Source organism: Vigna unguiculata, chromosome 6, assembly GCF_037176805.1.
Source record: "Vigna unguiculata cultivar grain cowpea cultivar isolate G323 ecotype 2 chromosome 6, ASM3717680v1, whole genome shotgun sequence".
In the NCBI taxonomy this organism is placed as follows: domain Eukaryota; kingdom Viridiplantae; phylum Streptophyta; class Magnoliopsida; order Fabales; family Fabaceae; genus Vigna; species Vigna unguiculata.
Genome location: NC_140797.1, coordinates 46,644,112 through 46,715,854, shown reverse-complemented (window position 1 = coordinate 46,715,854; position 71,743 = coordinate 46,644,112). Strand labels below are relative to the sequence as shown.

Genomic DNA, 71,743 nt, shown 5'->3' with positions numbered 1-71,743 from the left:
TATTACAACATAGAGACAAATGGAAAGATTAACACATCAAAATAAAGGCTACAGTGGAACCTGATTATAATCATCATCACTCATATCTTCTTCATCCTCCTCTTCTACATTTCCATCACCATCTTCATCTTCTCCCTCTTTCTTTTCGGCTTCATCGGTTTCCTCTTTTCCCTGCAAGTGAAACCATCATCAACATATTTCACTGGAAAAGAAAAGATAGTCCAACACTGGAATAAAAGAACAAATACAATATTCATGTGGACCAAATGCAATCTTACTCCCAATGTTAATGATCTAATGGAGAGTTGCAGCAGTGGGAGTAGTTGTGATGGTGGATGTAGAGATAAAAAATTGATGGAAACAGTGAAGGAAGCAATATTAATGGGATCAGCAACGGTGGTGACAACAATTATGGTGTCGGTGTTGGTGTTGAGTGGCAAAGGTTGCGGCACTGTTTGCAATGGTGGTGGCAATCTTAGAGGCAATATGAAAGTAGCAGGAGTGGATTTTAAAGGTATCAAACTGAGGTTGCAGTAACTTGTTTTATCGTATGTGTGGGTCAGAAACTGCCTCTTAATAATTTGAGGTTCTTTCAATTAGAAATCTTAGGATCTAGAATAAGAACTGAGGATATATTCAATTAGTAAAAGCTCAATTCCTTGAAAATGCTATCAGGAATTAAAATTTTGATTTTACAATGTATACCAAGGCAGAAATAAAAATTGTAGGTTCCTATTACATTCCAAAGGCCACATAAAAACATGTGTACTGAAAAGCTAGTTATTATAGGAAAAACCTTAAATACTTTATCGAGCATCTTATAATAACCAAATATCATTCAACATGGACTTAGATACCCCTCACTACCCAAATACCGATAATTGGTATGTTCTACGATGAAATGAATGAAAGTGTTAGGTGTCTTGTTATCACACATACATACACAGGAAGTTGTTTTAAACATAGGTGTTTTACCTGGTTTGTTTTCTCTTGTTGTTCAAAGAAATCCATTTTCTTCATCTCTGTCACACAAACATCTTTATCAGTCTAAAGAGAAACCTAGTGCTTACTATCATTGTCATAAGTAAACAGTGATTCACTTTATAGATGTAGATAATATCCCAAGTAAGTTCCATAAAATGTTTCTATCCAATAAATAATAGTTTCTACACCGTAAGCTATCAAGCATTTATACAACGATATTACAATCTAAAATAGAATGTTGCATCCATAGTACATACAACAATCAGAAGAACATGAGAATTTTCATAAATTTCTCTAAAGAAAGTGGAAGCCTTTTACAAAGATTAAGCTTATCTTGAGCTAATCTAATAAATTCAGAATGTACACACGATAGTGATTTAACCAATCGATAATACCGCATAAAAGGCAAAAAGGTCATATGAAATCACTAAACCTGACTCTGGGTTCCATCGAAACTTTTTTCTTCTTGACATTCGCTTGGATTTGCCTGAAAACACCAATTTAAGTTGATATTATTTGCTAACATGAACCTCAAATGCAAGATAAAAAAACAGTGGGTTTTTCGTGTAAAATATAACCATTGACAGTCCATTCCATTATTCATACCTTGAACCAACTCATGAGGAAAACCATTGAACGTTATAACTTGTGACAGAGAGTCACGGGTAAAATCGTTTGTCTTCTTATCAGAAAACCTGTCTACGTGCATCGTTTGCCTCTCTGTTGGTAAAACAAGAAAATTATTAATATCTTCCAATGAAATTTGACACAAGAAAAGAAAGTATGCCCGTCAGGGAATGAAGGAGGCAGATATTTAGGATAAATATGGTTCAATGAAAGCGTAAAAAATGTTTTAAAAATAGTATGTCCGGCTGTATGATGGCGTAAACCTGCTCATTCCAGGAACCATTTGAGTACCAGCTGATATGGGAAGCATAATTTGGTATTATAAGCGTATCAGTTTGTTGCAAGATTTTCTCTGGTTCAGTTTCTTTAACACAATGATATAATAATGCACTACAGTAAAAGATTTAGCTAAGCCCATGTCACAATGCACATGTAAAAACAACTAAATGCATACTCTTTGAGGTTGCCTCCTCCAAAAGATAAGGAGAGGCTTTCCAGTAATTTTGTAACTTGTTACTCCAATTAAGCAACTTTTTGGTATTAACATCTATATCACCAATTTTAAACTCAGGCAAAGTAACATCCTGCAACATCAGAAAGATGGTGACAAGCAATGAGCATAGGTAGTTGATTATGCAGGCAAAAAAGAAACATCGAAACATACCACCCACACTCTGTCTTGATCAGTTTTGAGTAAGGAGATAATTTTGAGGTTTCAATAAACAAGAACTGAAAAGCTAAAAATCATTTATAGAAGAGGCCCTTACATATGAAGAGCCACAAAAAAGAAAAAGAAAATGGTGAATTATTAAACCGAGACCATCTTTTTTCTGATTGGGAAAGGATCGTCAACAGAGAATGAATGAAGAAAAAAGGGAAGTAGGGTATGAATGAATTAAAATAAAGAAAGGAAACAAAAACATACCTCAGGAAAAAGATCAAATGGCACCTGAGAAGCAAATGTAGTAAATCCACCTCCTCGTCCCCATCCCCGTCCTCCTCTTCCTCGCCCTCTGCCTGCCATCTCCACTCAAAATCCAATTCCGAGTGCAACTGTATCCACAACAAAGGAACAGTTTGCAAAACAACCAACTCTGTTTCGATGACGACCGACAGTGGAGAAAGCTAAGGAAGGTGGTGGTGGTGGCCAACAGCGACGCACCCCCTGTGATGTAAATTGTCGAGTGGGTACTGTTGTGTGAATTTAAGGAAGAATTTGTATCTCGACGATGAATAGGTAACTGATGGGTGTGTGTACTAATTTTAAAATATTTTTGTTTTTATCTAGTTTTTGAGAGTTCAAAAACAGTTCTCATTAGTTTATGATTTTACTTGTTTTTATCTATTCTATAAATAATTCTTCTTTCAGTCCCTATTTTATAATACCCATTTTATCTTTAATTATTTTAAAAATAAATTATTTTATAAATAATTTAATTTTAATTATTTTTTTTACATATTTTATTTTTTTATTCATTTTTCTGTTTTGCCTTAAATTATTATTTAAATTTTTTTTTACATATCTTTATTTTTAATTTATATTTAACAATTATTTTAAAAAATTTATATTTATTATTAATCTTAAATTTCTTAAAAATTAAAAAATGCGAATACACAGTTGTTGTCACGCCTGTGTGTTCGCTAGTAATGTAGAAAATAAATTAAATTAAATAAAAAATTGTATAAATATTTTATTAAAATAACAATTTATTACATTTCTTAATTTGCTAATAAACTTTGAACACACATGAGAAAAATTAAAATTTAATTAAGTTTTATTGACTTTTAAAAGATTTTATGCTTTTGAATAGAGTATTTATCATTTAACTCTTTTTAACCGTATATTGTGACTATTATTTTTCCCCGTAACATGTTATTTTAATTTTATAATTATATAATTGTCTGATTCTATAATATTATAATATTTTAATTTATAATCATATCATACAAACATAATTTATTGATACGGGTAATTTTATAAAATTGGAAAAACATTACAAAAACAAAGCATAATATAAAATTACAAAAAATGTACATTTCATACCATGTAAATTTAAAATTTATTGTCCAAATATAAAAAATAAAAAGAAAGAAAAGTAAGGAATGAATAATAATTTTAAAATTTGTTATATATAAATCATTTAAGTTTATTGAAAAATTATCAATAATCATAAATATGTTAGTAAATATTTATTGATAATTATACTTTTTTTAATTGTTGATGAATCTTGATAAATATTTTGATCGAATCTTTGTTTTTTTTCATTTTGTTTGCCTTCTTTGTTTTGTCCTCCTCTTTTTCTTCTCTATTCCTCATCCAACTCTAGTTGTCATTATGTCATTATTGTCATTGTCACATCTTTGTGTTGGATTATAATTTTTTTCATATGAAAATCATAGTCATTGAGAGATTGTGGTTATTTATATATATATATATATATATATATATATATATATAACATTGGTCTTATACATATAAGTATTTGACACTTATAACTTTTTAACTCACATTCGGACTATTTCCAACAATCTTCTCTCAATGGTGAGTCCCTTGTTTTTTTTTTCCTCAGATGTATGGTGACCCTTTTTTCTTTTTTATTATGGTTATGCGGTCAGTCATCCCGAACCATCAGCTATGATATTGTTAGGCTATATTTTTTCTTATATGAGAGTTAGAATTATAGTCATTAAGAGATTCTGATTCTATACATATATGACATTGTTCTTACAAGTATTTGATATTCGACATCACTTCTACTCCCAAAACCTTTAAGGCAATGGTGTTATGAGCACTTATTCTTATATAGGATTTAACTTTGTCTATTATATTCCATGTGAAACTTTTACTTCACACTTTGACTATTCTAAATAATTAGACCTTCACCATCGTTATACCTCGTTTGTTGTCCTCACCACCATATATTTTTATTTCTCCTCGTGTTGCTCCTTATCTACTTTCTTCTCTTCTATTCTTCTTTTTCCAAGTTTCTTCTTGAAAAAAACCATCAACTGAGTAAGAAACTTATTTCTTATTTTATCAACAAAAAATTTGTCAATGATATGAATTATAAAATATTTCGGAGCTTATAAATAAAATTGATCATTAATGAATAATTTATTAATAGATTATACCAAAAAATCCAATATTATTAAATATTTTAATCGATAATTCAAATTCAAATTTCATCAATAAAATATGTAAAATGAAACTTACCAAAAAATTAATTTTCATCAGTAAAATTTCATTAAGTACTATGAAAAATCTTATTATGTTTTGAAAATACGAGTTTGAATAATTTAAAAAGTATAGTCATACTATATAATGGCATTGGATCATTGCAATTATTTTATATTTATATCTTTTTACTTTCACTTTTATATACCTGTAGCATTTTAAATAGTAAATAATAATTTAAAAAAAAAATTATAATAAATGTTAAAATAAAAGAAAAAGAGATATAAAATGAATTCTCAATTCTTATTAAAGACATAGAGTTATCCATTTAAAAATATATAAAATAATAGATTTAAGTACGTTACATTTAAAACTAACAACTAATATATAATCAACCATATTTAATAATATTTTAACTATATTTAAGATTGTATAGGTATGCAAAATTATACAAAATATAATAAATTATAAATTTAAATAAGAATTTGGTGGATGTATGTATTAATCGATCATTTGAGTTAACTGGCTTAATGGTTTTTCAAATAAAATGATATATAATTTCATAAAACCATAATTAAAGCTAATATGAGGAAAAAAATTGATTTATACTTTTATAAATAAAAAATACAAAAAGATGAGTGTAAACTAGTCACATTCAAAACCAGTGCTACTAATATCTAAACATGTATATAAGTATGTATATAAATAAAAAATAATAAACACTTAGACTTAATATAAAACATTAACCTTATATACATCACGAAAAGTAGTAAAAAAAAAACACTAACAACTTATCAATTTTACGTTTTAAAAAAAGTATCATAAATTTTAGAAGGTTTATGTCACACGAAATCCACCCTACATCTACCAACAATTTTAAATATAAAACAGGATTAAAATACATATAAAAAATGCAAAACTAAAATTACAGTATAAACTTAAAAAATTTCACCTCGAATTTGTATAAAACTATTTAACTGAGTTAAGAAAAAAAAAGAATGATATACATAATTTAATATTTATATTAGTTTGTAAAAAAATATAATATGTTTATTTTTATTTTTATTTTTCTCCTATTCAATTACAAATTATTAGGATTATACATGTATTTTGGTCGTATTAAAATATTCATTCCATCTTATATAACAACTCATTATTTAAAATCCTTATTACGGTTTATCTTTGTATTGCATCATTGCACACTCCTCTCCCTATCTTGAATATAATATTATAAATCAATTTCAAAATATCTTTTCGCCACGCATGTATCTCGCATGAAGATATATTATAAAAATCAAATATAAACGGACATAAAAGCATAAAATATGATTAAATAAGTTTCATAAAAAAATAAAAACAGAAAACAAATTTTAAATCGGGTTGACATATATTGATATATTAATCAAAAGTCAAAAAACAAACATTGATTACTTCAAAATTTTGCAGAGTTTATGTTTACATAAAAGAATTATATTTCCTATTTATATATAATAATTATAGATTATTGGTATATCTTTTAAATAATTATATATTTCTCCGCGGTTTTTATTTTGGGAACAATGTATATTATTTAATTATTTATTATTTTTAATTTTTTCCTTTTCATTCTGTTAGAGAAACGATAAGGCGTGCTTATAACTGTATAATAGGATTGGATTATTGCAATTATTTTATATTTATATCTTTTTACTTTCACTTTTATATATCTGTAGTGTTTTAAATAGTAAATAATAATTTCTTAAAAAAATAAAATTTATAATAAATGTTAAAATAAAAGAAAAAGAGATATAAAATGAATTCTCAATTCTTATTAAAGACATAGAGTTATCCATTTAAAAATATAAAATAATAGATTTAAGTACGTTACATTTAAAACTAACAAATAATATATAATCAACCATATTTAATAATATTTTAACTATATTTAAGATTTTATAGGTATGCAAAATTATACAAAATATAATAAATTATAAATTTAAATAAGAATTTGGTGGATGTATGTATTAATCGATCATTTGAGTTAACTGGCTTAATGGTTTTTCAAATAAAATGATATATAATTTCATAAAACCATAATTAAAGCTAATATGAGGAAAAAAAATTATATATTTATAAATAAAAAATACAAAAAGATGAGTGTAAACTAGTCACATTCAAAACCAGTGCTACTAATATCTAAACATGTATATAAGTATGTATATAAATAAAAAATAATAAACACTTCGACTTAATATAAAACATCAACCTTATATACATCACGAAAAGTAGTAAAAAAAAACACTAACAACAACTTATCAATTTTACGTTTTAAAAAAAAGTATCATAAGTTTTAGAAGGTTTGTGTCACACGAAATCCACCCTACATCTACCAACAACTTTAAATATAAAACAGGATTAAAATACATATAAAAAATGCAAAACTAAAATTACAGTATACACTTAAAAAATTTCACCTCAGATTTGTATAAAATATAAAAGTATTTAATTGAGTTAAGAAAAAAAGAATGATATATATAATTTAATATTTATATTAGTTTGTAAAAAAATATAATATGTTTATTTTTATTTTTACTTTTCTCCTATTCAGTTACAAATTGTTAGGGTTATACATGTATTTTGCTCGTATTAAAATATTCACTCCACCTTATATAACAACTCATTATCTAAAACCCTTATTACGGTTTTACCCTTATGGTGCATCATTGCACACTCCTCTCTCTTCCCTTCCCTATCCTGAGTGGCAATGTTGGGCGGTCCGTCCCGTTTAGGCCCGTCTCGCATAAGGCCCGCACATCGCGGGTCGGCTCGCCCCGTCCCGCACATTTTATGTGGGCCGCATACTCTGGTCCGCTCCGCATATACGTTGGTCCGTGGGCCTGCGGGCCGGCCCGCTTTTATTTTTCTTTCTTTTTTTTAATTTTTTTTTATGATAAAACTTTCAATGTTTCAAAATTGGAAAACTTTAAGAAATTCACAAAATTAAGTAAAGACTTTGGAAAATTAGATGATAAATTGATAATTCAACATTTTCATCATATTCATACTATGACATACATGTATTCTTTAAATTTTAGCACATTAAAAATTACATAATACTTGTTTTTTCCAGTTATACAAGAATTTGAAATGTTAATGTAAGAGTCCATAAAAGAAGTAATTAATATACACAAGTGTAAGTTTTTTCTTTTTTAATGTTATGCGGGCTTACGGGCCGCGAGCCTATGCGGGGCGAGCCCACGCGGACCTGCGAGCTCACTATCTTGACCCGCCCCGCGTTTTTTATGCGGGCCTGCGGACCGGATCCACGGGCCAGGCCCTAATTGCCATCTCTAATCCTGAGTATAATATTGTAAATCAATTTCAAAATATCTTTTCGACGCTCGTGCATCTCGCATGAAGATATATTATAAAAATCAGATATAAACATAGAAAGCATAAGATATGATTAAGTAAATTTCATAAAAAAATAAAAACAGAAAACAAATTTTAAACCGGGTTGACATATATTGATATATTGATCAAAAGTCAAAAAACAAGCATTGATTACTCGCAAACTGACCTCAAAATTTTGCACAGTTTATGTTTACATAAAAGAATTATATTTCCTATTTATATATAATAGTTATAGATTATTGGTATATCTTTTAAATAATTATATATTTATCCGCGGTTTCTATTCCAGGAACAATGTATATTATTTAATTATTTATTATTTATAATTTTTTTCCTTTTCATTGCGTTAGAGGAACGATAAGATGTGCTTATAACTGTATAATGGGATTGGATCATTGCAATTATTTTATATTTATATCTTTTTACTTTCACTTTTATATATTTTTAGTGTTTTAAATAGTAAATAATAATTTTTTTAAAAAATAAAATTTATAATAAATGTTAAAATAAAAGAAAAAGAGATATAAAATGAATTCTCAATTCTTGTTAAAGACATAGAGTTATCCATTTAAAAATATATAAAATAATAAATTTAAGTACGTTACATTTAAAACTAACAACTAATATATAATCAACCATATTTAATAATATTTTAACCATATTTAAGATTTTATAGGTATGCAAAATTATACAAAATATAATAAATTATAAATTTAGATAAGAATTTGGTGGATGTATGTATTAATCGATCTCAAGATATTTTTTCGGCACGCGTGTATCTCGCATGGAGATATATTATAAAAATCAGATATAAACGGACATATAAAGGCATAAGATATGATTAAGTCAGTTTCATAAGAAAATAAAAACAGAAAACAAATTTTAAACCGGGTTGACATATATTGATATATTGATCAAAAGTCAAAAAACAAACATTTGATTACTCACAAACTGACCTCAAAATTTTGCACAGTTTATGTTTAAGAATTGTTGATCATCAGATAGGTTGCGGCTGAAGAAAGAGAAGAGTGGAAAAGAGGAAGTGAATCAGAGGGGATGGACTACTATGGGATTTTGGAGGTTGACAAGAATGTCTCAGAGGAAGAATTGAAGAAAGCCTACAGAAAGCTTGCAATGAAGTGGCACCCCGATAAGAACCCAACCAATAAAAAGGAGGCTGAGATTAGATTCAAACAGATATCTGAAGCCTACGAGGTAACATCATCAATGGTCCTTGATTTGCTGTGTCGGTGTGCTAAAGATGTTAGATTTAGATCCTATGTTTGATTTGAGTCATTACTATTCTGTCTTGGTTAATTGTATTTTTCCTCCTTCAGTTCCTTGATCATTCACAAACCTTGACCTTGATTTTATGGTTAAACTTCGGTCATACTTTAACTGTACTTCGATGACACTGTTCCTAGTTTGACTTCGGTTCTTGTCATTTGTTTCTAATTTGGTCATGATTCAATTTTCTTGCCTTATTTTGTTGTATTTTTCACTCGGTGATGGTTGATCGATCACTTGAGTTGTATTTTTTTTTTTCATGCTTTTACGCGAATCCTTATGTTTGTTTCAATTATTCATCTCTCTCCTCGAGTCTACTCTTCGTTGGAAACAGTGCAAACTGTGAAATGAATATGAATCTGTATATCGGTTTGGTTATTTGGTTTGATGCAGGTTCTGAGTGATCCTCAGAAGAGAGAGGTTTATGATATGTATGGAGAAGGTGGGCTTAAAGGTGGAATGCCAACACGGGATGAAGGTATGGCTGGTATGGCTTCCTTCTTCCGAACCGGAGATGGCCCACAACCATTTAGGTTCAATCCCAGAAATGCAAACAACATCTTTGCAGAAGTGTTTGGGAATTCAAACCCATTTGGAGGAATGGGAATGGGAAGGGGATTTGGGTGTGGTGGCAGAGGCATGAGGGGAGGATCGTGGGTATCAAGGTCTTTTGGTGGAATGTTTGGCAATGACATGTTCAGAGAAGGGAGGCCAATGAATGAAGCTCCACGCCGCAAGGCTCCTCCCATCCAAAATACACTGCTTTGCAGCCTTGAGGAACTCTACAAGGGGAGTACCAGAAAGATGAAAATCTCCAGAGAAATTGCACATGCTAGCGGGTAAGTGTTCTTTGCCTGTCATTTCAATTTACAGCAATTTGTACTTGAGCCTTCTCTTAATATATATGTCTTCAACATAATGAGTTCTGTTGTATCTTTTTGACATTTTCATCTAAGCCAAAAAAAATGTGATTATTAGATGGTTGCCTGTTAGATGTCTTGATTTGCTGTGTTTCCCTCTCTTTTTATATAATTGCGTCGGAGCTAATCAGTTGGTGCTGCAAATTTAGCAATCTGTTAACTTTTCCCCTCCTTTTTCTTTGGGTCAATGAGTTCTTGTAGTTGGATAAGGATTTGCTACAATCTTGATATGGTCATTGCATTTGTGCCATTACTCATTGTTGGTTCCGAAGTGTGATTGATTGAATATTAATTGGGAGAAATATAGGAATGGAAATAGCTAAGTGAGGTCAAGGTCTTGCCAAGCTTGGCTTGACCTGCTTTATAATCTCCTGACCCAATTTTGGTCAAGTCCATACCCATTTGGCAACACTTTTCAGGTTGGAATTTCGGGATGAGGCTGCCACTATCAAATTCCTAAACACTTAAATGTTGAAGATATGCATGAAAGTAATAGGTGGTCAGTGATGTTGACTTTTAATTTATCACTCAACTGTGCAAAGGGTGCATACCCGACTCTCTCAGCTACCCTTTCTTCTGTTTGAGCTCTGCAAATTTTTCTCAATGATTAGAAACAAAAGCTTATTCTTTCACTTGCATCTGTCTATATAAGCACAGTCACATTGATATAATACATTTATGTTTGCAGGAGAGTTTTTCCTGTGGAGGAAATATTGAACATTGAAATCCAACCGGGATGGAAGAAGGGAACCAAAATCACTTTCCCAGAGAAAGGAAATGAGCAGCCAAATATTATTGCAGCTGATCTTGTGTTTATAATTGATGAGAAACCTCACAGTATATTTACAAGGGTTGGTAATGATTTGGTTGTGACACAAAAGATATCACCTACAGAAGCTGAAGCTCTACCAGGCTACACCATCCAACTTACAACTCTGGATGGCAGGGGTCTGAACATCGCCATAAACAACGCCACTGATCCAGATTACGAAGAAGTAGTCACCGGAGAAGGAATGCCAATTTCCAAAGATCCTTCAAAGAAGGGTAACCTTAGGATCAAATTCAACATCGAAATCCCAGACGTAGTCGGTGCCTGAGTGGAAAACCAGAATTAAGAAACTTCTGGCACCATGAGTGCCTACTGTGGCAGAGAGTATCTAGTGTATAATAATAGTAGTCTTTGGTGTTCACATTTTTCCCTTCTGTTTTTCCCTCTTCATTTAGATGGTATGTGACTGATGAAGTTTTTGAAGTGCGTCAATAATGTCATCCACGTAATTAACGATCGGCATATTAAGTATAATATTTTTTTTTTAATTATGGGTGGCTGAGTAGTTCAACTGTGTGGCATGGAAAAATCATTAAGAAATAAGGTGTGCGGATTAAGTAACTGCTCAAATGATTGATATACTTTAGATTTGATTTTTAATTTCTTCATATTTCGGAGTACATAATCATTTCAGTTCAAAATAGACCAAACAATAAGATATAATAAAAATTTATTAATTAATGAGTATCTATTACAAAGAGGGGAGAAAAAAATTACAAAAACAAAATGAGGTTGGCTACTACTATGCCCTCTGCTACAAGACTTTTAAAATACAAGGCTCCATTTTGCATGGATAATATACACTAAATCTACCCTACCATAAACTCATCAAAGCCATGACACGACTTGGAGGTCAGGTGTTTGTAAAGCTGCAATATAAAAAATGTAACGCAGCCTTCAGGTGCGAATCCCCTTCATTGAGAAATTAAAATCCGATGTTCTAATCTGAAGAATCTTCAGACAAAGCTGAGTATGAGCCTCCAACGTTTACTACCCTATTTCCCATCCCATCTGAACCCTCACTCATAACATCCGCTTCTGAATCCTCATCTTCATTCTCTTCAATGCCATTGTCATTGTCGTCTTCAGAAGCATCCACATCTTCGTCACTCATTCCAACCAAATCCCTACTCCATCTGTTGGGGGGAACGCCGTTAAAACCTACCTCCCAGTTTCCTTGATCATATTCCACAGCTTGAGCATGGTCATAATCAGATTCTACCTCTTCGGCACTATTACTATTGTCAGCAGCAACCCCAATGTGCACTGGAGTCATGGGACTTGCCTTTTCTCTATCCCATTCCTCATCCAAGTTTTTCAGTGGTTCTCTATCAATCTTGGAGCTATGGTTGGCTGTTGTATGGCCCAGCAACAAATCTTCAACAGCTCGCTTTCCCACTCTCCGCTTTCTTACCGTTCGGCGACCTCGCCCAGCACCTTGTCCTTGTGTTCCTCGTGCCTGCTGTTTTAGTTTGTGACTTAGATTGACAGTGACCTTAGCATTCTTCCGACCACCATCTCGTTTGGAATTGTACACTCTTTTAGCCAGTTTTTTGCCCCGTCCTTGTTCATTAGTCCCTCGACTACGTTTATTGCCACTTCGTACAATTTTCTTAGGAACAGATTTATCTTTAGTGAATTCATCATGGTCGAATTCTGCTGGTTCAACCTCCCTATTAGATTTCAAGTGAGTATATCTTGATGGAAACCTCTGCAAAAGAAGTTAAATGTTAATTTGTCATCACAATATCATGAAAAATTTACAGATAAAAAGAACCAGACACAGGAAATATGACACCCAATCTGTTTCTAGTCTGTCGGACATTAGCTCAGCCTCAGTTCAGATTAAAATGAAAAGCTGCGGCAGAGCTTATGCATAGAAAAAATTTCATGATAACATTAATCCTGTCACATAAGACTAAAAGCAATACACTATAAAGGAAAAATTGAGACTCACTATGTATTCTCTTGCTTCTTTTTCCTCAGAAGGCTCAAGTTTTTCGGGCTTTACATAGCTGATGGATGAATCAATCTCAAAAAGTCTGAGAGACAAAGCAGCAGTTGTTAGTGGAACCCATGGAAGGACAGGAACAGATTCAGGATCAGTTGAAGCCGGCCCAGAACATTCTAACATACTGCTTGATCCCAACAATTCATCTGTTGTAGAGAAGTTAGATGACAGAAAATCTCGCCGTAGTGCTTTCTCAAATAGGGTCAATATCTGCAGAATGAATTGATTAATTCATACATGTCTGAGTAGGCATATAATTCAGATCTACAGAAGCTAGAACTTTAAGAATTGAAAGGGAACCTGTATAAGTTCCTCAACAGAAGATGATTTGCTCAACTTTACACCCCAGTGCTTCCTAATATCATCGGTCCAATTTGTTCCAAATGCTTCAGATAGAACAGATACCTGTAAACATAAAAAGTACAATGTACTCCTCAAAGTCAAACTAACAGGACAAAATAACAGACTAAAATTTAATAGAAAACAGGGTTCCAGGTGAAAGCAGAGTTACCATTAACTCACCTCCATACAAGCCAACAGGAACTTAAGCAATCTTGTCCGCAAGGGAAGAGAGTATTCCAAAATACAATTATCTTTGGATAATTTGTCTCGACATTGAAATGCATGCTTAGAAAAATTAAATCCATTATTTGAGGAAAAGGTCCGGTGGCAGGAACTGCAATGGGAGTCTTCAACAAAATAAAGATCGAGACAGATATCACAAATGTCCATCTGAGGTTTGCATCTCTTTATCCCATATTTCATTGCACATAAAACTGATGAATTAGAGCATTCTTTCCACAACCACTTCTGAAAATCATGATACCTTCTCAAGGCAGCTTTCTTCTCACTTTCACTTTTCCCAAGCTCAATTTTGAAAGACGATGAAACTTCAGATGTATCAGTGTTCAAGTTATGGAGGATACTGCTAGGACTGTCAGATCCAGCATTGGGGTCAGGGATGGAAAATGGTTCACTAGCTTCAACTTTAATAGAAACTTCGCCTTTGCTTCCATTTTTGGCACAATCTGCATTCCTCTTACGAACGTTTTCTTTAAAGGAATTCTCAATCTTTTGCAACATTAAGCGCAAATGAGATTCCCTGAGCCCACGTGAATCCAATGATGTCAAAAGAGAATCAAAGGCCTGCATTTTAACAGTAGAATAAATAACATGGTAACTGAAACAAAGCATAATAAAGGCAACATATTTTCAACAAATTTGGCCCCTGAAGATTTAAATGAATCGCACATTTAAATAATAACGAAAAACGAAACTTACATAAAAGACATACAAAATAATTACCATGAATAAAACAACAGGCAAGCAAATGTTTAAATTTCAAAGGCTGAGGGTATGTCTTGTTCGATATCTAAAAGGAGACTTGCTGTGTCCTAAGTCCTAACATACATACCATTAAAAGCATGCAATGGGATATAATAAACATGTCAAAATAAATTTACAATTTAGTTTATCAGCAAAGCAGAGATCATCTCGAGGAAACTACAGTTAACCCAAGATACCTCTTCAGAATCAATGAGCCACCACTTGCCATCATGACATTCAACAAAAATCCTGCCAGAACCAGGATCACTGCTAGATGCAGATGCAACAAACTGCCAATATCGATTACGTCTGCGATCTTGGCCAAGGGGTAACGACCTGTAGACATACATCTCCTCCGCTAAGTGGGCAAAATAAGATTTCAACTGTGAACGTGACCTTTTGGAATATTGTGCAGGTACTTGAGTCTGAGGGATGTCTGCACCAGTACCAATGCCAAAATCTTGAATTGATGAGGACTTCTCCATAGGCATGCTTAGTGCAACAGGAGCTCCCTTTTGGTTCTCTGCAGTGCTGGGTGATGCTTCATTATTGTTAATATTAATGTCAAGCATTATTGGGCTTTGGTGTCCCTCCGCAGCTGGATATGTGTATTGTGTTTCAACTTTATTTCCAGTAAGAGATGGAAAATCTAATTTACTAATATTATCATCTTTCAGACGAACTTTATCAATCTGTGCATCTGCCCACATTTGTTTCTTCAGAGCATTTGCTGATTCCAGTCGATCCTAAAAAACTCATCATGTCAACTTAAAAACTATAGAAAAATAAACTTAGAGAACACTTTAGACAGAAAAGATATTACCTCAAGGACAACACGGATTGAATTTCCTTCATTTGCCACACCAACCAAAGCAACAAGAGCATTTAGACGCTCCTCTACACTGAGATCAGAATATTCTCCTTCTGCAAGTCCTAGAATCCAGGACTCTCCAGATATGCTTTCATCAATTTCCATATTATCTTGATCAAGATTCCCAGCATTTAAATCTCCACAAGCAACAGGTCTAGTGACAGAACTGGGACAATCAGCACTCGTTGAACCATTCTTAGGAAGACAGGGTAAATCTGTATCAAACTCATTTTGAATAAGATCTATGTTGTGACCCAAATTTTCTTTTCCATTTGATGAGCAAATATTTGTGTCATCATACTGTTCAGAATTTTGGTTTGCACTCAAAGGATTCACTAAATCATCATCTTCAGGATCCTCATCAACTTCATCACTTTCTGACTCCTCTTCTCTTTCAACATCATCAGCATCTTCACCAGCTAGAAACCCATTTTCAAATATCTGAATTTTCTTTCTTGCTTCTGAAAGAATGGAATCAGCATCAGCAGGATCTTTTCTGAATGCATCTCGTACACAATATGTTGATGGAGCTATTCTTTCAAACAATTTAGTGTCTCTTGTCAAAGCAACAGAAATTGATGCTTCAGGAGTCTTGCTGGTCGTTAGGTCTCGAAGACCAGATTTCTGAAAAGAAAAGAAACATAAGGACAAATTTGACAATTTTAGAAAGAGCAACTGCTAAGAAGATAGGCATTTCACCTGAATTTTTTCTGCAAGCTCCAGTACTGTCAAGCCCTTGCTACCCTCTAGTGAGAGAACATGAAATGCTGCAAATTTAACTGTTCCAGGAGTTAACCGGTGCCTTGATCTTCGGGGAGCTAATAGACCTCTCTCTTGCATTTTGGCCACAGCACTTTCAGCTGCTGAACCATTACGAAGTGTAGAAATGATATCTACACAACTTTTTCCCTGGAATAACAAATACATTTTGAACCACTTAATCAGAGTAAAGACATAAATCCATTGCCTAAAACAATTGAAAAAAAACGAATGCTCCGTGAGCTGAAATGATAACACAAATGTTTCAGCCTATGGGCACTACAATGTCGCAGCATCCATTTAACATAAGATCTTGATCTAAATATTTATACGCAAATAAAGAAAGTGAACCTCGTCTTTATCAATTGCATATGACCATGCAATACTTCTTTTCTTCAGATGCGGTCCTAATCCTGCAGACAGTGCTAACTGTCGGAAAATTTCTGGCCATGTCAACTGATTCAAGTTCTTCTGCCAATTTCGTATGTCAAAGCCCCATGCATATGCCTAAACCATAATGAAGATGAATTCGTCTGAGTCAACAGTCTCAGGCCAAACTAGTATGTCTCAAAAGGAAAAATAAAATTTAAGATATATTTCAACTTACTCCTTCCACGATCTCTGGATGGCCACCTCCAGGATTAGCAGCTCCGTTTTGATTCATCCCCAATCCTGTAGAAGGTGTCCTAGCAACATCTTCAATGTCCTTTATTATCACCTTGAGAAGAGCAACATGTATCTCGCCCAACAATCTAGAATCCTGCAATCAAATGGTTTGAACGGAACACACATAATAAGCAAGAAGTGCACAAAATTCAGTTCATCTGCAGTACAAAATCAATAACAAAGGTCAAATTTACTCACATAGTCATGAAATGCCTGTACAAACTCATCAAGAGTAAAAGGCCATAAATCAAGAACATCAGCAAAAGTAATCAAGAATCTCCAAACCTGAAATAGAGTAGAACACAACTTTCAAACCTTTAATTCAGAATCCTCAATTTTAAGCTTAAGAACAATAAAGAACAATATGAATTATCTCAGAATTACATATAAGATCTGAACATAAATAACCTTCACTATCATATACAGGTAGATGAACAAATTTAATCAAACATTTCAAATCATGGACTAATATAAACCAATGTCAGAAACTGAGAAAGAGTAAAATTCCTCTTCCCCGTTTGGGCAGAGTACCAGAGCAAGAATTAACTGGTTCACAGCAAAATTAACATACACTTTCATATAATGGTGAAAGAGAGGAATACAAACATACCATGAGAAGGTTGCCAACATTCTGTTCTGAGTTGCTCCAGGGTTGGATAGCAAATGGTTTTCTCAGCTTTACACTTTTGGGAGGAAATACACACAATGAATCTGCAGTTCAGCAAGAATTAGTAATAGAACCTAATTATGTAACATTATAAAGAGCAACATCATGATAATTGCTCACCCCTAAATGATTCAAGGTTCTGCAAAGTATCAAGATCAATATGAATAATAGAGGAAAGCCCTTTGCTTGCAGCAGCCAACTCCATCAATTCCAGTTGTTCATCCTCAATAAGCTCCATAGATTCTTTAGCTATTCTCCGAGCATTTGCCTTCTCAAGTGCAGCTTTCCTCCTCTCTTCCTCCTTCTCTTTGCGGATCTCTTCTTTTTGCCTCCTTTTCTCAGCCTTTTTTTTACAAAAGACAGCAAGAAAAAGGAGCAATGTACATTAAAAATCCAGATTGTTTGAATATTTGCCAATGGATTATAACCAATAGGGTTTAAAAAATTACTCTCAAATGTTCTTTCAACAAAAACTTTTCCCTACGCTCCATTTCCCGCCTTTGCTCACGTTTTGATCTTTCCTCTTCTCGCTGTTTCTCACGCAACAACCTCTCTTCTTCCTTCCTTCTCTCACGATCTTGTCTTTCCATTTCCTTCTTCAATCTCTCTTCACTCTGAAAGGGAGAGGGGAATAGAGGGTTAGGTAAAGAGAAGGGCATGTCTTTTAAGATCTATAACATGTACCGTGGCAAGGTAGGTGGCTAGCAAAACAGCCGTTTTAATAAAACATTAAAACCTTTCGTCTGAGGTTATCTTGTTTCTCAAGCTCTTTCCGCATCCTCATTTCATAAGCTTCAACTTCCTTTGCAACTCTGGCTTCATCAATCTACATAAACAACGTCAAAAATATAGATCATCCTTCGCAAGTAATATTGTTTTAACATAGCCAAGGAAAATGACAAAAAATACTTGACAAAAATTACAAAATTCAAGTAATACCTTCCGTTTCCTCTCCATCCTCAATACTGCATCATTATGGGATACTTGCCCACCAGGTAAAGCATATGGAATTTCTTGTCCAACAATTGGGTGATCAGTAGTATAGTGGGAGTTCATTCCAGTATTAGTTATGTTTATGTGAGGTTCCCTTTTGGGTACAACATCATTTTCTCGAGGGGGAGATGGATAGGGAATCACTTGCTTGTCCTGTGGTTGAGACAAAAGACGAACACGAGAAGAATGACTTTGAGGAGCATGAATTCTAGGTTGTTCATTTCCAAGGGGAAAAGGAGTTCTTGCCGGACCCTCCATTGGTTCATGTAAATGGGGCAGGTTTAGTTGTCCAAAAACATCAGCTCTAATGCCAGACTGGCTTGGAAGAAAGGGATATTCATGGAATGTCCTTGCTATTGCCTGTAACGGATTCCATTTAAAACCCAAATATCATATTAACAACAAAGAGAAAGAGTTGACAATAAATATGATCAAAATATGAAAAGATAAAAGCCATTTTTTCTCAAACATAAGTAAACTGAGGAAAGACTATTAAGAGCATTAAAAAACATTGTGAATGAAAGCATTTAAATAAATATACCCCTGACTAAAATAAAAAATAAACAGCAGCATACAAAGGGAATGCGTAACAACACATGTGCATTAAATTTATTTATTCTTTCAGACAAATAAAATCCAAATAAACGATAGAGGCTAAGGTACTAATATGCCTGATATCGCAATTCAAGCTGATAGTACCACTATGCCTTAGGAGAAACGGTGAAAAACTAAATACCAAATAGTGCAGCAAAAAAAGAATACCCTAAATCCTAAATAAAAGAATACCATTATATACAGACATGAAGGAAAAAAATTAAAAAATGTGCCAATCTTGATAAATAAATCACACAATCACGATTAAAAAAGGGTTTTCTTTTAACATGCACCTCAATCATAGTTATCAACTTCAGACCGCAGTGGGAACTTACACCAAAAATGCTCTAGGATAGAGCATAGCAGGATGAAAGCTATTTAAAAATTTTATAAATATATATTTACATATATAATCAATACTAAGTACTGTACATAGTTAACTATAAAATGCTCCAAAAATTCCCAAATTTAATGGCATATTAAGAATTGTCTAAAAAATTCATAGATCTTAAACAAAAAATGCAAGTAAATAACACAAGTTAACAAAAAGTAACACTAGGTACAGATAAGTAAACAGACTAACAGAGAACAGACATGGCGACTCTTTTCAGAAGAGAAAGAAGGCTGGACTTCATTGGCAGTGGCCTGAGATGCAGTGATCTATGGCAGAGATGAAAGGGGGAACTAGGGTTTTACCTTTCTAGGTCTGACCAACGCTAAATGTCACTTACATACTAGAGCACGAGCAACATTGGGTTTCATCCCCCATCAAGATTGCACCACTGTTGTGTGCAACAGAACCACAATTTGGATGCCATGACCATAAAAATAAACACACTTCGAAATGGCCACTCCACGCAAAGATTACACATGATTAATAACCCAGAGCTCAATACAAGACTGATTTGATGGGATACTGAATTTTGGGCTTAAGCCCAATCATTGATATGAAAAGGGCAAGAACTGATTGTTGGATTCAAGTCCAATGAAACCAATGATCTGGAAGGTTTATTACAGAAGCCAGAAAAAAGATAAACTGAGAGGAAGTTAGGAAGAACACTGAGGTGCCAAGTTTGCCACCCGAAGGAGGATAATAGGGTGTTGAACGGACTGTATCATTTTAGAGCAATGCTGTTATTTGAGAGTCTTGAACTCTGGATGATGACAAATAAGCTTGAAGTGAACTTCGATTTTCAGTCAACTCCAGGGGTAATATACAGTTGCTTCCTTTTCTGAATATTCTGTGCCCTACCATAATTTAACAGACAAAAACACTAGAAAGTTACAGCATAACGAAAACCAACCTTATTTGTCCTAACATCATGTCTTTCATACATTTTATTGTCATAGGCAAGACTAGGCCGCTTTTGAGGATCTGTAACAGCTGCACCAAAAGAAAATACTAGAACTATAAGTAGCCAATCAAGGCACATGCACCCATAACAAACAATTATTCATCAAGTAAACCCTCACTTCAGTATCTTAAATTATTGCATGCATTAGTCCTTCTAGTCGCCTTAGCAAAACTTCACATTGGTCCCAAAATTTGGAAACATTCATCTCCGTATAGTCCAATGTGAAAGGTGTACCACAAATATAGCAACTAAAGCGGAGATTAAGCAAATTTATCAACTAGAATGATCAACAGATACTTATCAGATTAAAATGAGAGTTCATTCATTAATCATCAGCAACTTATAACATAAAAGTAATGCTTTTTAAAATTCTTTAAGGTTGAAAAACAGCCAGAAGGATGACAACAAAATCAAAATAAGAACCTTACACCCCTTTCTGATGATACACTTAAACTGAACACCCTAGACACTAGTTGATCCCATTACTGCTTCACAAAATAAAAGCCACATACATATAAAAAATTGAAACTCCGTAGCTCACATCAATATCATCAAACCTATGTACTAACATACAAAGAAAAGTCAGTAAACAAAGCATAGAAGGCTAGTTCGGTAAACGGTTGAATTGCATATCCCATAAAACCCCAATAATTTTTTAAAAAATAAAATAAAATAAAATAAATAAATATAAACAGGAGTTAAAAAGAAAACACACTATTATACATTGATAGCGGTCACTAAATTCAACCCAAATACACAAACATCCACCTAGTCAAAGAACCAAAGACCATACCTAAGGGTGCCCCAAATGCATCTGGTGGCAAGGGATCAAACTCCACTCCAAGAATAGGTCCATCTTCCCTCAAAGGCTCCCCCAACTGAGCCTCCACACAAGCAATTGCTCTAAGCTCCATTATAGTCTGTGGCGACTCATAGTAACCCCCCCTAGGCACCACATTCCTTAACTCCGAACGGGTAAACGGACTGGACCCTGAACCCGACCCGGATCCGTATTCAGCACCCACTTCAGAAGCTAGCTTGGGCTCCTCAACCGGAGAATCAGTTAACGCCGCAGCCTTACGCGGCTTTTTCAACGGCAAGTCCTTCTTGTCCTTCAACCGCCGGTGACAGAACCACATCTGCAACTGCCGATCCGACAACCCCAACTTCTCAGACAACTCTGCTCTCATCATCTCGGACGGGTAATTCTCCACTGACCAAAAGTACAAAAATAAAAAAAAATAAAAAATCAGTGAACAATAAACCTATAAATTGAACAAGAAAAAAAAAAAAGCTTAACAACCACAAACCAGCATAAGCTTTCTCGAGCGTTTCAAGCTGAAACGGCGTCTTCATTTGGCGCTTGGGCTTGCTCTGACCCTCACTCGAATTTCCAAATTTGCTGTTACTTTCATTGTTGTTGTTGTCATTGCTGTTTTCTTCCCTCTTCACCTCGTTGTTCTCTGCCTCCGCCTCCATGGATCGAGATCGAACCACTTTTCCCCTTCAAACCCTAAGAATCCACAACGAAGCCACCAAAAGAAACACAACCACGCAGCACAGAGAGGAAAGGGAAAAAATAATTAGGGCAACTGAATGGAATCGATTTTAGTGTTTCTTTGTTTTTATTTATTTTTGTCATCTCTTTTTCTCTTTGGAAATCAAAAATTCCGTGATAGTCAAGGAATGGAAAGGCACAGAATTATTATCCTTTGATGAAAAATAAATAAATGGCAACACGATAATTTAAATTGAAAAGATAAAAAGAAAAGCAGCGTGTAATAAGAGATTGAAAAGATAGAACAATGAAGATGAAGAATAAAAGAACAAAATCCAAAACAAATAATAAAGCAATATTAATAAAAAGGGTGATAATCCGAAAGCAAAAATAATAACCAAACAACAACAGTTCCTCTTCTTGACTACTATAACTCCTCTGCCACCTTTCATAATAATTTCTTGTAATTATTAAGTACAATTACGATCATAATAATAATCTCAATCTGTTTTTCTTCTTTTCTTTTATTTTATGAACGAACGGTGTGATCCTCTGATGCTCGTGTCAAACAGGAGGGCCAGCTAAAAAACAAAACCAAACCCGAAGAAAGAAGGGTGTCCTTTTTTTCTCTTTTGTTTACGTTTCTAAATTTCGTGTTTTTTTTATTAACCAAAATCAGATGTTTCTCTCACTGCGTGTGTTTGTGTGCATCACTTTCTCTCCCCCACGTTGTTTTAATTCGATGAACTTTTTATTCTGAGCTTCTTTCTCGTCTCGGCTTTGATTTTTCTCTCGTTGAATTTTCTTTTGCCTTTGTTTTCCTTTTTTTTTCATATTACTTTAGTTTGGGATGTAATGTAACTTTGGTCAATTCAATTGGTTAAGTGCCTGAGGGAATTGGAGAGAGAAGAATTACTGAATGTGTTTTTGTTGAAGGTGGTGCGTTGGATTGGTTCTTTACAAAGATGATTTCCAAGGCTCAGTTTTGGTGATTCGGTATCTTCCGGGTGCTATGATCGAATCGATGTTTTAGGTTTGTGTTTTTGTGGGGCCCGTTCTGGTTCCTGTGCCTACCACACATCATTGTTTTGGGCTTCTTTTTGGACTTCCAGTGTTTTTGGGCCTCAGAGTCAGAGATCAAGATTCTGCATTCGTCAAACGCTGTTCTCTTCCATTGACCAAAATAAAAACCATTTTTTTCTTACATGAAAATGAAAAAAAAAATCATTTACAGAAAGTTCAATCTTTAACCTAAAATAGTAGTTTAAGTAAACAATCAGATACAGTTTCCGAATGTGTGTACTTCTACAACATTGAATAGTTTGCAGTTCAAAATTAGATTTTTTTAGTATTGGTTGGTGTGTGGAGGACTCTTTCTAAATTCTTGAAATTTGTTGAATTGATTAATGTCTATACGTGATATAAATGGGAATATTCAACTAATGGTCAAAGAAATTCATAAAAGAAAAAAAAAACAGAAACTAATGGTCAAAGGCAGAAAAGGGTTCAACTAACAAAAGTTTGACGATGATTATTAATGTGGCCGATCAAGTCAAAACCTTGCAATTAGTGGTTAGTGAAAAAGATTTCCTTTTTGATTTTGATAATCATATTGGTAAAAAATAAACGACATCCTTAATCTTACCAAATAACCAACATGTGATTGTTTTATCGGTACATGTGTGGTTCTCTTCAGGAAGAATCTTAAGTTTAAATTTGTTTGTGAAAAAGGAAAAGAACTCTTTCTGGAAGAGATAATTTTACTATACCGGAAAATTATCTTCCAAGAGTTTTCAAGGAGTCCAAATTCTCGATTTTTTTTTATGTAGTTCTATTGAACATTGATATTTTAAATATTTTTTTAATATATTTTAAAACGTTAAAATTAATAATAATTAATGTATTATAAAAGTACAGTAGTAGAAGAACAGCATAAAAACCCAGAAAATCCAAATTTGTCTGTAACAGTTTAGTCTCCCGTACATGCTTCTACTCTAAACATTTAAAATAAACCTTACCAAACAGAAAATGACATGTCAATAGATCAATTCAAAAAATATTAACAAAGTCTAAAGCAAAATAAATAGTCTAGAAACGCTGAATTTAAATATAGTGTTGGTCCTTTAATATTAAGAATGTTCATACTGAGGAAACTAATAAATTTTATTAACTTTATTAAAATATTTATAAAATTCTCTATTTTATCATCTTCATCTCTGCAGTATAATAAATACATATATAATCTAATTAAATTTATCTTAAATTTTTAAAATAAGAGTTAAATAGAAATCAAATTGTAAAAAGTACAACAGATAAAAAAAAACTTATTAATAAGTGGAATTGTAGTAATAATTGCAGATAGGATAATTAATATGTTTGTATGTATGTTATGCAAATCAAAATTACATATTCACAAAATGATGAGATTAAAAGTGAATTTATTTGGGGATTGATAATTGATAGTTATGGTTATAATCATGACTATATGTCAGACATAATAAATTATAGTAATTCATTCATTTGACAGCTAAATGAATTAAACAAATTATATCTAGTATATGACAATAACTTATGTAGTTTACAGTTTCTTTAATATAACTATTGATTCGTTTAACTACATAATAAATGTTTAATGATTCAAGTACTTAAATTTCTTTTACATTTTCAACATTCATGCAAATGAGGTACACCTACATACAGACATCACTAAAAATAAAATAATTTGATAAATTTCATAGTCATTCCATGGTTATCTAAATGGGTTTAATTAGTCGGATGGTACCCACTTTTATTTATATGTGTCAGTTTAGTATCCGCTTTTAAAAATGTGTCAATCTAGTTTTAACTTTTGAAAAAGTATCTTAAACAGTTCCCTTCTAGACAAAAATTACTAAAGTCATTAATTTAATTCATCACTTTTACTACTAAATTTTAATATAAATATCAATACTTAATTTTGTAAGTAATTTTAAATATCAATATCCTTAACGATGTTAATAAATTTTTGCTGACGGGGAGTTTTACTTTTCGTTTTTTTATTTCCAAGGGTTATATTATGTACTTTATTCGTAAAACAGATTTTCACTTTGCATAGTTGTATTATATACATATGAATGTATAGCATACAACGCAAATTATGATAATTTTAAACACTTTTTTTCACCCATCATAGTTGAGATCAACATTTTGCATGCATATCAGGGTTAATACCAGTTTTGTAATTATTAAACTTTGCTGTTGAAAGAATATTAAAAGAGAAACAATGAATGTATAGAACACTATGACATAGGTTTGACTTCAGGAAATAGTTTTAGAATATAAAGTGACATCTTGTTTCCATATGGTAATTTTACATGCATAAGGTTAATTTTCTATGATATAATATAAAATAAGTTAAAGATGAGTAAATATGATCCGTAACACCACTGATCCAAAGAATAAAAAGAAGGGATTATGTGTTTTAGATGTGGAAAGGATAATTGAGACTTGATTGAAGACATTACTCTAGAATGGAGATTGCTACAAAGTGTTTGATATTCAGGAGTGAAATCACATTGTTGTGTTGCATTTCTTCAAGGTAAGATTCAATTCATTGAACAGTTATCCGAAGGATCTATTCTTGATCAAAAGGAAAACCAACTTGGCGTAAAATCTTGCTTTTGTATTCAAGACAGTGCTTATAAGTTCTAACCAATGGAATAATACAAGATTTAAACAATGAATGTGGACTGAATTTAAGTAATTTGTTCCAGAAACAAGGCCTAATCCATCCAATTAAACTATAGAGATGGGTGACAAAGTTGATAGTAAACATAAAAGATCATTAATTTGTTGAAAGGGGAAAGCCAATTCCATGTCTCTGTGTAGGAAACGCAACAAAGAACATGCTGCCCAAAACGCCAATTCCCACTGGCAATGCCGTGAGGATTTCCTGTATCTGAGTTGAGGGTGCTGGAAAGAAGCAATTCACCACATTTTGATCAAACAACGCAATTGCTGCAAACACCAAAACTGACATCACTGCATGCACGATATCTATGAACTTGAGGCAATATTTTGCAGCAAGTTGAGGTGGAAGAGTGGTTGATCCATCAATGACCCACAAGCCCCTGCGGGTGGCAAACCCATAGCAGATTTTCCCCTTGTTGTCTCTGAAGCTATCAGTTAAACATAACAGGAAGCAGGAAGCAGCACAGAGAGATACAAGTGCAGCAGTCATGGCCTTGCTGACAGAGTCACAGTTGCCAAGGTTTGTGAAGATCGGAGACAGAAGTTGGAAAGCGAGAACTGTGCCAGTTGGTAAAAGGTTGGCCAAATGAGCAGTGCTCTGAAATGTCTGACTAATGGCTTTCTGAATGAGGTTCCTCTCTGCTTCTGGCACCTCGCTATTTCTCAGCAGTGCCACCCTTTCTTCATCCTTCTCACTTTCTATTTTGATGTCCATCGCTTGTTGAACCTTTTAGCAGCGTCTGATGTTTGTGTTTTGGTCACCTCTGTGAAATGGTGTTTATCTATATAGCTCAGCATATTTGAGTGCCGCTAAAGGGAGGGAAAGTGAAGGAAGGGAAGAAAGGTTTGTGATTACTTGCAAGGAACACAAACTAAACTTGATAAAGCAGCTTTCCCGAGATTCCTGTGAGAGAGTTAGTTAGAGATAACTCATGTTCATTAATACAACCTTTGTAGAAATGAAAAGTAGGATAAGATTATTGTTTCATGGGATCTTCTTAAAAGGCTCACTTCACACTTCCCTGAGTTACACGTTAGTTGCAATCTCTTCCCACAATTCATGTACTTCTACAATCAAACACTTACACGGTACATTATACCGACACATCGTTTGCATTGTCTTCTTTTCAATCGTTAAGACTCAATTAATAATCATTAATCAATAAAATGATTCTGTTTATTTTTACCTTGCATAATCATTAGGATAATGATATTCCAACAAAATTTTTTGACAAGGATTTGACACAGCTGACGTGGCAGGGCTTTTTTTAATTTTTAAAAATTGAAAATGTATGTTGGCACGTGCAGCCGAGAGAGAAAAAACGCTTATGTTAAATGTCCTTTAGAGAGAGAAAGTTAAGAGAAAAAGGGGGGGAAAAATTGGGGGAAGTGAGGAGGTCCGTTGTGCAGTTTGAGAGTGAGGAGAGAGAAGGTTGAAAGTGAGGCGGTGGTGTTCTTGGTGAAGCGGCAACCATTTCGCCGGTGAGTTAGTGGAGGTTCGTTGTCGAAGAAACTGGATACCGTCCCTACCATCCAGAAGACGTCATTTTTGAAGTGGGTAGTGTATTTGGAATTCTTAATCGACGCTGCTTGGTCGGCGACAACCGTGTGGTGGTCGTGTCTGTTGCATTGTGTGGTGGTCGTGAGTGCGCAAGAACATTGTTAAACGTCGAAAGAGATTACTTAAGAATAATTTATTTCGAATGTTGAAGCAGTGTTAAAAAAGTTATACTCTACTCCCCACTTACCTACGGCCAACTCCCCGCTTTTGTACCAGGCATAAATTTGGGGTCTTCTGTGGGTCTATTATATGAATTAAATTTATTTGAAAAGTGGTGACGCTTAAGTGACGCAAAGGAATTTATTTGTTAACCAATGAGATAGGAATAACGGTTGACCACAATTTTCTTTTCGTTCTTGTCCACGTCTTGCACTTCTGTTCAGAAAACTTTGCTTGAACTCCCCAGGTACATCTTCCTTGGTCCCCACATAGGCGTCTGGTGTTATTGAAATTGTGTGCTCATATTAAATCCACCCACTTGCGGTCATTGAATTTTGATTGGTGTATTAGACGTCGTGAGTGCGCAAGAACATTGTTAAACGTCGAAAGAGATTACTTAAGAATAATTTATGTCGAATGTTGAAGCAGTGTTAAAAAAGTTATACTCTACTCCCCACTTACCTACGGCCAACTCCCCGCTTTTGTACCAGGCATAAATTTGGGGTCTTCTGTGGGTCTATTATATGAATTAAATTTATTTGAAAAATGGTGACGCTTAAGTGACGCAAAGGAATTTATTTGTTAACCAATGAGATAGGAATAACGGTTGACCACAACTTTTTTTCGTTTTTGTCCACGTCCTGCACGTCTGTTCAGAAAACTTTGCTTGAACTCCCCAGGTACATCTTCCTTGGTCCCCACATAGGCGTCTGGTGTTATTGAAATTGTGTGCTCATATTAAATCCACCCACTTGCGGTCATTGAATTTTGATTGGTGTATTAGACGTCGTGACTGCATAGGAAGGTGCTGCTCAATCCAGAATTCGGACAACACCTCACAGTGGGGGCTGTTTTGCTGTTGCACACAGTAAGAACACTTGTTGCCAACCTTAAACAGTGAATCATATTGATGTTTCAACATTCTATAACATCATTTGTCTAACTTTAATAGTTGTTGTAATAGGTTGCAGCATTCAGTCCCCGTCCCCGACTTTGCTATGTCAACATTACAGCACGCAACATTGTGAAGGTGTGAGTCACAATCTTAAACATTGTCAACGAGATACTGTCATTTTTTACGCACACCTTGACTTTGTATACATTTTGTTACTCCTTCGTACTAGATCTTCAAGGCAGATATTTGTCAACCAACGGATGAGCTTATCCATGCGACTAAAAGGCCTGACATTGTCCTCCCCCCATGCATGGATCCCAATATTGATGAGTTATTGCGAAAACTTGTCAAACCCTCCATAGTGACCAAGAAGACTGACCATGGCCAAGGTTCCTCTGGCAGTGATGGTACCTCCTCAAGCACTAACGCTGCGCAAACAAATGATCCGTGAAAATATGTGACAAATTACATGGTTGTGGTGCTTAGTATCTAACTTGCTTTATTTCCAGTAGGATTTTCTTAGTTTCGTTGGCTTTTGTGTGTGTCATTTTGCTGCTTAGTATTGATCGTATTGTTGGTCGTTTCAACAGTTCAAGTGATTTATTCACAACTATGTTAATCATCATCCTATATAGTAGCGCAAATGTATGTGGGGATATGCAATACACTTAGTGTATTAAAAGTTACAGTCCACTGTTTTCTTCTATTGAACACTCATTTTCTACTTCAGAATATAATTATTTGTTCCTCCCTGATTCAAGTGAAGTTCATTTATAAACTCAATTCCCATAAATTTTTTAGTCAATAAAGGCAATCCAAAGTTCTGTCCCATTCACGCAATGGGATGTTTTGCAAACACAAAGGAAATATCACATATCACAACTAAGTGGGGAGTAAGGAAAACCTTTGTGGGGAGTTACGTGTACTTTTTTGTGTACACATCCCTGATTCATGTGAAGTTCATTTGTCTAGTCATTTTCTTAAATATTTCATACATCAAAGGCAATCCGGAGTTTTCTCCATTGACGCAATGGGATGTTTCGAAAACACAAACGAAATATCGCATGTCACAACTAAGTGGGGAGTAAGGATACGCTTTGTGGGGAGTTACGTGTACTTTTTTGTCGTCGACGACTTCTCTCCGGTAGCCCACCACTGATTTGCAGAACTATGCCTCCTCTCCCTGTCGCACTGCCTGATAATGACCCACCACCCCCACCAACCCAAATGGTTGCCGGAATCTCACTTTCCCCCTTGTCTGTCTTGACTTTCTCACTTCGAAACCACCCCGGCCTTAGTCTCCCCCTTTTGTCTCTTCACTTTCTGACTTCGTCGGCCTCAATTTCCCCTTCTCTCTGTAAAGTTCAGTTTCTCACCGGCGAAATGGTTGCCGGAAACCCTAAACCCACTGCACCAAGAACACCACCGCCTCACTTTTAACCTTCTCTCTCCTCACTCTCAAACTGCACAACGGACCTCCTCACTTCCCCCAATTTTCCCCCCCTTTTTCTCTTAACTTTCTCTCTCTAAAGGACATTTAACATAAGCGTTTTTTCTCTCTCGGCTGCACGTGCCAACATACATTTTCAGTTTTTAAAAATTAAAAAAAGCCCTGTCACGTCAGCTGTGTCAAATCCTTGTCAAAAAATTTTGTTGGAATATCATTATCCTAATCATTAACTCAGAAAACAAATGCTTAAAAAGACAGTTTAATCTTGCAAGAAAGAAATCTTCTACTCTCACTTTTTTTTTCCTCTTCCAATAGCTACTCTTACTGATTTCCTAGTAATTTTCTATACCCTGTTGGTAGCTTTCTCCGAACCGAAAAGATAGAAATTTGATTCATATATTGCCGAATTAATAATACGTTTTTCTTCTTTAATAAAAAATAGGACGGTAATACTTTGACACCGTCCGATTTTCTCTAACTTCCATTTAATATTTAAAAAACTATTATTTTATTATAATATTATTTTTATAATATTAATATAATATTTTATTATTAAATTTGATGTCAAATGTAAGTCAAAATTAAAGACGGTGTAAAAATAATTTTTTCCTAAAAGATATTCATTTCACTGAAATGGAGAAGAATCCATTACTGCACCCCATGTAAAGGTCCACCAAAGAAAATAGGCTTTGTTGAACTCCTTTAGTCTTTCTTTTACTGCACCCCCAGGATTACTACCGGCACCTCCTACTACTACTGAAAAGACTAAAATATTCTTCTGGCTGCGTCACGTCGTTGCCGCTACGACTATCATTATGTCTTTTTCTCTGTTCACCTCCAACTGCCGGTAGCCCAGTGGCAAATTTAAAGGAAATTTTTTGGTATGGTAATTTGTTTTGGGTATACAAATATATAAAATAAACTAAAATTTTAAAATATATTTACATTTACCTATTACTTTGTATATAATAAAAAAAAAATTAGGGGGACCAAGCCCCTCACTCACTATTAAACTCTAACACTAATTAGACTCACTAAGAGAAAAAAGGAAAAGAAGAGGAAGAAAAAAAAAAGAACACGAAGAAAAGAGCGTAAAACAAGTGCGTTGAAAAATTTGTTTCAAAAACTTAATTCTTAATATACATCTAATATAAACATCTACATGTTTTAAAAAAATTATTCCAAAAACTCGCGCTAGTAAATATCTTATATGTTTCAAAATCTTCTTCTAAACAAATTACAGAATTGGTAATATCAAAGTCACTACTTAAAATTTAAAAGTACGGGTGCAGTTAGTAATTATAATATGCAGGGAGTAAAGTCAGTATTTTTAAATAGCAAGGCCCACGGTCTTTAATTCCTGGTAAGTTCTAGTGTAACCCCCAAAGGTGAAGTTTCATTTCTGAATTTGTACCGATAACCCTAACCTTATTATACGATAATAATTTGATACATAATTCATTTGATACACTAATAATTTTAATTAATTGTTAATTAGTATAATTACAATAAAAATAGTATTAAAAATGATATTAATATATAAAAGTATTTGAAGTAAATGATTTGTATAAATTGTATTTAGTTAACATTTTAGTTTATTAGAATGTGACAAGGTTTTATATAGTATAGATTGGTCTTATATGAACTTCATCTGACATAGGTTCGTAAACTCGTATGATAGAAAGTACGATTTTTTTTAAAAATGTCAGCCATTTACTATCATTAATTTTTACGAAAAGCGGACAAATACCAGCAATCAATATTTTTATTTAGAAACTACAAATTAGAATTCAATTTTTTTTTTTAAATCAAAACTGAGTCTAAAATCAGTTTAACTTCGTTTTAATCAAACACGTTGTATTTTAAATACACATTTCAAAAATCCCAACTACCCAAAATGAAGGTGTAGGTTTATACCAAATAGTAGTGTTTTTGTCCTGAACTTAGGTAGGTTTAGTTTCTGCCAATAGTCATCTAAGGTGTGTTTATCATAATAAATTCTATTATTTCTAAAATTCTATTATTTATAAAATTCCTATCATAAAACAAAATTAGTCGCAATTCAAAGTTCAATCAGTTTTTGTCGTAAATTCTAGTACGCAGCAAGTCAATAAAAATTCAATGTTCCGCTTGGACGTTCTAGATTAATTTGTTATCATGCTATTAATAATCATGAACATTTTTAAAACCCTGAATCATACCAGATTAGATCATGACGCCAGTGGTTGGAGTGATTAGGAATATATTGTAAATTAAATGGTATGATAAATATAGCACTATTTTAAAACTACTTCCATTAACTTTTTTTGCCTAGACAGATTAACTTTATATGGTTGACGCAGCTACCCCACCTGCAACTCTTTTATTATATGGTAAAAATTCATAAGAAAAAAAAAGTCAATTAAGCAACTAAAGCATTTGTTTCATTAATCAGTGCCTAACTTAAAAAAGTACGTTAATCCAAGTGGACTGTGACTAGGTTTTCTGCAACATATAAGAATTGAGATTCATTTGAAAGCAACGTTAATTATCATCCAAAGTCATGTGAATTTCTCAGAATTAACCAACACTATATCTTCTTTTTCCACGAAATAGAATTTGTACTTTATTTTTGGAGGCTAGTTGATGAAAGATGGACAATTATCATCATTATTACAATCCTTAAAAACTACTCTAAAATTATTTATAATTTTTTATGTCTTGAAGATTATGAAACTCATGAGCCGAAGTGGACCCTTGTGATAACTGAGTCAATAACAGCAGTAAACACTGATTTGAATCACAGGGAATAAGGAACTAGCATGTAAATCACTCTGATAAAGATGAAGCACTTTATAAGCCACGTTTCAATAACTTGAATTCTTTTAATCATAAAGAGAGAGAGACAGAGAAGAGAAAGGGGTGATGAGTTGCATGGACAGTGAAAGTTCACCACTCTTTTACGCCACAGACCAGAAATAAAGAAACAACTAGGTCTTCAGCGCAAACAAGTATGTTGATAGAGCAATAGGCCATCGAAATCATGAGGGCAAAATCTTTTCCCATCCCTAATAATTGACACACACAACTTTTCGTTAAATCGGTTCTACCACTAATCGATTTGTTTACGACCTTTTTCCCTCAATTTTAGGATACTGGTGGGGCTAACATATCCACATTCATAATCATCCATGATAATGGTGCATGGAGTGCAGAGTGAAAGTGAGCATTGCTTATGACGATTGATGATATCAACCTCTTGCGAGAAATTAGTTTTGTTTTTGTCTTTCATGTACCTCACAGAAAGCAATTTTGAGTAAGAAAATATAGTGAGGAAAATGCAAGTTCACATGCTGTGCTTTGAGACCTTTTTAGTGTACTGAATGATAGCAGTGTATGCAGTAGTGAGTTTGAGTAAGAAGGGTGTACAGAACAGCACTGCATTATAATGTTGTGAAGTTGTCCAAAACGTGGGGACCCCACTACTGATATTGGGTGTATATGTCAAAAAGAAATGACATGAAGGAGAAGGAATCAATCCCATAACACTTTGAAGGCCTTCCATTTCTAACTTTGTTTGAATTTTCTTTTATATACTGAAATAAGTAAGACAGTAAACCTTGGGCTGTGGCATTTCATGAAAAGTTCCAACAACATGGTTTTGTTTTGTAGTGTAGAGCTTCCAGACACATGTGAGGGGATGGATACGATACATAGTTGCAATTCGCAAGGAACCAGACACATGCCTCGGGTATCCCTCCACCACTCAATTCACCATCTTCGGACGTTGTCACTTATTCAAGTTCCCATCATAAAATTTGACAATGATTTTATGATTTCCACTTCTTTTTTACTGTTATCCTTTATTTTTTGACGTAATAATGTGGGTCATTCACTTTTCTTTATTTGGATGTTGTCACTTATTCAAGTTTCTTTCATAAAATTGGACAATAATTTTATAATTTTCATTTTTTTAATCTCATCCTTTAACGTGATTTAGTAGTAATCATTTATTAACGTACCACTATTTTTTTTTTAAAGAATTAATAATCTATACTAAATCATATCAAAAAATAAAAAATAAAAAAATAGATTCTTGATATAATTTTCTCGTAAAATTATCACTACCACTTCTAATAGTCTGTCCAAAATAGTAATTTCGGATAGGAAAGAGATAATTCAAAGAGAAAAAGTGATCGATACGATAAGCGATATTTTTTCGAGTGACCAATACAAAGAGAAAAAAGACATTCTTTTTTAATTTCTTACATATATTAAGATCTATTAAAGATGCTGTTGGAAATTGGATTGGATCCAATTCGATAAAAATATAAAGTTGAGTAATATATATATATATATATATATATATATATATATATATATATATATATATATATATATATATATATATATATATATGTATCAAAATAAATAACATTGTTTTTTTCAATTTCGATTTACATTGATCTTAAAATTTTTAATCATTCTATTTAGTTTGACTTTAATTGAAATAAAGTTAAATTCAATCAAATATTAATTTGTCATTAGTTTTTTTTCTTGTAAAATAAATATTAACAAAATGAACTAAAATTATATAAAAATATAATTATATTGAAAAATTAATTTATCTTTAAATCCATATATTTTGTTGGAGTATGATCAACATCAAAAATTAAATCTTATTTCAGTTGTATATATTACTTATTTTTATACATTTTTCCTTTATTTAAACAGATTTCCTTAAAAGGCCTATTACCCATTATTTCTTGGCCTACCACACCAGCCAACCCCAATCCAAAGAGCATTAATGTCAGGTTATACTCCATCGCTCGGGAAAACCTACAGGCCTGCCATTGTTATCGTTTTCTGGGGTGTCCCTATATTCCTATGTTTAGGCCAATGCTATCATATTTAATGATTCAAATTTTGATTAATGTAAGATCAGATTTTTTTCCCTTAAGATTGGTTTGAGAAGAGGGAGTAAAAGAATTTGAGGAACAGAAAGAAAAAGAAAAAAAAAGTGAGATTATGTTTTCAGGAAAGGAAAAGTAAAGTGAGATTATCATATAGATGTTGAGTTGTTTTTCTTTTATAATCTCTTCATTTATACGAGGATAAAAATATTTCATTTCTCTTAAAGTTCATAACATAAGTACTAATCAATCGAAACCAAACCAATCATTTATCTTATTCTTATTCCTATCAGTTCTACTTTATCCTTCTATCTAAGTCGCAAACCACCATTCTATATGCTAATGCTATAATGAATGGAGGTGATGGTGAGAGATTTCTTTCCATTCATTTCTCATTATCCCTAAACAACTAAACAAAATCACGTGACACAACATTACAAGAGATGAGAAATGTACAATAATATACAAACTAAACCCTAGAATTTTATACTAGGCAAGCAGTTCCGTTATGAACCACTGCATGACCCTGACACTCACCCATCACTTTGACATCAAAAATGGCAACGACACCACCACCACTTTGGACAGATTTCACATCTCTATCATTAATATAAAATTAAAAAGGTTAATATATATATTATATATGAGAAGAAAAAAATCAAATTATGTTATGTCTATATAATATTTTTACATACACGGTTTGTACAAATGTTTTTATATATCATATCACGTAGAAACAAGTAAGATTACATCAATAAAAAATTAAACAATAAAAACTCAGTTAAAAATATGAAAGTTTTAATCATTCATTATATGATTTTTTTAAGAGAAATTTATAAAAAATACTTAAAATTAGAAGACACTTAAATATTAATTAAACTTATATAAAATTTGATATAGTACAAACTTATAACTCATTTTTCCCCATATATGTCCCCTTCACCGGCCAACTCTGAGCCCGTCTTCGAATGTGCAGCAAATTCCAATCAGGCAATTAAAATTGTTTTCTTCATTTCACACTTTGTCAAAAATAGTCCTAATTGATTGATGCTTGATATGCGAAGGAATCATGACTAATGAAAAGGAAGCATAAACTTAAGTGATTGAGGGTTGGTGTGAGTTCAATTTTGATGGCGTAACCTTTCGGTTTTATAAGTGGTAGGGGCGGTTTACAGAATATGCAATATGCATCTTTTTCTTTACCTGAACCCTCATTTATTTTCAAACCAGCACACACAGAGATCATGCTTGGAACATATCTACACAGCTAACATTGTACTTATATATTCTACAAAAGAATGCTTTAAACATGTGTCGTATGTTAAACAATGCAGATAAAAGGAACAAACATCTTCTCCAAATCTTCTTTAATTCACTAATCATGCACAGGAGTTGGCAACAAGAGGTTTCGTACCAAAAGAAGAGAAAGGCACACCAAAATGGGGAAAAAGAATTCCCCACAGTGGTTACAAAGTACCACTATTCGACAGAAGAAAAAATAGTGGGAAAATAGTGGCATAGTGGAGTTGAAATATAAGACGACAATAATGTATGTGACTGGAACAGGTTCAAATGTGTTGGAACCATTACCTTTTACTACTATACTAGGCTTTTGTAACTTTGTGTAGCTTAATATAATGAAGCAGTGTCATGAGCATGCCTCAAAGTTTGTAAAAGCTTTAGTTATAGGCCCCACAGATTTTCCCCTGGGGCTCCACCGTATATCTTTCAATGTGAACCTGGCTGCGCTGTACTCTTCTAAAAGGTTTTGCCTTTAAAGTGTCTCATAATTGTTGTTTTCTTAATGGATGATGGTAGTGAGAGTGTGTGACATCTTGGGATCAGGAAAATATTTAGATGGGTTTGTGTTTCTTGGACCACTCATTTCTTTTGCATCCGACAAACAAAACAAGATGAGAAACCTGTTACTATGTTTTCTATTTCTGATTTTGTTATAAAAGCAGATTTTATTAAGTCGTCATGGACGACAACAAAGTGCTTTAATAGTCCACTTAATTAGCCTGGACCACGACCTAGATTATTAATTTACACTATTATTGTGTATTTTGTTCATAAAGTTAAAATAAAGGAGGAGTGAATAATTAATTCATGCTCTTTCTTTCGCAACTCTTTTTTGGCAAATACATGCAGCTGTTTTTCTTTGTTAAAAGTTGTGTGGTAAAATCTTTACATCACGCATTACTATACACATTCACCCTTTTCACTGTTTTCTTTTCCTTTAGCACCTTTTTGGAAGCATTTGAATTCATCTTTTCTTATTTATACGTATTTTGTATAATATATATATAGGAAAAGATAATATATCTCCTAACTTAAATGCTTAAATTGTCATTTAAACTACTAAAATGTCATAAAAATAAATTACTATATTTTCTTTATCTTAAAATTACTTATTTTTAAATAATTAATTCTGAGGGATACTCTAAATTTCTCTTAGAACACCTGATTGAAAAAATAAAACATGTTACCACGAAGAAAAAACTAGAGCAAAAAGATGTCAATCGTTTTACATTAGATCACACCACAACTCCACTTATACATAAAAAATTATGAAACTAAAATATTGTGAAAAAGACAAATATGCTTACATACAAACTTTAATTAACTCGTACTAACCTACAATATATTACCTTGTAAATCATGTATTGTAAACGAAAAAAAGGAGAAAATTTGTCTCATAAAGAAAAGTTAAAGATTTCTTAAGTTTATAGAAGACACGTTTAGAGAAATGAAAATAATAATATATATATATATATATATATATATATATATATATATATATATATATATATAACTTTATCATTTTAAATGATCATTTTTTTTATTTGTAAATTTTTTTAATCATAAAAGCATATTCTTAATTACATATTTGATTATTCAATGTCTAAAATTTAAATTGATGATGGCTAAATTAGGATATTATAATTCACTCGTTTATATAGTCATATACTTTTCTTACATACAGTAAGTTATTATGATGAATTAAAAATCGAGACTTGGTTGTTCATGCTCAGGCAATGGTACTGATTAAGGATGACGATGAATAAGATTAATGGATGAGGATAAGTAAGAGTAGTGTCTACTAATTATTTGTTTTATTTAAAAAATTCGTCCAGTTACTTATTAAATATCCTGAAAAAAAATTGTGGATTTTTTTATACAATGGGTTATGTACTCGTGAGTATTTTTATATATTTCTTTTAATGTTTGAAATAAAATCATTTAAAAATAAATTTTAAAGTATAAAGTGTAAAATCTTAGAAAATGGTATTTTAGAAGTGATAGTGCTTTAAAAATAGTAAAACTCGATTATTTTAATATTAAAAAGTTTTAGTATAAATAGAATTGTTATAAACAAGTTTCATTACCTTAAAACATACAATCTTTCTAGAAATCACTTTTCTAGAGCTATCTGATTTCTCTTTAAGTGTTTTGTCTTTCTAGTTGTCTGATTGAAGAATCGAGACCCTAGGATTGATCCTCTCGGTGAACTCTTCAATTTGAACCGATCAGTTTCTTTGTTCGCATAAGTTAAGTTTCTGCTATCTTTTTTGGTCTTTTCTGTTTTCTATTACATGTAAGTCCTCTTCCTCTTGCATGCGTCATTTTTTTTATCAGTATGAGTCTATGCTTATTAGTGATCATAATGATATGTCCTGATCGTTCTTGTGATGTTTTTCTGTGTAGATAGAACATCCTGTGAAGTTAGAGACATTTGACATTTATAGAGTTGTTTAAACAAAATACCAGGTAAGGAAAACTAATATCTATCGTGTCTTATAAACCTATTAGAATGTTATTATATGATTATTCTGTAATTAACTGATGTATTTTATATGTGAACTGGGTTGTGATGTTTGAAAACGATAAATACGTAGGTTTTATGTGTTGTTTGAGAATAATTGTATGCTATATATACAATTAGATACAATTGGTATGAATATTTTCATAAAATTAATGTTTGATACTTAAATAATATGTAAAAGTTTTGAAGTTATATGGATTGATCGAATAAGTATAATTTTACTTAAATAATACACAAATAATTGAAGTACAAGTGAAAAAATAATTTCAATGTGGGGTTAAATAATATATATATATATATATATATATATATATATATATATATTAATTTTATTTTGATTATTTGATTTAAAAAATAAAAATAGTTTAAATTAATTTTTTTAATAATTATTAACATATACAAATAGTAATGCGTATTTGTGTGTCAGATATCACAATATTTATATCCACTTAATTAATAAACAGATAATTAAATAAACATATATATATATATATATATATATATATATATATATATAAAATATCTGTTATAAATTTTATCCGCGTATATCCAATTTCGAGGTTTTCTTCCATTCCTATCACTAATGTTATCCGTACAAAAGTCAAATTTCACAAACCCTGTATAAACGAAGACTCTCTTGTAACATCCCCCAAACTGTGTAAGGTAATTTGTATAGTTGCATAGATATCAGACGCAATGGCATGGTGTATAAAGTGTAAAAGGACACCTTTACCCTATGTTTCTTATACCATCTACCAAACCAAATGAGAAAAAGTGTCTAACAGAAAGGTGCACCACAAGCACCATCACCTGTAATAACAATAATGCACAATCATGGGAAGACAAAGATGCTAACATTAGATTGTCTAGCATTCAGTTTTCCATAATTATTCCTGTTCTTTTAAACAAACAACAAATGCTGACCAGCCTTATCAACATAAAAGCAAAACAATTCAATTAATCCTTTACAATTTTAGAAGAAAATATCACATATTTATTAGAAAAAAAATTATTTAACACTGTTTAACTACCACTTGATAATCTTTATAAAGACAAAAATAACCTTAACAAAATTTAACTTTCTATTTATAAAATAAAAATAGCAAATAATAGATAATAAAAAATAGTGTCAAAGGGATATAAAAAAAAAAAATCTGGTGTCAAATGCCATTGTTCCATATTTCTTAATCGGTACTGGTTATTGTTTTAGTTTTTTTTTATTGGTGTCGAACTTTCCCATGTCTCCCATTAAAAAAGAACTCACATTATTCAATTTTGAAAAGAATATGAAATTTGATTTTTTAAATTGCTTAATTAGATTTAATTTTTCATAACTTGTGTAGATATTTTGAAAGAGAATTTTATTTTTAAGTGTTATTTTAAAGTTTAATATAATATTAATCTTTTTATCGTTTAAGTTTCCTTTTGTTTCTTGATTTGTATTAAAAACAATGTTAAACAGATTTATTTTTTTCCGAAGAAGTATTGAGAACTTAAAGTATAACTCATTAATAAATCCCGCAAGATCTACAATTGAAGATCAAGAAAGACACCGTGTGTGATATGCGGATACTTGAAATTAAATGCTCCAAGTTCAATGAATTAAATTTTCTGATAAATGAACATCGTTTATGGCGCATCTTTATTTTATAGGCAACTAAGCTAACTCTGTAATCAACACGATCTTCTTCCCCGAAACAAAATGTGGGAAACTCATCAATTCATTTGACTACGTACTAAGTTTCCAAACACAAGACCTTAATTTGAACGCCAAGGTTTCATCCATAGTTACTACTACCCAACAACTCTTTAAATTTGAAAACACTTGTCACATTGGAATAGGAACGACCATTGTGAGTGTCCTAAGAGTCCTGGTAACTTGTGTCAAACAGTCAAAGTTGGGGAGTTAAAACAATTTTCTTTAACATCCTAATGTCTTTTATTTTAAAATTATTTATTTATTGGATATGCTATAATGTGTTTTTACAAGAAGATAAAAAGAATATTCTTTCTTTAAATTTTATTTATTTATTTTAGTTATTTAAATTTTTTTAATATAATGTAATGATGTTTTCACAGTAAATATCCATTGTATTTAAGAAACAAATAAATTTAAAATATATTTAGTGTTAGACTTTTCACAAATATTTTAAGCATAAAATATGTTATTTAGAAGTTTTATACTAAAGAGAGGAATAATATTTTCATGAACCATACGTTTTTCTACAAAGATTATCAAGATCTCCTAAATAATACAAAATTATTCTATTTTAAATTATCTTCCATTCCTCAAAAACTTATTATGCAATGTACAAAAGTTCATGAAAAATATATTTTGACACTCAACTTTTCTCTTACTTCCATTTAATTCTTCCTTTTATTAATCAAATATTATATTTAACAAATATAAATAAAATTTTAAAATAAAATAATAATATATTTGATTGTCAAGTGGTAGTATAATAACAAAACAGTGTCAGATACGGGGTCCAAAATTTATTATGTTTCCAGCCGGACTTATTTTGTAAATATTTGGATGTAGTGACTTTTGTATTTAGTGTTGATTAAAACTTTATATTTAAACAATAATTTAAAATTTAATAAAATTAAAATGACTTATTCCAATAAAATATTTTAAAAAATAAACAATTTATAATAAAAAATCGATTAATATATTTAAGAGGGTGAGAATGGAGAGAATAATTAAAATGATTAAAGATAGATTCAGTAAAAATGTAACGGAGTTAGTTGAATACGATCCCGTGTGAACTTCCCCGCGTTCGAATTCATAAAAAAGGAAAATGACGGGTTTTCCGACATTTGACTGAGATTGACGACGATATTGCTGTTTCATTGAAACGTGAGACGCTTGAGAAGTGTCCATTTTCATTAATCCGTGTCCTCAGATATGTCCTTTCACTTCGTGTTCCTCAATCTTCATCCACTGTTACCCTTCCCAATCCAATATTCTACAACCCTTCTCTTCCTTTTTCACGCTCACAACTTTGTCCTACCTTCTCTCTCTTTTTTCTTTATTAGTCCTCCTTCCTCCTTCACTCTCCCAATAATACTTTCGGAAATTATTGCACTAATTGGAACCTTCCCAAAAGATAACAACACCAATATCCATCAATTATATATAACAATTTCAGGCACTGCTCTATAATTTATACACACACTATAATATTATGAAAAAACAAATCCCAACCCATCAGATCATATTTCTTTGATTTTGATGTCCCAATAGCATAATACAAACAATACCCTTTTTCCCAATTATTCGAGTCCAAAATGGCATTTTTCATGATATTGATAGTGACAAGTCTTTTCAAAAAGAATTACCCGAGAGATATAACATATTCCGATTAATTTTCTATTTTACTTAACGAGACTATGCATCAATCTTAAATTCTCATATTGAATAAAAAAACCAAGGGTTGTTTGTTTACGATAAGAATACTTTAAATAAGAGACTCTTAACCCTCACGTATTAACTAAAACAAATAGACATCGAGGCAAAGAATTCCATTTCTTTCATAAATACCACGAACTAGAGTCACAGACACAATCATACATATTCGCAAAAATGTAGCTTTTTGAAATCATTAGACAACTTGAGCGTAGTGTTTGATGCCATCAAAACATTACTAAAAATTTTGTTTCGTATGACCTCCTTCATAATTAATATTCAATAGCATACAAGAATCTCCACTGTTGTTTGTTTTTCTTACGCAATTCTTGGTCTACAAAGCATCATGACGTGTTTGTTGTAACCGGCACGGGTAATGCATCTTTTTCCCACCGCTTCGGTCTACAGATTCATGTTCATTGCCCAGACACTCCAGTGTTCCACTAACATTTGCCTTTTCCTTTGTGGAGTCACTACAGTTACTCTTTCACTCCACTTTATGAAAGTAAACGGTTGTTGCTGTTTGTTACTACATCCTTTCCTCTCTCTCCTTGTAGCCTCATAGTCACGCGTCATTATTTTCTGATTCTTTTATACGAGTTACATTATGAGAAATACAATCCATTTCTTCATATATATAGCATAATATACTTGTTATGAGTTTCTTTTGTCTTCTCTGACCAGACACTAATGATCAGTATAGATTACTTAAAACATCATTTTGTTACTTAAAGTGAACATTTTGCTACAAATGGACTTGCACATGGTGCATCTACCTCTAACTACTAACTCAATCACTTTTCTTAAATAAAGTCAATTAATTAGTTGACATCATTATGATGTACTAACGAGCTAGGTAGATCTAAATAATCACATATTGGGTATTGCAACCTTGACCTAGAGGGTAATATATATAGTATTTTGAGTACATTTGAGGACTGCCTAGTATGCCATAATTAAATTAGTACTACAAGATTTATCTTCAGGATCAAATCTAGTAATCCCTGGGGCCTAGACTTCACAAAACAAACGGTACACGCCTTTTTCCCAATCCAAAACATTAGTGTTCTATTAGACAGGTAATAATTAGTTTTTCATTTCTCCAACCAAATTTGTAGAACTAAATGCTTCTTTGCCTTAGTTCCTCTTTGAAAGAAATAGTTCTTGAAAGAAAATAGAATACTTATTTGAATGTATATTTGTACAAAAAAGCTCTTTTTTTTTTTTTTTTTAAAGAATATTATATAAAGGGTACATTGATGCTAGATGGGTTTATAGAGAGAGAGGCAAAATGGTCCCTGGCAGCTGAAGGAAAGGAAAGGAAAGGAAAGGAAAGATAGTAAGCAGCAGTAGTAGCAACCACAAACTCGTTGGAAGTTGCAGTAGCAGCAGTGCAAGGAGAAGAAGACGAAAGCAGCATTGTAAGTGAAAACAAAACCAAACGACAAAATGTCCCTGCTTCCCCTGTTCTTCCTCTTCACCGTGCTTCTTCTCCAACAACACTTCTTCATCTCTGCTCTCAACCAAGACGGTTTATATCTGTACCAGTGGAAGCAATCTCTCGACGACCCTGACTCGTCTCTGGCGTCCTGGAACAACCGCGACACCACCCCATGCAACTGGGCCGGCGTCACTTGCGGCCCAAATAGCAGCGCCGTCACTTCACTCGACCTCTCCAACTTCAACGTTGCAGGCCCATTCTCCGCCACCTTCCTCTGCCGCCTCCCCAACCTCACCTCCATCATCCTCTTCAACAACTCCATCAACCAAACCCTCCCTCTCCAAATATCCCTCTGCACCCCTCTCCTCCACCTCGACCTCTCCCAGAACCTCCTCACCGGCACCCTCCCCCACACACTCCCCCTCCTCCCCAGCCTCCGCTACCTTGACCTCACCGGGAACAACTTCTCCGGCCCCGTTCCCCCCTCCTTTGGAACCTTCCAGAACCTCCAGACCCTCTCCCTCGTATTCAACCTCCTTGACGACGTCGTTCCGCCTTCTCTCTTCAACATCACCTCCCTTAAAACCCTCAACCTCTCCTACAACCCCTTCCAACCTTCCCCCATTCCTCACTCCCTCGGCAACCTCACCAATCTGGAGACGCTCTGGCTCAGCGCCTGCAATCTCGTGGGCCCCATTCCCGACTCCGTCGGGAACCTCAAAAACCTTCGCGTCTTGGATTTGACCTTCAACAACCTCTATGGACCCATTCCTAGTTCGCTCACTCGCATCACCACTCTCAAGCAGATTGAGTTGTACAACAACTCGCTCTCCGGTGAATTGCCCAGAGGAATCTCCAACCTCACTTCGTTGAGGCTCTTTGATGTTTCCATGAACCATTTGAGCGGGAGCATTCCCGATGAGCTGTGTCGTCTGCCTCTCGAGAGTCTCAACCTCTATGAGAACGGTTTCACCGGGGAGTTGCCGCCGAGTATTGCTGACTCGCCCAACCTCTATGAGCTGAGGTTGTTCGGGAACAAACTCACCGGGACATTGCCGGACAGTTTAGGGAAGTCTGGTCCTTTGAGGTGGATTGACGTTTCCACAAACCGTTTCTCCGGTGGGATTCCGGCGAGTCTCTGCGATCACGGCGAGTTGGAGGAGATGTTGATGCTCGAGAACCAGTTCTCCGGGGAGATACCGGCGAGTTTGGGATCGTGTCGGAGCTTGACGCGTGTGAGGTTGGGTACGAACCGGTTGTCCGGCGAGGTTCCGGCGGGTATGTGGGGCCTTCCGCATGTGTATTTACTTGAACTGATGGGTAACTCGTTTAGTGGCTCGATTGCGAGGACCATTGGTGGGGCGAGGAATTTGTCGTCGTTGATTCTGACGAAGAACAATTTCTCAGGTGTGATCCCCGAGGAGATTGGGTGGTTGGAGAATCTTCAAGAGTTTTCTGCTGGTGATAACAGGCTCAGTGGGTCGTTGCCTGGGAGTATTGTGAATCTTGGGCAGCTTGGCACTCTCGATCTTCACAACAATATGTTATCCGGGGAGCTCCCCAAGGGGATTCAATTGTGGAAGAAACTCAATGACTTGAATTTGGCTAATAATCAGATTGGTGGGGAGATTCCTGATGGAATAGGCAGTTTGGCTGTGTTGAATTTTCTTGATCTTTCCAACAATCAATTTTCTGGGAATGTTCCAAAGGCGTTGCAGAATTTGAAGCTCAATCAGTTCAATTTGTCTTATAATAGGCTTTCTGGAAAGCTTCCCCCACTGCTGGCCAAGGATATGTACAGGGCTAGTTTTATTGGCAATCCTGGCTTGTGCGGGGATTTCAAAGGTTTGTGTGGTGGCAAAAATGGGGATAAGGGTAACGGTTTTGTGTGGATTCTGCGAGCTATTTTTATAGTTGCCACTTTGGTGTTTGTCATCGGTGTTGTCTGGTTTTACTTAAGGTACAGGAATTTCAAGAATGCCGAGAGATCTGTTGATAAATCAAAGTGGACTTTGATGTCGTTTCATAAACTGGGTTTCAGCGAAGATGAGATCTTGAATTGCCTCGATGAAGATAATGTGATAGGAAGTGGGTCTTCCGGGAAGGTTTACAAGGTTGTGTTGACCAGCGGGGAAGTGGTTGCTGTGAAGAAGATATGGGGCGGGGTCAAAAAGGAAATAGACAGTGGAGATGTGGAGAGAGGTCAATTTCGTCAAGACAGTGCTTTTGAGGCAGAGGTTGAAACTTTGGGCAAAATTAGGCACAAGAACATTGTCAAACTGTGGTGTTGCTGCACTACTAGGGATAGCAAGCTATTGGTTTATGAGTATATGCCGAATGGTAGCCTGGGTGATTTACTGCATAGCAATAAAGGAGGGTTGTTGGACTGGCCAACTCGGTATAAGATAGCTGTTGATGCAGCGGAAGGCCTCTCTTATTTGCATCACGACTGTGTTCCTTCAATTGTTCATAGAGATGTGAAATCTAATAACATCTTGTTGGATGGGGACTTCGGTGCAAGGGTGGCAGATTTTGGAGTAGCTAAGGTAGTTGATGCCACCGGGAAAGGAACTAAATCCATGTCTGTCATAGCTGGGTCTTGTGGGTACATAGCACCAGGTTTGCAGAAATTTTATGTCATTTATTTCCAGTTTTTCTTGACGTTCAATCATATTTTGATAGATATGTGATACAATTAAGTTTGATGCTAGTTCTGCTTAACACACACTTATCACCGCTATCATATATTAATTTGAGAAACCTTTAAATCTAAAGCTAATCGTTTATAATTATACGGAGAAGATTTGTGCCCACAGAAACAATGTGAATGAATTATACCAATTTTAATCGGTAAATTATGCTTTGTATCAAATGGTTTCTTTTGCTTGGCAAGTTGTCATTTCATTATTTTATTTTTTACAATAATGATCCGTTTCCTGGTCTTCATGAAGCCAAACTGATAATCTTCTTTCCTTCTGCAGAATATGCATACACACTTAGAGTGAATGAGAAGAGTGACATATATAGTTTTGGTGTTGTCATACTTGAGTTGATTACTGGAAGGAGACCCGTTGACCCTGAATTTGGGGAAAAAGACTTGGTTATGTGGGCGTGCACCACCTTGGATCAGAAAGGCGTGGAGCAAGTCATTGACTCGAGGCTTGATTCTTGTTTCAAGGAAGAAATTTGCAAGGTCCTCAACATTGGCCTCATGTGCACTAGTCCTCTTCCAATCAACCGGCCCTCAATGAGAAGAGTGGTGAAGATGTTACAAGAGGTGGGCACAGAGAACCTAACGAAACCAGCCAAGAAAGATGGAAAGTTGTCCCCGTATTACTATGACGATGGGTCTGATCATGGAAGTGTTGCTTAGTTCAAGTTCTTGGAGCGGGAGCGGAAAGGTCTAATCTTTTCTTTAACTTAACAGAGGCAAATTCCCCCTGGTGTTTTTTCGGTCATGGTTTGCTTCACAACATTGGCTACAAAAGGGGACAGGAATTTTTTGGGGTGTTGAAAATAGAGTAAGTTAAAGTTTTTGCCCTCTGAAGTTGTTTGACATCAAGACGGCGTCCCTACAAGGTTCAAATTGGTGTCTGCATTAATTTCTCTTGTATATTCAGAAAACCATATTCTGACTGTTAAAGATTAGAATAGACGTGACCGGTCTCTGGTGTGGGTCAGGTGAATGTTTGAATTGTAAAATCAGTAGTGACTCAAAATTGTAATAGAAAATTTGTGTTAACTTCAATCACGTGATGGAAAAATTATCACCCGATTGGGGGAATCTGTATCTAAATCATTCTTAAATGGTTGTAATTCTGTGGATGTTGCCGCATAAAGATTTAGTTGTGGCAGTGGTGGTGTGAAGTATGTGCTGGGTACAGCTATGGGAGTTGAGTTAATGAGGTGGTTGAACAGGCCTTGTCCTTCGTGGGCCATCTTGTTTAATTGCAGGTTCCATCTATTTGTGATGCCTACTAGCAGTACATAAGATAAATGATGATGGGCTATGAATGTCGCAGAAGGGTACCATTTTTTTATAATCATCACTGCATTACAATAGTGATCTTTTAGCTCATGAATTCAGCAGCAGCAGCATCGGGTACTCGTACTACCCTCTTCAGTTGTCTCTAAAAAGTAGTTGCACTAACCTACACTACACTAGGATACCATACCACCACACAACTCAGTTTTTAAGCTTTTCTGATTATGCGTTTCCATTGTATGCAGGTCTTTTGTTTCTTTTCACTTGTGCGCAACTAGCTACAAAATGCAACGCCATTTACACACTACTTTCTATATTAAAAAAGTAAATAATTAAAAAAACTAAAATTTATTCTAACTTAAAATGTAATTAGTTACTTTCATATATGTTTTATATTGTAATGAAATAAACAGCTATAATAACAAAATTTGTAAAGTTAAATTAATAACCTTATTGATTTTTTAAAAAGTATTTTATTTAATATACTATTATTATTTTCTATAATAATCTCCGAACAGAACAGAGTTGAGTGGCGCCTCAAAGCTGCGACTACTTTGTGTTGACCGTGGGTATAAATGAGTGGTAAATGCTAGGCAAGTGATGAGTCATTAATGGTTGGCCTAGAAGTAAGGCACCTGTCCAATCAAGGACCAAGTGGAGCAGTTATTATACATTTTATTTGGCTACTCATTGTTTATCTTCTGTTTCCATTGGATGAAGGAATGAAAGAAAAATAATTATATTACACAATAATTTATCAAAATGCCCTTGGTTGTAAATTAAGAAAGAATATAAATTCATTTTGGAAAATAATTAGTTAACAAGTAATTAATGTATGTAACAGAAACTAATTTTAAAAAATAATAAAATCTGTTGAAACAGTGGTAAAATGTTTTTTTTTTTACTTCAGAATTTAGCAAGGTTAGAGGCTATTAAAAAAATAGTAATATTTAAAATTGAATTTGCACAGAAGATAATACTATTTTAATATATATTATTAATATCTTTAGGTGTTATTAGTTTACAAATTATGCAAATATTTTACATAATTTCCAAAGGGTAAAACGGGAAATTACTTCTATATGAGGGTGTAGAAAGCAATGTATGGAGGTGAGTCAAGTGAAAATTTTTGTCTTTATTGAAAATTAACTATAATGCTACTTTTTCTTTACAATTATTCTACTCGACATTGATGGACGGTTTTGGTGTAGAAGTGAAAGGAGATTCATGAAGAATGTAGAGAATGAGTTGAAGTGCAATGGAAATGAAGGAATGAAGTGCAACAAACTCTCAGCAATGGAGGTTTGGATGAAAATGAAGTGTAAAATTGGTGCTATTCTATGGAAAGTGGCTAGAGGAAACGTTAGAGAATCCTAGCCTAGTGTGCTCTCAAATAAGCGTAAACGAAGTGGAGAGTTCTCAACAACTATGCTTCTAGGATGCAAATTCAAGAGTAACCCTTACATGTGCATAGGAAGCTATCATTTATAATAGATTAGCTTCCTTAATGCAACTCAAATTAAACACAAACGAAATGGAGATGTAGCTAGAAGAGCAAGCTTGATTGGAGGACGTGTGATGTAGGAGATGATCTATGGTGACGCCAAGTGGCATGTCACACTCTCCTTGCCATTGTCACACTCTTTTGCTTTGATTATGCTTTGCTTGCTTATCTCCACATATAGCATATGTCAAGGATTTTCGACCAAGAAGGAAATTGGGCTCGGCCCAATTTATGCACCATGTAATCATAAGTTTTCTAGTTTATTTATTGAAAGCAAAACTTAAACAATGATCCAATTTAAATCGAGACTATGGTCTTCCATGCATCAACTCATATTTTCGAGATTTCTTTGCTCATGTAAATAAAGTGAAAAGTTCATGACTGACTTGATCTTCTTGTGAAAGACCCATTTGGATCTTCTTCATCATGCTTCTAGTAATTGGAACTCTAGGTGGGTTTGGACTTGATGATGAACTTGTTGATGCATTTGGACTTAAGCTTGTTGAGATCACATCAAAGATTGTTCTCCTTTCTCTCCCATATTAGTAGTCACACCCCATCCATCCCTACCTTCTGATTTAGTTGTTTTTCGATGGAATAGTAGAAATACATCATGGAATGTATTAAATAATTTTTTAACATATTCCGGATTATGTTTAAGGAGGAAGATTGTGATCGTGAAGTTGAAGATCACAAACCTAAATTATTTAATGACTATTATTGCATTGTTAAAGTCAGAATCAAGTAAAAAATAATAGGGATAAAGGCAAAGTAGTATTTTCAAATGTTACATATTTCTAAGATTTGTGCCTCATAAAATAAAGGAGGAGAATTATCCAACAAATGTTATATGTTACTTTTTTTTTCTGTTGAAGGAAGCATGTAATATAGGCATCGCATGTTTCGGAATATACTTTGGGTTTAAAAATATACAGAATACACACACACACACACACATATATATATATATATATATATATATATATATATATATATATATATATATATATATATATATATATATATATTAAATATATTTTGAATTATGTATTTGAAAATGTATTTTTTAAATTTAAAATTATATTTTAGAATGCACGATCCGAAATATAATTAAAAGACAATTTCGAAGTGTATTTCTGAATTTGAAAGTATATTTGAGACCATGCGTATAAAAACATTCCTGGATTACCCAATTCGGAAACAAAACCTAAGAAGCCAAAAGTGAAAAATTTTCAACAACCTACCTCTCCAAGCGATGCAGCAGGGGCAATGATATTTTAAGATGGTTCCAACAGTCGACCAAGGGTATAATTTTTACTCCAATTGAAAAACAACCAAAACAGAGTGCAAGGATGCAAGGGGTGCGGCTGCTGCTATGGGAGAGGAAGGAGAATGCAGCTACAATAATTGAACAGAAAGGAGAATGTGACTGCTGCTATGGGTGAGGAAGGAGAACGTAGTTTATGTTACAGAAGATGAAGAATGCAACTGCTGCTATAGAAAAGGAAGGAGAATGCAGCTACTACAATGGAAAATGAATGAGAACACAACTACTACTATGATAGAGGAATGAGAAGATGGAGAGGAGAAGAAGAAAAGTAATGTTTTGTTTATTTTTTTCACTAAGAGCATGTATATCTTTTTCATCGGGCCTATGGGATGCAAGGAAGCACCTGCCTCACTATCTGGTCAATTGTTTCTGAAACCTTTTATGTAAAAGGCCTGTTTGGATATTTGTTATATATGAATGTTTTTAAATAAAAGCACGTCAAACCTATTTATCAATTGTAGTTCCTAGTATATACAAGGTTAATATTTTGTTTAGTTATGAGAAAATGCGAAAAATATGAAATTCTCACGCAATAGGAGTGAGCAAATCAATCAATAGTGACACAAGTATTTTTGCCACTTTGCTGAAGCAATGTAAACATGTCAAGACACTTGATCCATCTAAATATTTGTAAAGAATATGAAGAAGCACAAAATAGTCACTAATGATCACTAACCTGCAAAGAGGTAGGCCTTACTTCTTGTAGCAAGGCATGGATGATAAGCATACCGTACTAAAACGAACAAAAACAATCTAGGCATGAGGCTCTATATGAAAGGAGATACAAAATTGTGATGAACATGACAACACTCTTCATGAGACGCATTTGACTCTTGCAAATGTCAAATAGCCTGTGTGACCTCGAGCTTCACCACAAGGTCTGGCCATGACAGAAGAAATAGAAGGACTGCCACTGAGTACATAGCTTCCATCAGAGCATTGTCTCCTCTTCCTATGAACAGAACCATTAGAACCATCACCATCCTCGCTTAGGCTTTGCATTCTCTCTTCCCGAACTTCATACGTGCGTAAAAGTACCTCAAATGTTCTTATGTCTTTGTACACAGGAAAAAATTTACATGGGTATTCTATCAGTCTAATTCAAGCACACAAAGATAATGAAGTTAGGAAAATATAGAAGGGGAGAGAGAAGAAAATGAAAAACTACCTGTGAAGCGGGTCCGGAGTGTTTCACATGTTCGTTGTACTTGCTCGATACAAGGAGAGAAAGAGCACAATGTGCCATCATGTCTCAACACTTTTGCAGCTGAAGGAATGGTGAGCCAAGGTTGAGGTAGATCCAAAAATACAGAGTCAACCATGCCTGTAAAATCATCAGGGAATCCTTCACCCTGAATGTCCCTAACCTTCACCGTGACTAAGCTGCTTAGACCTGTTCTCTCAAAATCAGCCCTACCAGGATGACAAAATTAAGTTTATATATTACGACACAGGAAATATTCAACATAACCTCATAACCTCGTGAATAAAAAAAAAAAAAAGATTAATTTACAAGACAAAATTATAGATTGGTTTCTAGGTAGACATCCTACAAAGCTAGATCCTGCTGACAAGAATCATATATGATCTAAGAGCATAGCAGAGAACCGGTATATCAAGTAGAATCAAAAGACAGCATTTTGAATTACGAACCACAGAGTATCTGATCATTGAATATCTTGCCCCCAATTTCATAAGAATAATAAAACCACGGTGCAAAGCTAATAAAACAAGTTTAAATTTCATCCACAGCCAAAGTACTGTTTTAATTGCCATCATCTAATTAAAGGTCAGCACACCATTTTGGATGATAGTGGAAAACAGATCCATAGAAGAAAGCCAGAAGAAGCAGGAGAAAGCAAGATACAAATATACTAACACCAAACATCATACTACGTCAATTTCAATATGGAAAATCACACTATTTCTTACCTAGCTGATTCAGCCCTTTGTTCATGGAAATCAAAGGTATTGACGTGTCCTGAAGGAGCAACAGCTCTTGCAAGTGAAGTAGTCAAAGATCCGCTACCAGTTCCAGATTCAAGAACCACACAACCAGGAAGAACCTCCAAGTATGTGATAACAAAACTAATATCCGCAATATAGAGAATCTGAGTCCTGTGGTTTAATACCAGAGTCCACAATTCTGGTGTGGGGGCTAACAAGTACACAAAACCACCCTTACTACTGAATACTTTAGATCCAAACTGTTTTCCTATCCAATCCGAATGTTTAAAAACACCAAAACGATTCTGCAGGACTGAACCCTCACACACAGTAACAGCCTTCATGCTTTCATGCTTTTCATAAACAATAACCAAATCGCCATCACTAATTGATCGGTTAAATGATAATTTTTTTGCAGGATGACAGGCCAACATCTTAGAAGTCTTCAAGCCTTGAAGTAGTCAAAAAACACAATTATCTGATAACCAAAAAGAGAGAACCAATAACATATGTCATCTGAAGTGAAAGTTTTAGCACTCACATCAATGTTGAAGACAACATCAACTAAAACCCTATGCGTTATATTAGCCCAAAACAATTCACACAAAAGAAAACTGCAGCACAAAACGTAATAAAAAGACAACAACGCTGAAAACTGAAAACTTGACTAACCTGAACAAACACAAAAAAAATATATGTTTTATACTACTGGGAAACTGTAACGTTGTTGCGTTAAGATGATTGTGTGGGATGCGTATCTAGCACAAAATCTCTTATTTATCTATTTTTCAAACATAACTTTGACAGAGAAATTTAAAGAAATTTGAGACAAAGAAGAGGCAAAATGAGTCACAACAATTGCGTCACATTATTTGGCATGTAGCAAGTAGCAACGGCGAGAATGAATGGGGCAGGAACGAACCAAGTATTTGAGTTGAGAAAGCGTTCGCGAAGTAGAAAACTTCTGCGTCGTGTAAGAGATTGGTTACGCCACCGATCAGAGTTTCGAATAGGCCGATAACGGCGCTTAAGTTATACCCAGGTTTTTAATTTAACCTAAGGGGCGAATTATCAAAATATTAAAACCTATTGCGGTTAATCTGTTGACACATATATGATAATAAAAGCTCCCATCCAATTCGATTTCAACATGCTACAATTTATTTGATAAATATGTTATTTTTAGTTTAAATTCTACGAAATTGCTTCAGAATATACAGTACATTCTTCAATTTCAAGACAAATGATAATTTGGGCCGAACTCATTCAGTTTGGGGTCTTCTCCCTGCACCTCCAACACTTCTTCTGTACCTTCAAAAAAGATTCTTATACCTTTATTTATCAGAGTGGGTGAAAGTCGTTAGGACGCAGTAAATTTCATTTACTGCGTCACCAACCTCCTACACCCCCAACTATTTTGTGCTCGTGTTACGTTTCGTTTCTTGTCTGGTGTTTTCTTGCTCTCATTCTCTTCTGTGTGGTCCGTGGTCCCTGAGATTTTCTGTCCTTCATTCATTCGTTCATTGTCGGTGGTGGTCCCTCTGGTTTGTATCACATTTTTTTTTTAAGGAATGTTTTTTATTCTGTCGTTGTCTTTAGCATTGTGTTTATTGTGATCGAAGATTACTTGATTGGTGGTTGTTTGAAAGAAGGTCGTTTTGGTTAACTGCGTTGTCTTTTCTCATCCAGGTTAGCCTTCTTACCAGTTTCTTACTAGCTAAAGTTTTTTTTTTCTGTTTGCTTGTGAAGTTAAACGGAATTTGTTTTCCGTTTCATAAACTATATAACGCGTTTCAAACTTTTATCAAACGGAATACAAAAGCTGTTTCTCCAAAAAAATCAAAATTTATGGGATTACAGAATCCGTTTCATAAACACGAAACGGATTCCACAATCCGTTTCCAAAAAAAAAAAGTTACCAAACGAATTTCACAATTCGTTTTTGAAAAAAAAAAATTAAAAAGGAAACGGATTCTTTTGCTTTATGCATCCGTGATCACTAAATACACCACCTAACAAATACATAATAAGCTTACATGTCTCGTTGCCACTGCGGAGAAAGAACACTACGTAGAAAGAAATTGTTACTTGATTTTTTTTTCTTACTTTTCTTTTTTACATTTTTTTCTTACTAACTATAATTAATGCATTTTTTTTCTTATTTTTTGTTCTACCAAATTCTTAATTTCTTTTAATCTCAATATTTATTGACATTCTTTAAATTAATAGTTATTTAATTTTTCAAAAGATATAAAATATGAAAAGTGCAGAAAAAGGATGCAAATAGTAATCTGATAGGCCAGCGATGAAGAGGTCGTAAAAAATTACCCAAACGGATTCCACAATCCGTTTAGAAAAAAAAAACAAAAAAAGTTACCAAACGGATTTCACAATCCGTTTTTGAAAAGAAATAAATAAAAAGGAAACGGAATCCGTTTCCTAAAAAAAAAAAAAAAAATAACCCAAACGGATTCCACAATCCGTTTAGAAAAAAAAAACAAAAAGCAGGGGAAACGGATTCCATAATCCATTTCCTAAATAAATAAAAAAACTCGAAAACCCTCTCTCAAATACACAGACATCAACACAACCCACCTTCCACATTATTTCCGAAGCAGGTTTAAGACAAAACAACAACATTCAAAGCTACAACTAAAATCAATTAAAATCAAAATACACACGTACCGTGAAAAATGGAGAACCGGCGGGAAGAGAAGAAACGCGCTTGCCGATGACGCTGGGGAGAACAATGGTGTGTGGAGAAGAGAAAAGGATGGCGTGGGTGCTGTTGTGTGGGAGAAGAGGGAGAAGAGGGAGAAGGGGATGAAGAGTGTGTGGAGGGGGTGCAGAGAGTGCTCCGCAGAGAGTGCATAGAGTGATAAAATAAAGGTCAAAGAGATTCCATGTGCAAGGGGTGCAGAGAGTGCAGAGAATCTGCTTTTGGGGGTGCAGTACAGTGAGGCACGAAATTTTGGGGGTGCACTGCGGTAAAAAACATTAACTCAGATTTTAACCATGGGCAAAAATTGAATTAAAGTAGATTTTGGGAGTACAGAGAAATTATTGGAGGTGCAGGAAGAAACCCCCTTCAGTTTTTCTCATCCATTAGCATGTAGAAACTGCTCGTCTCACATAAAAAATATAGACTAGTCTTATTAATAGGTTCACACAAAATGTCTAACTCATTAACACATTTGAAAAATTTTAATATTTTTCTAGTTCTAATTTATCACACAATTTGTTTAAGAAATTATTTATTTTGTTATTTTCCTTTTTTATTATAGCACGTAATGCATAATTTTAATATTTTTATTTTTATTTAATTAAATTAGTAAAAATAATTAACTATACATGCCTATTTCTAGAATTAGATAATATTTATAATTTTATCAGTTGTAATTTTTAAGTACAAACCTGTTAAGAAAATAAAAGACTTTGAACTAGACTTAAATAGTGAAAAAACATGAAGGAACAAATTGTTTTTGGATGGATGGGAGAATAAATACTAGTGAACAAACTACTTATTATTTGTAATTTTAAAGTACAAATTTGTTAAAAACATGACTTTAAATAAGACTTAAACATGGAAAGAACATGAACGAAATGAGTTGTTTTTGGACGGAATGAAGAACAAATCCTAATGAACCAGTTACTTACAAGAACACACATAATATAAGTGCTTGTCAAATTTAAAAAATTTAATCAGTGCGGGTTATGTCAATCAAATATGGATCACCATGTCCTTAGTTCCTGTAGGTCGTAAATCAATGACTAAAATATTTAATTTGTTTCCTTTTTTTCTTTTCTAGTCAGCGACTCTGTCCACTTAAATGTCTTGGACTATAATCCCTATTCGAGATATTTATATTTAAGTTACTAAACAAATTTTCTAGTTGTTATAATTTTATAAGGTAATATTTTTTTACTCCATCTTATTAGAGATCATGTTAGGTGATAATCAGGATCACACTGTTAAGTGGATTAGGGATTTAATGTGATGGTAGTGTGTAATAATTGGGGTAAATTTTATTTTTCTTTTTTTTTATCTTTCCATAAAATTCTTGGTTCTTTGAGAAATTGTTCATTGTTCTTTTTTTGTTTCTGAATTGACTAGTTTTAATTCCTTACTAAATTATTGGTTTGGGTTTTTCAATGAACTCATTTTAATTTTTTATTAAAATCATTTTACTTAATTGAGTCCTTCAGTTCTTATCTACTGTATTTAGTTAGAGCAATTAAAATGAGATTAAACAGGACGTATCAATCCATCTAAACTTATCCGAATCTGCAGACTCTCATGTGCCAACCTTCTTTATATCTAATGGAAGTTATTTTATTTATTGATTTTTTAAACTAGCATTTTTTAATTTAAGATGAGTTTCTTTATTTAATAAATAAACCTATGATGGACTGAGCTACATAATTTTTTGGACTGCATATAAAGAGAGTTATGCCCGACCTAATAAATATACTAGTCACCATCTTATCATCCTATGCAATTAAGTGAGATGTTGCAACTATATCATTTATGCATTAGACTAATATAACATTTATCTAATTAAGAGTTTTTGTAACTCAAAAAGTTAGCTGTTAGTTTACTTGCCTAACTGATAAAGTAGTTTGAGAACACAAAAATATCTTGTAAAGTATGTCAAAGTAATTTATGTTATAAGTTCATGCTCACAATAACATTCTGTAGAGTTCAGAGGCTTTACAGCTTGAATAGCATATAAAACTATGAAAAAGAAATGGACACTTCAATCTCTCTTTCCTATAAATCAAACTCATCATTTTCATTTTGTTCTACTGCCACAATTTTCACATTAAGTTTGTGTCATGTGGATGATAATATATGTAAAATAAAAAAAATAGTTAAAATCTTTAATGCATTGTTTGGTTAGATGATAAGAAAAAAAAGAGAGATTGAATCTTTTAAGTTTGTACATGTAAAGAACATTTGTTTCAGCATGAGTTTGTGTTATGGAGAAAAAATAGATCGAAGCTGTTGAAGGCACCGGTTTTATAGCAATTTAATCAATTTGGCCCATTTTGTGAACCATATTGTTGCTGTGATTGTGATTAATGACCCAATTCAAAAACCTTACCAGTATAGTCCTTATATATTCACAAGTATTGCTCTTGGTTCCCCACGACAAACGTTAAAATTAACATGGTTAAGGGAATATAATGTATAATAATATCTAAAGTGATTCATAGGAGCATGAATCAGAGGTTCCATGTATCGCCACCTGTTGCACACCACAGATTCCTCCTTCAACTTTGATGATACATGTCTCATCCGACCTTATATCATGCACTTATTAATTATTGAAGATGTTGGATTTTTGTTTTCGGAGATAGAGCATGATGTGATGACAGCTACCAGGGCAATACTAATACTGTTACTATTAATATTATTACTAACACTTTATCACTTCTTTCTTTCTTTCTCGTAACCTTCCACCAAATCCAGCAACCAGATTCTGGGTTGTCTGATTACAAAAATAATAGAAGCTGAAGAAGAAGCATCATGAGAGATTCATTACATCTCACACCATTAATTGGTGGGCCTTCTCGGAGCTACGAGCCAAGCCCAACATCATCATCAAGACACAATGGGCTCCAACCTAGGCTTCTCACCAATTTTGTGGCTTCCATTGCTGGCCTGTAGCCTTATAGCTATGTTTATGGCGGGAAATAGCTTCATTTCACCCATTCCAGATTCCACTGCACTTCTTATTTTTCTCTGCTTCACTTCATACCATTCTTCCTCTTATTATTGTTATTCTATTATTATCCCTTTCTTTCAATTATACGTTTTGATAAAGCATCTTCTTTTGTTGTTATTTTTTTTTTACTATTATCTCTGTCTGTCAATTATAATTACTGTTCAGTTTGAAAGAGATTTCAGATATTTCATTCTCGTACCTTTTTTTGTGTATAATAATACGGATCCTTATTCTTGAAAGAATTTTTTTTTTAATATACTGTTTTTTCTAATAATGAAAAACACTGATTTTTCTTCAGTGTCTTTACCGTTGAAAATCAGTTTGCTCATTTAAAGAACTCATAATTATTTATTTTTAAATAGTTTAAATATTCATTTTTTTTCAAATATTAAATTCTTATAGCCATAAGCTGATTTATTTAAAATATAATTTCATACATTGAATGTATGTGTTTTTTTTTAAATGAATTTCTTAGTTTATTTTGTTCCCTCGAAAATGAAACATATGTCAACAGTTTCTATATTTTTTAACTTAAAATGTTTAGTTTTAAATGAGAACACTACTTTAATGTCTTAAATTACTTGTACCTACCCAAATGGAAACACCCAATTGTGTAAGCTGTCTCTAATTGGATTGTCTTCAGATATTGCTCTACGCACCACACGACCAAACCTCCTATTTTCCAGGGAATAACAAAATCCGTACACAAAAAGGTATAAACAATCCGTAGTAGGAGACAAAATGTAAAAGAAAAGAGAAAAAATGTATATGCAATGAACAAACTTTGGTGGAGATAATATAATTTAAAAGTATTACACACCCCATGGATTGTCCCACGTACACAGACAATATGTAAGATAAAAATAACATAAATGGTTTTAGATTAATAATTAGTCTCATATATAATTAGATTAATAAGAATACCTCCATCATTTAAAAAAGCCTAAGCTTCCGGGGTTATTTAAAACTATTACAGAATTTAGGAAACCACAAAGTTCCTTCAAACATGCACATAGTCAAAATGATATTAATAGTGTTTTAATTCAGCATTTAAAGATTTCCTCACACGCACAGTGTTAATTTATTTTACAATGCTACTATTTTTTATCTTTGTGTATTTGATTAAGTTGATGTTGTTGATTAGTTAGTAAAAAAAATGATAGAATATGTGCATAATATGAGAGGTAGGGTTGCCAGCTATCAACTACCACAACTAATCCGACCGATCCATCTATCCATCCACCCATTTTGTCAAGCATATGCTCTCATTTTTCATTTTCAACTTATCTTCCAACTGTTTGATATCTCCCCATCAAACTCACATGTATATAAGCTTCTTTCCACACACCTCTTCCACGAACCATCCAATCTCACCTTCTTCCTCTTCAACTATTCCTCCATCTTCACCACCAATAACCCATCACTGCCCAAGCTAATCGTGTTTATACAACAATCACAATCACAAACCCATACCCTTCCAACCAAGCCATTCAAAATGAACCGTGCGGAGCATATCGCTTATGACATGGTCATGATCTCTCTATCCGTATCTCTGATCGTTCTTGGGATCATCCTCTTCCTAGCTTGCAAGAAGAAACCCGTTGAATCCGAAGAAACACTTCCCGTGAAGTTATGTGCTCGTGCATACCCCTTGACGGAAGTTGATGCCGCCACCGATGGCTTCAACCACAGGAGAATCATTGGGCTGGGTCGCTTAGGAACCGTGTATGCAGGGACACTGGAGAAAGAAGAGTTTGTAGCTGTTAAAAGGATTCACCCCGTTCTTGTGTTGAGCAATGCAGGTTTTGGTTTCTCATCCGTTTTGAAATGGCTCTCCTTGGCCCAACACCCCAACGTAGTTCCAATCATAGGGTTCTCAGAAGCACCGGGTGAGAGAGTTATTCTGATGGAGTTCGTGCACATGGCGAGCTTGGACTTCTACTTGCATCAAAACCAAGACGGGGCTTCACTTTTGGATTGGAACAAGAGGTTCAGGATTGCAGCTGGAGCAGCCAGAGGGCTTCAATACCTGCATGAAGTGGTGGCACCAAACATTGTACATGGGTGTGTTAAGTCCTCTAATATCCTGATCGATGTGAACTTCTGTGCTAGGATTTCTGATTATGGGCTTAACTTTTTGGCACCTGTGGAAAAGAGAGGGCTAGTGGGGTACGTGGATGATGAATATTGGAGTGAAAGAAGGGGTGGTGGAGCTACCAAGGAGAGTGATGTTTATGGGTTAGGGGTGGTCCTGCTTGAGCTTTTAACTGGAAAAGGGTGTGAGGGAGGGTTGTTGGTGAAGTGGGCATTGCCTTTAATTAGAGAAACCAGTTTTAGTGAACTATTAGATCCTAGGTTGGTGATTCCTTCTGACACGAAGCCTCTGGTTAGATTAGCCAAAGTTGCTTCAGCATGTGTCGGTAACTCACGCAAATGTAGACCTTCTGTCGCTCAAGTGGCTACCATTTTGAACAATTTAGAGACTGAAGTGTGCCTCTGATTCCCATCATCATGTAGTCAAATTCATTGAGCAATTTGCCTTCAATTGTGTACCAAAAAATGGGTTTGGACCAATCGCCAAGAATTGGAATGCAAACGGCATAAAAAAAAATAAATCTTAGTCTTCTCTTATGATTAGTTAATGAATTGACCGAAATAATGAGGAGAAAAAGTGTGATGAGTTTGGTGAGGTTGAGATTCATCGGATGCGAGTGATTGGTGAGAAAATTGGTGGAATTTTGAGGAGGGAAGAGGGTGTTATCGAATAATTTTTTGTTGGGGAATTTTGAAATAGAAAGGTGGGACGGTGCCGTTGTCCTTAGGGCGGTGAGTATTAATCTCTGGTTCCGTGTAGCATGGGGATCCTTTTGGTCGTGAAAGTGACCTATTTTTGTATTTCTTTAATTCTTAGTTTCTCCAAACTTTTAATGTGTGCATATGTACCTATTTTTCCCAGCTTGTAATTAGGTACCCACAACGTTAATATCGGTGTTGTCTTTTAGTTTACATACAGCTAGTAAAACAGTATTGCTTACCAAAAAGGAAAATAATAGGAAACAAATAGTATAGTGTATGAAAGAGAAGTAATAATAATAATATAGTAATACAAAACCAATACTCTCCGTAACGCATGTTTTTATTAAAATAAATTGAGTTGTAACTACAGATTACAGAGATATAGATGGAATATCAATTTTTATTTTAAAATAATATATATTTTACATGCAGTTTTATTAAAAATACTCATATCCACATCTTGATTTATGAAACCCATCATTGATATGCTTTACGGTGAGTCTAGTTATAATTTAATCCTAATCGAAAGAATTCACAAGCTTAAACCTATTTATACTAAATAAACAAAAAGATAATATATGTGATAATTGTTAACTAGGAATTTCTTTACCCCGTGAAAAAAAAAACAAGGTAGGAACTTAAAATATAATTACCAGGTTGTTTCCCACATGCTTAGGCTAATGATGGCAGGAATAGTTTGATTCAATTAGTTTGGGCCCAACAATATCGGTGATTGGGTCTTCCACCTCAAAAGTTAAAACGAGACCCAAGGCCTTGGGCTTTGGTTATATGTTTGACCCAACATAGTTTGAGAACTGAAAATCAACCGTGGGGTTGAGGAAACACTTTATAAATACTATAAATAAATATTTTTAACGAAATAATAAAAACTAAAAAAATGGTACTTGAAACGAATATTTATCTTTATCAAATTATATTTTAAGTAGGACTTACCCGTTCTACAATATTTTGAAAATCTACCCACTTTGGAAAGTTGAAAAAAGCAAAAAGCTTTGGGCCTTTGTTTTGGGTATAAAAAAGAGTTTTTTCGGAAGGGTCTTTCTTCCTGTACCTCCAAAATTTCTTCTACACCTCCAAACTTTCTTTCAATTCCTAAAAAACCCTTTGACCATTTAACAAACTCCGCAGACACCACACCCCCAAAATTATGTAGACTTCCGGAAGTCAAAATATATGACTTCCGAAAGTCAAAATATATCACCGGAAGTCGACTTCCGGAAGTCAAAAATCATCACCGGAAGTCAAAACATTACGGAAGTCGACTTCCGTATATAAAAAAAAATTATATATTTTATTTTATTTAAATTTTTAAAATACATATACAAAATTATAAAACATTTAAATTTAAAAAAGATTACTTTAAAAAATAAAAAAATAATAAATAATAAAATTACTAAATAAAAAATTGAAAAACAAAATTAAAAAATAATTTAAATTCAAATAATAAAACTTTAAATAATTTAAAAATGAAATATAAATATATATATATATATATATATATATATATATATATATATATATATATATATATATATATATATATATATATATAAACCGGAAGTCGGAGTTCCGTATATATATACAAATTGACTTCCGCTATTAAAAATTATAAAACATATATATTTTATAAAGTTTTATTATTTTAATTTAAATTATTTTTTAATTTTATTTTTACTTTTACTTATTTTATTGATATTATTATAATTATTTTATTTATATATTTCATGTATATTATTTAATATTTTATTTGAATTTTCTAATTTTGTTTAAAATATAAATATTTAATTTTAATCAAATTTTAAAATTTTTTTAATTATATATTTTTTATACTTTTAAATTTAAATTTATTTTTATATAATTTATTACAAATGTAATAAAAATACAAAAGAATTAAAAAAATGATATTTAAAATAACATATATAAATAATATATAAATAATCAAATTTAAAATAATAAAAAATAGGAATATTCTTGAAAATCAAATTCTAGTGATATATAATTTATTTTAAATTTGATTATTAATATATGTTATTTTAAATATAATTTTTTTAATTCTTTTTTATTTTTATTAAATTTTTAATAAATTATATAAAAATAAATTTAAATTTAAAAATATAAAAAAATATATAATTGAAAAAATTTTAAAAATTTGATTAAAATTAAATATTTAAATTTTAAGCAAAATTAAAAAATTCAAACAAAATATAAAATAATATACATGAAATATATAAATAAAATAATTATAATTATATCAAGTAAAAGTAAAAATAAAATTCAAAAATAATTTAAATTAAAATAATAAAACTTTATAAAATATATATATTTTATAATTTTTAATACCGGAAGTCGACTTCCGTTTGTATATATATACGGAAGTCCGACTTCTGGTTTATATATATATATATATATATATATATATATTTATATATATATTTTTTTTTTTTTTCATTTTTAAATTATTTAAAGTTTTATTATTTGAATTTAATTTTTTTTTCAATTTTGTTTTTCAATTTTTTATTTTTTATTTTGTAATTTTATTATTTATTATTTTTTTATTTTTTAAAGTAATCTTTTTTAAATTTAAATGTTTTATAATTTTGTATACGTATTTTAAAAAATTAAATAAAATAAAATATATTTTTTTTTTATATACGGAAGTCGACTTCCGTAATGATTTTTGACTTCCGGAAATCGACTTCCGGTGATGATTTTTGACTTCCGAAAGTGGACTTTCGGTGATGATTTCTGATTTTTGTGATGATTTTTGACTTTCGGAAGTCGACTTCTGGTGATGACTTTTGACTTCCGGAAGTCATATATTTTGACTTTCGGAAGTCGACATCCAGAAGTATTTTTGGGAGTGTGATGTCCGTGCGTTTCTTTAAATGGTCAAAGGGTATTTTGGGAATTTAAAAATTTTTTGGAGGTGCAGAAAAAATGCTTGAAGGTGTAGGAAGAAAGACCCTTTTCGGAAATCTAACCCATCTTCATTCTGTGAACAGTACATCAGTTAAGTCAGCTACGCTCTAGAAGATCTGAAATGTTAAAATTCACACCTTCGACGTTTTCTTATCTTTAAATTACATCGTGCTTGTTCGTTTTTCTTTCATGTTAATTCTTTCTAAACAAAATATAATTGACAATTTGGGCTAATTCAGATTTAATTTAATCCAATAATTTAATAAACTAGATTCCAACCGAATAAAAACAAATATGGGTTAATATTAAATTAAAAAAAGTTTGTATAACTTGAATGTTATTAAAAATGATATATTACCCTAAAAAATGGTCAACTTGATGAAATAGTAATAGTCAAGTGATAACAACAATGTACAAATATAAACTTCTCACCATTCACATAAAATATTATTTTTGGAAATGAAATATACAGAAAAGAAAAAAAAATGACGACAAACTTATATAGCTTAGCCGGCGTGCTAAGAAAGTGTTACCAATATTGATATTTAAAAAAAGAAATTATATTTATGCAATTTGATATTTAATAAATGATTTTTTTCCTATCCAATGTTATGAAAATTCAAATTAAGACTTAGAAGAAGTTTTTTTTTTTTTTTTTTTTGCATTAAGAATTAATTAGGTGCAAATTTTAAACCATGGAATAACACATTGTTAGGTTTTCCAAAGTTATTTACATATATGGTTAAAGATTGATCCCACATTTAAGATAAATTCGTTTATTGTAGGAAATATCTCTTTTTAATCTTGCAATAGAGACACAAAATTATGTTAGGATTACAGAGGGGGTATCATTGGGGAGATACAACACCAATGAGATCCAAACCTAACTACATAAGGCATTTGACACCACTCTCAACCCAAAACCTTAAGACAATGGATTTATGAGTCTTGATTCTTATATAGTGCTCTACTTTCTCATTTCTGGTCAATGTAGGACTTAGACTCACACTTGGATTCCTAACAATCTCCCCCTCAAGGGTGAGTCCCTTCAACCACATTGGTACATTCCTCCTCCAGCGGAAGTTGTCAAACCACGAGTACTCCTTTTCTGCCCTTTTCTGGACCGTCGTTCTTCTTAACGGGACACGCTTACCTGAAACCCTTACCCGAGACTCTTGCCAGGAAGACTTTCGATACTAGGACCATACTGGTACTGCACTCGTCTGAGCCGGTATTAACCATCGGCTCTGATACCACTTGTTATGTTTATAAGGAGGGGATTTCACTGGAGAGATACAACACCAATGAGACCTGAGCCTCCACATAAAAGTCTTCCTGGCAAGGGGTCCCAGGTAAGGGTTCCAGGTAAGCGTGTCCCGTTAAGAAAAACGACAGTACAGAAAAGGGCAGAAAAAGGAGTACTCGTGGTTGGGAATGCTTCCGCTGGAGGGGGAGTATACCAATGTGGTTGAAGGGACTTACCCTTGAGGGGGAGATGGTTAGGAATCCAAGTGTGAGTCTAAGTCTCACATTGACCAAAAATGAGAAAGTAGAGCACTATATAAGAATCAAGACCCATAAACCCATTGCCTTAAGGTTTTGGGTTGAGAGTGGTGTCAGTGTCTTATGTGGTTAGGCTCAGATCTCATTGGTGTTGTATCTCCCCAGTGATACCCCCTATGTAATCCCGTAAATAATTATGCTCAATCAATCATAAATAAAAATATATACTACAACATTGTCATATATACATAGGAAACCAAAGAGATGAAGTGCTTACTTTCCAGTTTAGAAAGATAAGAAAAAAATTTACAACATTTTAGATGTTATTAATTTTTAGGTTGCAGATTGTACATAAAAGTAGTATTTAAATTTCATAAAATTGAACTAATTTAATAAAATTGAGTTATATTTAAATTTCATTATCTTAATATATGACATTATAAATTCATAATCATTAAGGGCCTATCTTAGTTCATATTTGAACTAATGGTCCTACCCACTATTATACTTCCTATTGATTGCTACATTTAATTGATTCCTTCGCATAACAAGAGAAAAATCAACAAAAACCTTGTGATATATGAATAATAAGTTCAAATTTAAAGCATATTGTTTCTTTCTACTACGTACTTATACGGAGTGTAAAGGACCATTTTAATGATTAGAAAAAGATTATATAATTATAAAGAAGTAAAAAATAAAAGGTGTCAAAAAATAATAAATATGAATTAGTTGTATAAATTTATTAAGCGTATCAATACATCATTATTCAATATAATCATCATAATAGAAAATGTGATTATTTAGTAACAAAAACAACACACAAGTTGATCAACAATGACGACATAACTTCAAAATACATTTTAAAAAATAAATATTTTTTGTATGGTTTTTTTATAGAAGAATTGGAGACACTGATCACCGGAACCTAGAACCTAAAAATTATAGATTTAGTGAGGCCTCCCACTAATAAAAGACTTGATGTGATATTTAACTCCAAAAATTTAAGAGGATAAATTTATAGTTTTTCTCCTTATATACTGTTTATTACACTCATCTACATTGAATGTGAAATTTTTACTCAACACTTGAATTTCTCACATTTTTAATTTAAACATTAAAAAATAAAAATAAAATATAAATATACAAGGAATGGCACATAAGTTCAATGAATATAATTATACCATTTTTAGTAAATTAATAGGACAAATAGTTCATTCAATACAAAAAATAATAATATATTCACAGAAAAAAAATTAATACAAAAGCTTTAATTTTCAAATAATTGCATATTAATGTTAATGTTTTCTTTTAATAAATACATGTTATAACTATTAAAGAATAAACATATATTTAATTACTTCGGTTACTAATAGAATTTAGATAAAATTTGGAAAACTATAATTTTTATACTAAAATTATGGTAATTTTTCTTCTTACTAAGAAAGTATAACAATTATGCATATAAAATAAAAAGCTTAGAAAAGATTCGTAGGCACTTGTTCACAATTCCTTGTGCGTATATTATACGTATTCCGCGGAAAAATCCTCGTCGAAAAAAAAAAACAAAAAACTTAAGGCTTAAGCTTCTCTTGCGTTGCGTGGCTTCTCGAAGAAGCTCACAAAGACGTGTCGGCGGATGCCAAGTGGAAAATTATAACTAACCGATGGCTATGTTCCTCTGTCCCCGCGTCCATTCTTTCTAATTTGAAGTCAACATCTTAAACAAATCATATCATTCCAAATCAACTTTTACTTCCATGCAAATTGACAAAAACATCCCTTCGAACGTGACCTGTCACCACTTCATCCCACCAAACATTCAACTGTCCTGTACCATAGCATAATCTCTCGTCTAATGGAATAATAATAATAATAATAAGATGCCTAAACCAGACACAGCAAGAAACACATTCAGAAACATGTAATGAAAATCAAATATCCAAAGCCAAACTTCAATGACCGTTGCATGTCTTCGCACGCAAAATAACACTATGAACTGAAACTACATCCAACGTCTTTTTAGCATCAAATTACTCCCACAACATAAATTCGTTATTTACGTTGTATATATCTAAGACAATGGTTACCACGTTTTGCATGAAACTTTGAACACAATAAACGAGGAAAAATCATAGGGGTGGTATGAGTGTGTGAAGGGAAATTAAAAGTGTAGGAGAGATATTGACTATTTTAATTATAATGTGAAATCTATTTGAACAAGGCAAATAATTGGAATGTACAGGATCTTTCTTTATACTCTTCATCAACATTTTTTATCAGTTTTTATGTACATGTATGACGTCTATGATTTTTTTACATATCTTTTAACACACTGAAGTTAAATTTGACACTGCACCTGATGAAGTTACAGCAAGTGCAAACCCACCTTTTAGAGCGGTGAAACGTCTGCCTCTTGTCACCATCTTTTTAACTCGGGACATTAATCACATATTTTAAACAAGACTGAAAATAATTAAATTATTTTAAAAAAAATAAAGATATGAATTTTTTTCGTAAATTAATTTATATATATAAACATATTATAATTAAAAAAAATAAACACGGGGTTTACGCTTCGTTTTGTTCGCAAGGTTTTATTTTTCATGTCTGATGAGATACCTTTTAAAATTGCTTAATGAGATACCCTTTTAAAATTACTTAATTAGGTAAAGTGCACTTGGTTATTTGGAAACTTACCGCCTTAAAAAGTGTGTTTAACTCGACCGCACTTATTCCTTGATACAAGCGTATATACGAGAGCGTAGCCAAACGTGGTCTCCAAGCAAGCGTTCCCAATATTTAGACCCACCCTCTATTTATGTTCTTTTTATAACCTCAATATCCTCTTCCTCTTTCTCTCTCCGAACAAGACCCAACCATTTAGGGAAATCAAACTCAGTTCAATAATTGAATCGTAGAGAACACGTACACAAGAAGCAAAAGTGGAGTCCCGGTAAGATTAAATTCTCTCTTTCACCAACAATACAATTGATTCAGAATCAATGAGTCTCAAAATACAATCAACTAGCTTTACCTTTCTTGACCCTTTTTCATCTCGTTTTTTTAGGGAGCTGATATTGTAGGAGGGTTTGGAAGAAAATCGAAAGGTTTTTGCTTTGAGATACACGTGCATGTGCAATAGGAAACTAACACAAAGATGACATGGTGCAATGACTCTGATGAGGAGAAGAGGATTGAATCAATCACGCCAACTATGACTTTTACTCAAAAGACTAATGTCACTGACGTAAAACTCTCCGAACAAATTCGAACCATAAGATGCCCCTCCTGCGCCCATAACATTGAATTCAGAGATCAGGTATTAACACATACTTCAAGGTTTCTGTTTCTAATCCTTAAATACCTATGTTTCCTTAACCTAAGTATGATTCTGCTGTCATCTTTTAACTTGTTTTTCCTTTAATTACTTTTGTATTGTACGTGTGATGAACTGTTAGGGTGGAATTCATGACTTGCCGGGGTTACCGGCAGGAGTGAAATTTGACCCAAATGATCAAGAAATACTAGAGCACTTAGAGGCAAAAGTGGCGTCTGATGCATGCAAGCTTCATCCCCTTATTGATGAGTTCATACCAACTCTTGAAGGTGAGAATGGGATTTGCTCAACGCACCCGGAAAAACTACCAGGTACTCCATGTTTTACTTTATTTTATTTTTAATTAATATTATTTTGTGTCTAATTAATAATATAGTATATTGTTTTAAAATACCTATTGAATATATGTTGTGTATGCATCAGTGAAATTCTCATTTATTGGGAAACACACGTCTTGCGGGTCACGATACCATACCTTACCGCATGCATGAAATTAATTGTTTTATCAATCAAATAATTGTTTTCTTTTTTTAAATCTCTAATCATAAGGCGGTTGAATATGACAGCAGAACATTTTATGTTTTCTGTATGAAGTCAGATTTAAGATATTAACATTAATTTTTTTTATTTTGTTTAAAAGTGGCCTTTCTAAAACATTATCTTATTTACAGATATGTAGTCAACATTTTCAGATGAGTTAGAAAATGTGGCATATATATATATATATATATATATATATATATATATATATATATATATATATATATATATGAAAGTTGGACAGCCTGAACAAATTGTGTCTTTCTTGATTCGTTGTTTTGGCTATTGTAACGTGGCAAAGAAAACTTTCCGTCCAGTATGTGTCGTTCTTAAGAGATATATGTTGAAACAAAGAAACATATTAGAATTACGCACCTTTTCTACATAACTAACTTCTTGTTCAAGTATATATGTTGCAACAAAGTTCTTATCTTAGCAATCACTACCTAACTCAATATCTTAACACTAATTAGCCATGTAAGAACATCAAAAAATGAAAATCAGCCCATAATTATCACAAATTTTAGTTTTGTTTTATGTCATATTTCAACATACACAAAAGAACAGGTTGCTGCCATGTAAACATACCCATGTTTTCTCCCACATTTTTTATATTTCTCTCTCTCTCTCTCTCTCTCATATATATATATATATATATATATATATATATATATATATATATATATATATATGCACCCACATTTTATTTTGTGACAATCGATTTCCAAGCATCACCAATTTCTTCCTCACATCCTTCAGGGGTGAAATGAAAGGGGAGGAAAACAATGGATGAAATTGATGTGATATAATCTTTTCCTCACATCTTATTTAAACCTTTATATTGGTTATTTAATTATAAAATATAATTCGTAATGATTTTATTGATTTTTTTATTATAATTATCTTAACAATTGTATTAGTAGTGATTCATAATGTAAAAACTTTTTATATATGTATAATAAGTATTAAATCTTAATTTTCTTACAATGACATTTATGTAACTGTTAATTAAAAGAATATATCCTTAAGTTTTAGAACTAAAGCAAGTAATTTTCTTCTTTTTCTATGGTTATTCAACCACACCCTTAATTTAATTGAAGTAGAGCTAACGATTCATGAATATTGATACATACAAATATACGCATACTTTATCAACACAAACAACAAAATAAATGTTAAAGCAATTTAGACTATGTTGTATAAATAAACTACAACAATTGTTATAGTCATTCATCCGTGGTATGAGTATATGTACTTTTGGATAGATGTAACTTTTGTTTTCATTCATAAATCACTTGTAGTACACGTGAGGAATTATTTTATGAAACAATGCAGGAGTGGGCAAAGATGGACAGATCCGGCACTTCTTTCACAGGCCATCAAAAGCATACACAACCGGAACGAGGAAAAGAAGAAAGGTTGAGAGCGATGAAGAAGGAAGTGAAACAAGATGGCACAAAACGGGAAAAACTAGAGCTGTTTTTGCAGGCGGTGGTGGTGCTGTGAAGGGTTTTAAGAAAATACTAGTACTCTACACCAACTATGGCCGGAAAAAGAAGCCTGAGAAGACTAATTGGGTGATGCATCAATATCATCTTGGCAGCACTGAAGAAGAGAAAGATGGAGAATTAGTTGTTTCAAAGATCTTCTATCAGAAACAACCCAGACAATGTGGTAATAATCCCAATATCATAGAGAACCCGTACGCAAAAATGTTGAATGTTGGTGGAAGTGGCCACAACAACAATACATCAACTCTTAAAACTACAACTATTGTGGATTGCTACAATGCTCCTTACGTAAACTATGATAATGTCCATTTGAGTTACAATAGGGAAAGCTCCAAACAACTAATTATTCCCAGCTCGGTTGTTGCAGCTGATGACTCTTACATTCGCTATGCAACGAATGCAAAGAGAGCAAGATTTGAAACTAACACTGGGAACAATTTCTAGGTAAATAGGGTTCTCCTTACTAATTTAATTTCAGTATTTATTATATGAGGAGTTAGGATGAAGAAATTATATAGTTGAACTAGAAAATTGAGAGCCAGGCATATATATATGTGTTTGGAGTACTGTAGTTGGGTTTAGGAACATGTACTATATATGTATTCGGAGTACTGTAGTTTGATTTTAACTTTATAGGGAACATGTAGTTTCCTAGAATGTGTTTATAGATATTACCATATATATATATAGACTAGTAGGATTTGTTAGAATATTTTTACCAATACACTGGTAAGGTTTTTTATTTCTAAAGTACGAGTTGTATATATAAAATATTAAATCTTAATGTTTGTCGACTATTATAGCACATCACTTCCAATATAAAAATATTAAAATTTTAATATTTGTGGGTCTTATTATTTTTATATATCATTTAGTTTTTCAAACCCAAGAGATGTTTCATGTTATATCATACATCTGAGTAACTTTGCTGGGAAGTTTATGCAAACCTTCTTTTTCTTTTAATGGGGATGGTGAAATAATGTCAAAGTCGTAGATTCGTTTTGTTCCATGAGTTTGTGATGAAAGACTTTTTACAAGTCTATCTTACCTTCAATTTAGTATCTTTATCTGTCTATCTTTATCTCTATATATTTATTTTTGGATTGAGTATCTTGACCTCAATTATCAATATATTCTTTTTTTATTCACAAAATAAATTATTTATTTTCTTATGTTATTAAATTTATATCGTAAAGATAAAATATTTCATACATGTGGTTTGTTTAAGTAATATATTGACTATTTTAAACTAAGTACGAGTCACGTATACACTCTCAAAAAAAGGATATGCCAATTATACA

At 32.9% G+C, this 71,743-nt stretch overlaps 7 protein-coding genes and 1 pseudogene across 9 annotated transcripts in view; 4 read left to right on the top strand and 4 right to left on the bottom strand.

The window, feature by feature from the left end:
- LOC114187277 (uncharacterized) overlaps positions 1 to 2,863 on the bottom strand; it is a 4,369-nt gene extending 1,506 nt beyond the window's left edge. The window contains exons 1-6 of the mRNA XM_028075479.2: positions 2,537 to 2,863; positions 2,066 to 2,195; positions 1,591 to 1,704; positions 1,418 to 1,471; positions 976 to 1,022; positions 61 to 171 (exon numbers count right to left, since the gene is read on the bottom strand). Of these exons, the coding sequence (XP_027931280.1) occupies positions 61 to 171; positions 976 to 1,022; positions 1,418 to 1,471; positions 1,591 to 1,704; positions 2,066 to 2,195; positions 2,537 to 2,635 (555 nt within the window). The 5' untranslated portion in view covers positions 2,636 to 2,863. The remainder of the gene's footprint in view (positions 1 to 60; positions 172 to 975; positions 1,023 to 1,417; positions 1,472 to 1,590; positions 1,705 to 2,065; positions 2,196 to 2,536) is intronic.
- A 6,162-nt stretch (positions 2,864 to 9,025) lies between these two features.
- On the top strand, positions 9,026 to 11,706 carry LOC114187088 (uncharacterized; annotated as a pseudogene). Its single transcript, XR_014995860.1, has 3 exons — positions 9,026 to 9,394; positions 9,860 to 10,305; positions 11,075 to 11,706. The product of XR_014995860.1 is annotated as an uncharacterized LOC114187088 (transcript).
- A 162-nt stretch (positions 11,707 to 11,868) lies between these two features.
- LOC114187087 (homeobox-DDT domain protein RLT1) lies at positions 11,869 to 22,699 on the bottom strand. Its single transcript, XM_028075216.2, has 18 exons — positions 21,768 to 22,699; positions 21,251 to 21,670; positions 20,407 to 20,486; positions 18,455 to 18,868; positions 18,252 to 18,341; positions 17,965 to 18,129; positions 17,636 to 17,858; positions 17,459 to 17,559; positions 17,047 to 17,133; positions 16,790 to 16,942; positions 16,534 to 16,689; positions 16,123 to 16,332; positions 15,376 to 16,047; positions 14,750 to 15,298; positions 13,749 to 14,372; positions 13,527 to 13,631; positions 13,173 to 13,436; positions 11,869 to 12,926 (listed from the first exon to the last, which is right to left on the bottom strand). The coding sequence occupies exons 1-18, from the start codon at positions 21,934 to 21,936 to the stop codon at positions 12,156 to 12,158; spliced, it is 5,253 nt and encodes a 1,750-aa protein (XP_027931017.2). The 5' UTR covers positions 21,937 to 22,699; the 3' UTR covers positions 11,869 to 12,155.
- Positions 22,700 to 25,595: 2,896 nt separating this feature from the next.
- Positions 25,596 to 26,492, bottom strand: LOC114187544 (protein DMP4-like). Its single transcript, XM_028075818.2, has one exon. The coding sequence runs from the start codon at positions 26,397 to 26,399 to the stop codon at positions 25,779 to 25,781; it is 621 nt and encodes a 206-aa protein (XP_027931619.2). The 5' UTR covers positions 26,400 to 26,492; the 3' UTR covers positions 25,596 to 25,778.
- Positions 26,493 to 43,158: 16,666 nt separating this feature from the next.
- Positions 43,159 to 47,113, top strand: LOC114187730 (uncharacterized). The gene is made up of 2 exons (XM_028076064.2): positions 43,159 to 45,936; positions 46,299 to 47,113. The coding sequence occupies exons 1-2, from the start codon at positions 43,326 to 43,328 to the stop codon at positions 46,688 to 46,690; spliced, it is 3,003 nt and encodes a 1,000-aa protein (XP_027931865.2). The 5' UTR covers positions 43,159 to 43,325; the 3' UTR covers positions 46,691 to 47,113.
- Positions 47,114 to 50,651: 3,538 nt separating this feature from the next.
- On the bottom strand, positions 50,652 to 53,163 carry LOC114187114 (uncharacterized). Of its 2 annotated transcripts, none has more exons than XM_028075249.2 (4): positions 53,006 to 53,163; positions 52,069 to 52,561; positions 51,305 to 51,549; positions 50,652 to 51,191 (listed from the first exon to the last, which is right to left on the bottom strand). In XM_028075249.2, the coding sequence occupies exons 2-4, from the start codon at positions 52,515 to 52,517 to the stop codon at positions 50,950 to 50,952; spliced, it is 936 nt and encodes a 311-aa protein (XP_027931050.2). In that variant the 5' UTR covers positions 52,518 to 52,561; positions 53,006 to 53,163; the 3' UTR covers positions 50,652 to 50,949. The 2 variants fall into 2 exon arrangements, with proteins under 2 accessions (XP_027931050.2, XP_085530582.1); XM_085674456.1 differs by lacking the exon at positions 53,006 to 53,163 and adding an exon at positions 52,756 to 52,977.
- Positions 53,164 to 59,090: 5,927 nt separating this feature from the next.
- Positions 59,091 to 60,818, top strand: LOC114187437 (serine/threonine-protein kinase-like protein ACR4). Its single transcript, XM_028075698.2, has one exon. The coding sequence runs from the start codon at positions 59,308 to 59,310 to the stop codon at positions 60,310 to 60,312; it is 1,005 nt and encodes a 334-aa protein (XP_027931499.2). The 5' UTR covers positions 59,091 to 59,307; the 3' UTR covers positions 60,313 to 60,818.
- A 7,056-nt stretch (positions 60,819 to 67,874) lies between these two features.
- LOC114187164 (NAC domain-containing protein 73-like) lies at positions 67,875 to 71,160 on the top strand. Its single transcript, XM_028075318.2, has 4 exons — positions 67,875 to 68,007; positions 68,122 to 68,373; positions 68,513 to 68,702; positions 70,267 to 71,160. The coding sequence occupies exons 2-4, from the start codon at positions 68,212 to 68,214 to the stop codon at positions 70,884 to 70,886; spliced, it is 972 nt and encodes a 323-aa protein (XP_027931119.2). The 5' UTR covers positions 67,875 to 68,007; positions 68,122 to 68,211; the 3' UTR covers positions 70,887 to 71,160.
- Positions 71,161 to 71,743: the final 583 nt, after the last annotated feature.

What these genes read in the sequence shown, in the direction of transcription:
- LOC114187087 (XM_028075216.2), bottom strand. Translation starts at nt 21,936, where the DNA reads ATGGAGGCGGAGGCAGAGAACAACGAGGTGAAGAGGGAAGAAAACAGC. An exon ending in GGATGGAGAGGAAACGGAAG is followed by an intron (nt 18,342 to 18,454) that starts GTATTACTTGAA and finishes TTGTTTATGTAG; the next exon opens with ATTGATGAAGCCAGAGTTGC. An exon ending in TCCTGTTGGCTTGTATGGAG is followed by an intron (nt 13,632 to 13,748) that starts GTGAGTTAATGG and finishes TTATGTTTACAG; the next exon opens with GTATCTGTTCTATCTGAAGC.
- LOC114187544 (XM_028075818.2), bottom strand. Translation starts at nt 26,399, where the DNA reads ATGGACATCAAAATAGAAAGTGAGAAGGATGAAGAAAGGGTGGCACTG.
- LOC114187730 (XM_028076064.2), top strand. Translation starts at nt 43,326, where the DNA reads ATGTCCCTGCTTCCCCTGTTCTTCCTCTTCACCGTGCTTCTTCTCCAA. An exon ending in TTGTGGGTACATAGCACCAG is followed by an intron (nt 45,937 to 46,298) that starts GTTTGCAGAAAT and finishes TTCCTTCTGCAG; the next exon opens with AATATGCATACACACTTAGA.
- LOC114187114 (XM_028075249.2), bottom strand. Translation starts at nt 52,517, where the DNA reads ATGTTGGCCTGTCATCCTGCAAAAAAATTATCATTTAACCGATCAATT. An exon ending in CAAAGGGCTGAATCAGCTAG is followed by an intron (nt 51,550 to 52,068) that starts GTAAGAAATAGT and finishes TCATCCTGGTAG; the next exon opens with GGCTGATTTTGAGAGAACAG. An exon ending in ACTCCGGACCCGCTTCACAG is followed by an intron (nt 51,192 to 51,304) that starts GTAGTTTTTCAT and finishes CTGTGTACAAAG; the next exon opens with ACATAAGAACATTTGAGGTA.
- LOC114187437 (XM_028075698.2), top strand. Translation starts at nt 59,308, where the DNA reads ATGAACCGTGCGGAGCATATCGCTTATGACATGGTCATGATCTCTCTA.
- LOC114187164 (XM_028075318.2), top strand. Translation starts at nt 68,212, where the DNA reads ATGACATGGTGCAATGACTCTGATGAGGAGAAGAGGATTGAATCAATC. An exon ending in ACATTGAATTCAGAGATCAG is followed by an intron (nt 68,374 to 68,512) that starts GTATTAACACAT and finishes ATGAACTGTTAG; the next exon opens with GGTGGAATTCATGACTTGCC. An exon ending in GCACCCGGAAAAACTACCAG is followed by an intron (nt 68,703 to 70,266) that starts GTACTCCATGTT and finishes GAAACAATGCAG; the next exon opens with GAGTGGGCAAAGATGGACAG.